The sequence below is a fragment of the Solanum lycopersicum genome, chromosome 7 (assembly GCF_036512215.1).
Source record: "Solanum lycopersicum chromosome 7, SLM_r2.1".
Lineage (NCBI taxonomy): Eukaryota > Viridiplantae > Streptophyta > Magnoliopsida > Solanales > Solanaceae > Solanum > Solanum lycopersicum.
In genome coordinates, this window is record NC_090806.1 from 5,657,329 (window position 1) to 5,729,417 (window position 72,089).

Below are 72,089 nucleotides of genomic sequence, written 5' to 3' on the forward strand. Positions count from 1 at the left end.
AACATCTTATCTGTTATCCTTCAACCAACCATCTTTAATTTGATTTTATAATTTATCCTTTTGCTTCCGGGAAGTGTTACTATCCTTGAAGCCATGTCAATAATTTCTTAATTTTTGTCGTCTTTTCATGGTTCACTTTGCAAGTAAAGGTGCGATAAGGTTTTTAATGTCTTTATGTCCTTATAACGGTATACCAAATTTGGATTTTGTCTTCAAAGATGGTAGTATAGATCTTTAAAGATTTTTTTTATTGTACCTTCAACAATCTCCGTAGAGAAAACTTGTGTGAATACTCAATAACGTGTGTTATTTAATATGTAGTAACAATTACTTTGCAGAAGCATAAATAACAAAGTTTTAAGCATGTACTTAAAGACAATAATTAATAACATTAGCGTAAATTAATGATTGTAAAAAACATACCATGATCTGTAATGATAGAATGAAACAGAAAGGAAAAAATTCACTCCACCTAATGCACGGTGTCCTTTAAGGAAATTTTTCTCCTCTAATTCCTGGGTTTAAGGAAAAGATACTCTCATGATAGAATGATTCTATTCACTAGCGCATTGATATAAAAACAATGGTGTCAGTGACTTAACAAGAGCAAAACAAACAAATATTTAATTGTGCAGAAGAAGAAGATGAAGTTCAAAATTTTCGTTATTTTTAAGTGAGAGGAAATCGTTCTATTTATAGACAACAAAGGGTAATATAAACAAATGCTTATTGTGTCTTATCGGAAGGGTCACGACTCCTTGGAACAGCTGCAACACTTTGAAAAGATCACAGTCTTTCATAAAATTCACAATTTTTTATAAAAGTCACAACCCTTCATAAACATCGTTATTTTTCATAAAAGTCACAATGAATTGGTGTTATCTTGTTTTGAATGTCAAAAAGTGGATAATTATTTATATATTTATGATAAAATGAAGAAAGAGTTTACTAGATTGATTATTGATCTTCCAAGATCATTGGCATTGGCATGTAGAACAGAATATCCTGTTTATTTGTCTTTGTCTTTTTGAGAATATGTTTAGTTTAGATACTTCATTAGATGATGTAGTTGAAGTTCAACAAATATATGATGTATCTAGATTTTAATTTTCAATTTTAATGAGGTCAATTTTTAATATTATTATGATTCTATTTATAGAACTTTTTGAAAATCTATTTAAATTTTGATGAAAGATCGATCTTTGATGTTATTACTATTGTATTAATTGTGCTATTGAAAATCTTGCTCTTAATGTATGAGAGTATAGACGTATAGTAATAATAATTAATAAGTGTTTACAAGTGTGATTCAGAAAAGATAGAATATATGCAGATTTTATTTCTATCTTGTAGAGTGATGATTTTGGGAACACAAGTACAAATCAAAATAGGTATGGTGGAGAGATTATTTTTGGGTGACACAAGTACAAATCGAAACAGGTATAAATAGTAAAAACGAACATAAATAATGTATAACTAATTAAAAATAGCATCAACAATAGTGAATAAACAAAATACAATAGACAACATATGATGAATGAAATTCAAAAGCAATACACTACAAGAATAGGGCTAATACTATGACAGGTAATACTTCAGTTCCGGTACTTACTAATCTTATTCCTAATATGTAACCGCCACATCCTTATATCTAATCATGCATGTCCTTAGTAAGATGAACTTGTGCCATGTCATACCTAATCACCTCTTCCCAATACTTTTTGGGTCTAGTTTTACCTCTCTTCGTATCCACTATATTCAACATCTCGCACCTCCTTATTGTGGCATTCACGCTTCTCCTCTTCACATGTCCAAACCTTCTCAGCCTCCGCTTCCCTCATCTTGTCTACCACGGAGAGGTCACTCTACCTTTTTCCGAATCCTCATTTCTAATCTTATAACACCTAGTATGCCCACACATTAATTTTAGCATCTGTATTTCAGCTACTTGTATCTTCTGAACATGAAATTTCCTAGTTGTCCAACACTAGGCTCTGTACAACAAAGTCATTCTAACCACTATTTTATAAAACTTACCTTTAAGTTTAGATTGCACCTATTTATCATACAAGATCTCGAAGATAAGCCTATACTTCAACCACACCGCACTAATATGATAACTGACTTCATCATCGATGTCTCCACTAGGATTAAACATCCAACATACCTGAAACTATCTCTCTTGGAAATAGCCTAATCGAGTCTTCTCCTAGTTGAAATCATAAAACTATCTTTCTTGGAAACTATCTTTTATGATTAAATTCTTGCTTGGCTAGTCACAAACCCATTTCATCCCTAGTGATCCCTTTTTTATTATTTTTCATTTTGAAGAATTACACATGAAGAGTTAATATATTATGTAATCTACTTAATTAACTAATGAGGTTAGAGTTTAAATAGTAACCTAAAAGAAGGTCACTTGTGCAAACATTCCAATTTTATTTTATTTTTTGTAATGATTTGGTCAAGAGATTAGGATACAATTAATTAATAATGTTTGTTGCGTGCTAACCCTATCTAATCCAAGATAGAGGAAAGTTCACTTGAGGAGGGCCACAAATTTTGACTCATTTTAAAAAGTATTTATTACTTGTTGGATCAACTTTCTAAACTTCATGATTAGTCTTCTATGTGGTATTTATTTGGACATTGTTATATAATTTATATATATAAAAATCTTATCTATTTACTTTAGAATAATTTTAAAATAGTGGTATTTGAAATTATATTTGGTTAAAGTTCAAACACTTATATCTAATATTTAGATCCAAAAAATAATTCAGAATTCAAAACCTAACCACATCAGAATGGATCGTACAAAGTCGTAAAATTTTTCATAGATAAAAAACTATGTGAAGAAAAAAGAAGAAAAGATTGATGATTGCTATTAAAAATTTGACAGAACTTTTCTAAATATGAGTTAAAATATCACTCGTGTAGGTCGGGGTTGAGAATTGGGAGGCAGCGTACGAAGTCAGCAATATATGATTTAATTTCAGATACAAATAGTTGAACTTTACTTGTATATATATATCTAAATTTCGACCACAAAAAATTTCAAATACTATATTTAAAATTATTTTACAATAAATATATTTTAAAAATTTACGCATTATGAATATGATTTAAGTAGTGATCCTAAAACTGAACATCTTTGGACTTTGATCCGATTAATCTTATAACTCATCAACATCATTCGAAACAAATTTTTACATAAATTATTTCTATTTTAAAATGATCTTTAATTTTTATCGTTAAATATTAAAATTTAGAGGAATGAGCATTTGTGGGAGTGGCCCCATTATATATATATATATATGTGTGTGTGTGTGTATTGGCTTCTAGTTTTGTATTATTTGGTCATTTGATAGATGAAAGGCCAAAGAGATGATTGAAAGACAAAGTAGGATTTGTATTTTAATTATATTAGTGTTAGTGCATGTAATCTGCCTCCTTAAACTATATTATATATGTGGATAACTAAATTACCAAACCTAAGACACTATAATAATATAACATATTTTTATTCACCTACCCAATCATGCTTCATTTTTGTTAATTATTCAATATTTTGATCTCTGCATTAAAGTTCGATAAAATCTAAAAACATTTAATATTAGAGGAATCATGTTTAGTTTATACTTGATAATATTAAGTGATAATACATTAGGGCATGATGGTTGTTCAAGCTAATTAAAGTATATTAATCATTTCTTTTTCTTTGTTGTGTAACAAAGACATGTTGAGAAAATAATTATTTAGACTTTGTCGATATTTGGTTCTTATGGACAAGATTACATGTGAATTAGAATAGAGTTGTACTATAAGCTATGTTCAATAAAAGATGCAATATAAAAGTACAAGACCAAAAGAATTATACCTAGAGTGGCAATAGATTTTTCTTTTAGTGATAATAATAAAGTTTTTACCCGCATTTAAATAAAGTATTAATTATAAATATTCATATTTATTATTGTCTTTAAATATAATGAAACGACAAGCAAAATCCTTTATTTATTCGGTGTTTGTGTTATAGAGTAGAAAGGTGTCAAAGCCCAAAGTCATTATTGCTTTCTTTGGGCCCAAACATCACATCGAGTTTGACGATAAGAGTATTCTCTCCGTTTCATAAAAAATGGTCTAATTTGATTAAGCATGGAGTTTAAGAAAATAAATAAAACTTTTGATCATCTGTTCCTGAATTAAAGTTATGTGAAATGTATGAAAAATTATCCTTTACTCTTGTGGTAGTAAACATGCCACCTGAAAAGTTGTTACCAAAAAAAAGAAAGAGATCATTCTTTTTTAAACAGACTAAAAAGGAAAGAAAATCATTATTTTTTAAACAGAGAGAATATTATTATTTTGACTTGATCATTGGATATGATTAGATCGTGTAAACAACATCTTGCAATAATATAACATGCAATTGAGTATAATAAACTCAGACTATATAGCAAAAGCTTAATAGAAATAAATCAGCTGTTTTTTCTATATATCACCAATACAATCAGTGTTGGAAAAATAAGATTTCCAACAATCAGTTCTTTCTCTCGAAGCAAGATATTGTCTAATTAGACTACGAATTACAAATGTTTTCGAACCGTTCAATGGCTTTATGTTGTCTTATTAAATAGATGTTACGAGGCAATCCACATCGATATAATGACTGTGAAGGATGGAACATCTCGAACATCGATTCATAAGTCCTTTTGCCAAAGTCCATTAGCATCCTAGTTGTCAAAACTTGGGTCAAGTAACTCTGGTTCACAAATAGCCAACTAGTTGCAGAGGACTCGAAGAACAACAATAGCTTGAGAACCAAATCTAGCTCAGTTGATTCCCGATAAGCGGTGAGCGAAATTCGCATGCAGTGCATGTCCACCCTGTGTACATGAGCAGCTCAATTTTATCAATTAAAAGATTGTTACCAAATTGTAACACTTCTCTACTGAAGCAAAACTAACAATCTTTGCTATACTGAGTAATAGTAAGCAGTGACATTAGAATGTCACATTTTGTGCTAGACAATCCTTTCTATGGTCCATCACCGTTAAACAGAAAAACTAAATAATTGAAAGACAAAGAAACAGACCTTATACACAATAATGTGTGCCACAGGAAGCCCTTGGTTACCACCGTGCGCCAAAAGAGAAAGATCACCTATAAGATCTAATACCTTGTGTCTGCAAGGTTCATCACTAAAACGCAGTGGTGGATTCAGCCAGCCTCTACTTTCACTGTAGAAGAGGAGATATCATGCGTGAGGTTAAAATCAAGAAAATACATCTTGTAGAAAACATAGCGCGCTCATATTGTTAGTGGTGGTGAATTTTCATATGGGGCAGCACCCTAGTAGGCATGTTATATCTGATGCTACAACGAGACATGCCATGCATCCTTAGGCGATACTATCTATTCCCAATCAAATATATCTTAAGCTTCCAGAAAGTTGGATAACATAGATGTTACCTAATTATATTTTCCAGCATTCTTCCAAATAAAATTAAAAAAGAAGTGTCTCTAACCTACAAACAATAGCGTTTTTGGCGGAACCCCCCTTGATAACTCCTGATTTGCGTAGCTGTTCAACCTGGATATTAATTCAGCATAAATACTAGAGATCTAAATAATATAAATATGTCATAAACATAACAACATGAATGATGAGTTATCAGTTATGTTGGACTTCTTGGGCAAACTTCACTTCTTGAGTTAGCTTCGAGGTTGAGTTAGGCCGAACATTTATTTATCTAACATGGTATTAGAGTCTAGCCCATCCAACTCATTGTGTACCCCATGTTGGACCTCCATCTTATATTGTCCAAGCTCTGGATGTCCAGTCCTGGGCATGCCAGGTGGTGTTGAGTCCCACGTCAGTCTTGATAGGGTTACTTGGTCTCTTCGTATTGTCTTGGCAATCCTCACCTCTTGAGCTAGTTCTTGGGGTTGAGTTAGACCCAAGGTCCAGTTCTTTGACAAAAGAAATAAATGCAAGAGGAGAAAGCAGGAATTGAGCTATGTCAATTCACAATGATTTTAAATCATGAAACACAACTCAGGATGTCAAGTTTCTTTTACAGACTACTATTTTTGAACACCTCTAAGACAGCTCAAGTGCTGAAAAAGGATCCATGAGGTCCCACTTTGGGATGTCACAAAACATGCTCAACCATGACACTCTTCTATAAACAAGACCAGATATCCAACTATCGGTGCTACTACATATTTCAAGGATTCAAATTCATTTACAGGCTCAGCTTCAAATCATGATGTAACATATTCATCAAAAAGAACCTCTCAGGACTACTACATTAGTAATTTCACTGACCAGGTACCAAAGCAAGAAACACGTCAAACAAACATACTATCTCTATGCCTAGTCCACAGATGGCATATCAAAATAAGTCCATTATGAATAAATTATTAGAAAGTGCTTGTCGCCAAAGCTAGATCGTGATCTCATAGTGAAGTTCTAATACAGAAAAAAAGTGAGCTGAGATAACATTTAAATAAAAAGATTGGAAGTTACCTGTTCATAAATGCAAAAGGTTCTTGCAGAAGCTAGTTCTTTGGCAAAGAAATCTTTATCCAGACAGGTTGAAGAGAACCACTGACAGCCAATTTCGGGTGCCTGCAGGCAGTCAAGCCAATCGAATCCATTTAAAAGACTTTTTGATAAGAAATAATTTGCCTAATCTTGGTAACTCAGCATGTCATAGTTTTTAGCTGAAAGAAAATGCTCCACCTATGGTCTCAGTTAATAATAGTGGTCTTGACCATGAAGCTGTTTGCCACACAATCAATTGCTGCTCACCTGACAGCCAAGTTTAGCACAGGTATCACAGCCACGAGTTCAAATTCAATAAAGAATATTAGCAAAGAAACCCCTACACTATGTCAGGCAATTAAAGTGATCAGCTAAATGCATGAAGATTTTCAAACCATTGTCTATCGATGTGCACAAAAACAAAGAATAGCATAGCAGACAAACTCCCAGAAATTTACCTGTGGAAAGTCGATGCCATAGGTAATCTTGACCTCTGAATAAGGGAATGCAGCTATAAAAGAATCATTTTTCCATACAGTAACAGGTTCTCTAAGAACAGGAGCTAATTTCTCACAGCTATTACCGCTACGATCTAATGCTGCCTTCAGCCCAGCTTCTTCAATTGCGTCCACCCATTCTCTTGCTGATCCATCCAGAATAGGAACCTGGCTCAGTTACCCGAATATTATTTTTGATACTGCCCTTCATCTAGTCAAATAAAGATATTTGCACACCATAATTTTCATGAGTAATTGCTAAGACTGCCAAAAGAAAAAAATGTATAAGTTAAAAGCAAAATTACAGCCCCTAAGGAATCTGGATAACCTATATTTTTTTTAAATATAGTATGTAATTTGACCTATAAATACTCCATCTTCCAAATTTACCACCCAAGTTGACTTTGGTGGTCAAAATAAGGAAATTCTACCATCAAATTATTGTTAATGGACTTAGACTAATACAACCACAACTTAAGCTTCTTCAAGTAATTCAACAATCTCATTAAAATAGAAGAAGCACCAAGAAGGTGCAGACTATGGTACAATGAGCTTACCAAAAAAATACAAGTGTTCCAATCTTTATAATCTGTTTATTGATAGTCCTTCCTGGCCAGCTTCAAAGAGCCTCATTCAAAGATCTTGGAATTACTCACTTGACATCACACATTATGAGGGGCATGTTCCAAGAGGTGCTGTGTTATCACATCAACAATGAGAAATTATCGGTATTCTATCTTTGGCAAATACAACATTGATTCCGCTTGAACATACCCCTTTTCTTAAATATTTATGTGACTCGTGTTTGAGCATCACCAAAGGCCCATACTATAGGGGATCACCTATGTTTGTAGTAAATCATGGTAAGAGCTGACTGAAGAAGTACCACATTTGCTTGCACCAGCATCACATAAATCAGGTCCTCATAGTAGGAGGTCCTTGAACACTTACCACTTTCATACTAAAAAAGAAAAGTCTATCAATCTCCTAATCCTTAAAATTTCTTCTAAAAGTATAGTTTCCCTGTCTTGTTTTACAATAAGCTATGGAACCCTTAGTTTTGCCAGCCAAGTTAAACAGATCTGAAGATTCCGTTTTGAAGGGGGATTCCATTAATATCCTTGTAGTATTTGAATTATGATACTAGTTAGAAGGACTTATAAGTTTCTCCAAAGCGGAAGCGGATCTACAGCAACCACGACTCATGTCACCAGCGGTTGAAAATCCTCACAAAGCAGATAAACTTCCTTTTGCCAGTCGCCATAACAAAGATATCCTCAATAGATACAGAGCGTTTTCTGTATTGGATAGCTAACCCTACCCGTCATACTAATGTGGAAAATCCTTGTTCTTTCAACACTCATAATGATGTATTTATATATTATAGGCTAGGATTTAGGAGAAGGACAAACTAATGAGCTAACAGATTAATTCGCAGCCCTTATATGAGTGGACCCGGCCCAATGGATATTTCCCACATCTCTCACTCACACATCAGCACATGCTCAAGCTTCATGAACAACAACATACACATTGAAATCCCACAAGTGGGATTTGTGATGGTAGAGTTCACGCAGATCTTAAGCCTACCTCGTGGAGGTAGAGGGGCTATTTCTGAAGAACCCTTGACTCAACAACAATAACATACCCAGTATAACCCCTCAAGTGGGGTCTAGGGAGGGTAGGATGTACAAAGACCTTACTTTTACCTTTGTAGGGTAGACAGACTATTTCCGATAGACTTTCGACTCAAATAAAAGAAAAACAAAGCATTTTTGACAGTACCCCACAACAACTAAAATGGGAAATCAAGACAGACTAGAAAGGAAAAAAGTATATAACAAAAATAATGACAGAAAAGTGGCAAGATTGACACAACAAAAAAAACATGTAGCAATGGACAAACTAGAAGATACTAAGCAAGAACTAACCAGGAATACTATTAGTAAGAAAAAAAAGGGGAAGAACTAGTGAAGAAAACATGGCATCAGTAAGGAATGTAGTCCAAAGCATTCAGAAAAAGGAACAGTAACAACAATAAAATAGTGCAATTACCTAGAAATAATAAACAACAAAAGGTAACAAATATCAAAAACATAAAACTACATGGAATAAGGCTAGTACTACAACAAACATAATGGTTCAGACTACTTGACGGATAAACAGTTCTAAGATTGGAAGCATTTCACAGAGAAATTGGCTTGCCATTACACCAGACAAATTGTTAGAAAACTTAGACTGTCTCCTGTTACAAATCTATTGTTGCAAATGGATGAGAATTTCTCTCAAATGCGTCATCAACTGGATAACTTTTAGAATACACTATCTGCTTGCTCCCAAGCAAGAACTAACTAATTGGAATCCAGGAATATGTTCCGAGTCCAGGGCTTTGACAGCAAGGGTGACTGTATTCCCTTGGAGAAAGACACGCTTTGCTAAGCTCTTCGATTGCCTGATGAACATAAGGTGCATCACTAGGTTATGAATGCTTCAAAAAATGTGTGCTGAAGGTCATAGAAGAGCCACTTGAAAGCTATTTGACAGACTATTATTTTAATGGCATGTCAATAGCAATATGTTATGATGACGGTCTTTGGACGCCATTTGATAGTGAAGGTGCAACATTTTCTTGTTTTGGTTTTGACTCGCTTGAAAATGACTTTGCATAGGCACTAACACTAGAAAAAGATGTTTCAGATATATTGCAGTCACAATGCCATATATCACTCTTATTTGGCCCAATGCGTGAGGCATGTGCAATTTCTTCCTATTATTTGGTCTCTAGTGTGTTCATGTCAGAGGCAGAGATTAATATTTGTGGGCTGCTCTGTTTCAGTATGCTGCTCTTGACTGTAGTAAAAAGAGGATTCGATAACAACTTGAATTTACAGTGCTCATAATGTGTTCGCCTAAGATTGTTGAATTTATTAAATTTGAAGTGCTTAATGATTATTGATGATGCACTAATCTTTGATGATGTGTTTACAGCAATATAACCGCTAATGTCTTTGATGTTGCACTAGTTGTTGTTCTAGATGCTGCAGGTCAAATTCACAGAGAAGGAATTGAACAAAACCTTCATTGGACAAACGCCATGGACTGCATTTTGAAACAGCCCAAATTGGTGGTTTCGATTAATTACACTTGGAATTTGGATACACCGTCGGGATCTCAAAATGAGGAGGCCAATTCAAGAAATAGTGTAGCTTGGTTCTTTGGCATATCTCTTCATAGGGATAAAACTAGCTTGCAAGGAGTATGTAGTAACAAAGGGCTATATTGCGTCAAAAGGACATACGAAGTTGCTAGTTAGTGTTGTATCGCATATCTACATCGTTGGGATTGTGTTTTTTGAGTCAATTAATCTCCCAAAAGCAGAAGATTGGAGTCTCCCTGCTATCTGTAGAATTTTGAGTACTGTAATGCTCATCGGTAAATTTGTAAGAAATTCCCCCATCTCCAACCTCAAACCAGCTGTTGGTAATTAGTATAGCTTTTTCCTTCATAGCTCCAATGAGAATCATCACTATAATATCAATGTTGTACTACTCTTATAGTGGCCAGAAGTATTGTTATGAATGGGCGTGGACCAGCAGCCCAACATGGCATTAAGTGGCTATGTCTGGGATCTCTTGTAAGAATGAAATAGGTTTATGCTTATTTTGTCTATACTTCTCACCTCCAATTCTAAAATCTCTTAAAATGGAAATGGAAGTAATATTGCCAGTTAAAATATAAATATAATAAAGCTGCTAGTGTTAAAAACAGTACCTCAACTGATGAATCGTGAGTATCAGAGGTTTCAATTTGCATACTGCAATTATCAACGCCGGTAGCCTCCAAAGCAGAAAGCAAGTGTTCAACGGTATTAATAGAATGTCCATCTTTACACAATGTAGTACATAATGCAGACTCCTTGATGTAATCAGTAGATGCAGGAATGACATTTGAACGGAATTTGAAGTACCTACCGACTCCTGCTAACTCCCGTAAGATTGTGACAGTAGAAAGCTTGCCGGAATGAAGACCGATTCCGGTGAGTTGTACAGAATTAGCTACCGTTTGCTGAATCTTACCGGTCTGTAAAAAAATAAGAATGAATAATTTTGTCAGTTAACAATGACTTCGATAAATTCGATTCGATTGAGAGAAAGTTGATTACCGGAATCCATGAGATTAAGCTCGACGAGTTGCGAGCTGTGTTGATGTTGAAGGCTCGAGTGACCGCCATTAATGGAATCTTAGAGAAATTGAACCCAAGGGCTTTTTTACTTAAACTAAATGTTAATTTCATGATTAGCAAAATTAATTTTGTCTTTAAAATGGCTTAATACTAAAAACTCGACGATTATATGCTACTGTTAACTAACACACTATGTATTTTTTTATTGTATTAATATATAAAAAATTATAATATATAATATATTTTATATAATTTTTTTAAAAATTATATGTTTTAATCCATGTGATGTAGTATTTTCTTGTGCATTTAAATTTTAGGGAAAACTTATATAAATATATTAAGATAAAAAAAATATTTATTATTTACACTAATAATATTTTTTTACAATCGACTACTTTTAATTTATTTATAATATTAGTTTAATACATATTACAAAAAATAATGTATTATTCACATATAATACAAATTTTAATGATGAATAATACATTTATATACATTTTAATACAGGTATAATATAATGTGACAATTTTTTAACAAACATACATAATATGTTTCAAAAATAATTATAATTCAAATATATTGACTATATAATTCACTTTTAATACATATTATAGATTTATTACAGTATTACTATCAATGATAATAAATAAAAAATATCGCTAAAATTATTAATTATTTTTTAAAATATATTAATTTATGTATTTTTTCCTAAATTTTAAATATATATAACTTACACATATAAAAATTAGATAAAAGATTTAACATTTTAAAAAAATTAAAATTTTAGAATATTAATACCCTCCTTAAACCCTCCCCAATTTCCAGCCACCTACCGGTTTCTTCTGCCGCGCCGCCGCAATTGGTGCCGTTCACATACATACGACGACGTTTTGAGGATAATCATGAACGCTCCATCACCCCACCGCGAAGACGATGAACACGAAGATGAGGTCTTCTTAGAGGATAGTGATATCATTGAAGAAATTAATGTTGATGAAGAAGGTAGAAAAAAAATCCAATCTTTTCTCTCCAAAATCCTATTAATTGCTTATTTGAAGTTAGATTTGTGTCCAATTACAAAATTAGAGAATATCTTTGATTTATGGTTGCAGAGCTTGTTGATGCTGATGATGATGATGAAGAAGATGAACAAGGAGGAGGAGAATTCATAGGTAACTCGGCTTGGCTCAGTTACTTGTAGAAACTTTAAAAAAAAACTTTTAGCTTTCTATCTCAACCGGCAACTAAACACTCCAATTGTGTCTTATGGACACCTGAACACTGATGTGACACATAATTTTGGAGGTGTTTAGATGAGCATTTCGTAAGTTTGAATGTTTAACTTAAAATAGTGAGGAAGAGTTGAGGTATCTAGATGTGTATACTCAAAATTGGAATGTTTACATGTCACCTGAGACCAAATTTGAGTGTTTGTTTATGTATTTATTATCTTGGTTACTCATATTGCTACTGTATTTTACTGCAATTACAGACTTCGCAAGATTTAATTATTGCTGTAGTTTTCGGTTTGTACTTTGGGTTACTTATTTTGTGGTTGGGTGATTTTCTTTTGGGGGGGTTAAGGTTAAAATTTGTTTGTTTAATTAGTACACTGATATGGATATTTGGGATAATGGTTTTCAGATGAAGCTGATGATTCCCTTCATACGTTCACGGGCCACACTGGTATTGTACTTCTTTTATATTATTTTAACTTAATTTGATATTGAATGATGAACATCGATATACTATTCTGTTGCAACTTTCATCTTAATTCTGGTGTAGCTTAAAACGGGAGTTCGCCTGGTGTATCTTGAGTTCACAATTTAGGCATGAATGAAGAAATCCTGGCCATTCTGTGTGTGTTACTGCCAGGTTTTTTAGCTACTAAATAGGGGGAGCTTTGCCTTTATCGTGGAGGTGGATGCATAGTAGAAGCTACAAGTTCCTCGAACGTAGTAGCTTTGACTCAGACCCTGTATATGTGTTATAAGAAATATACTGAATTGGACAAGTATTAAATTCTTTATCTAGTAATACAAATAGTAAATCAGTTCAATGTCATTTAAAACCATAAAGTTCAAATCTTGGATCCGCCTCTACCTTTAGTCGGGACAATGCTTAGGGTTGATATTTCTTTTGATTATGGTACTTGAGATGAGGGACTTATATTTAATTTTATTCATTGGAATAAGCATTGTTGAATCTTCAGTCAAATAAGCAAAGCTAATTTGTCCAACAGGCAAATGTTCATGGTGAAAGAAAAAACAAGTGGTCATGGTGGATCATACAGACTACTCTCTGTCCCAAAAGAGAGTGATATTTTTCTATATTTAGAAGCAATTTAACTCTAAACTTCCTCTTTTATCCATAATGGGATAATTTGACACACAAGTATCCACGGCTTATTTTAGACTACAAATTTCAGACGTCTTTCTTTCCCTTATAAACGTTGTGCCCTGTTTAAAATATCACACAAATTGGGATACAGGGAGTGTATTGCTAAAGACATATATGGATCATGGTGTAATAGTATTGAAGAAACTAGAAACCAGATTTTAAAGCTTAATACCAAACAAGTGTTATGCGCGGAACATGAAATCGGAAATGGACTATGTTAGTTAACATTGGCCTTTCTTGGAACGAGATTGTTCTCACTAGACACCAGATTCCAAAACTAAATACCGTAGTAGTTTCATACATGGAATATAAAATTGGGAAATGGGCTATGTTAATCTTGGCCTTTCTTGGAACGAGATTGTTCTTGGAGGACAAGATTCAACTTTTTCCAAATTAATAAAAATTAGGATCAGGTTTATAGCCAACTAATCAACATGATTTTGTCTGGGGGCTTCTATTTTTTTTTAAAACAACATATTTTTCAATAGAAGTGAACAAAATACGTGATCAAAACATGAAAAGGAACAAAATATGATATGATTATAGCTTAACTGCGGTAGCTTTTCATATTCTGATGAGAACTTAATCTGATATATAAGCAGGATTTTGCATCAGATGTTGGTCCTCGTTTTGGTATTGTGTACAGGACTTTCCCACACATCACCGTAACTGTTTACCTTATTAAAAAAATTGCGTCTGATGTTTGGTGAAGTGAAACCTACTTCTGACAAGATGGTTTTACTTACCTCATTGACACAGTGGTCACAAAATATGGAGGTATAAATTTGGTTTACATGGGTGTTGTAGTAAATAGTAAGTTGTAGCACTGAGTTAATTAATGTCAATGCTTCCTGTTTGGGTATAGTCTATAATTAGTTTGTATGTAGGTGTGCTTACTGTTTTCCTTATAATTTAACCGTTTCCTCTTTATAGGTGAACTATACACTGTTACCTGCAGCCCAACAGATGCCAGTTTGGTGGTAACAGGTGGTGGAGATGATAGAGGATTTATGTGGAAGATTGGTCAAGGTGATTTTGCTTTTGAGTTGCAAGGTAATTGAGTCGTGACTAACAATTTTGTATACTGATTAGATGAGTCTTACTCATACACCTTTTAATTTGAACTCTTTGAGATATGGTGCAGGTCACACAGATTCTGTATCAAGTTTGGCTTTTAGTTCTGATGGTCAGTTACTTGCTTCTGGGAGCCTTGATGGGAATATAAGAGTATGGGACATAACTTCAGGTGGTCTGAAGGGCACACTTGAAGGTCCTGAAAAGGGAATTGAGGTGAAACATTTTCTCATGCGTAAAAAATTCCAATTTTCTGTAACAATTTGAGATCAATCATGAACTGTGAAGTTGCTCAGTGGGTCAGGTGGCATCCAAGAGGACACGTGGTGTTGGCAGGTTCAGAGGATTCTTCTGTTTGGATGTGGAATGCTGATGCCAGTGCTTTCATGAACACGTTTTTAGGTCATGCTGGTAGTGTAACCTGTGGTGATTTCACTCCAGATGGTACATCCTTGTTTCTCTTGTAAAATTTCTAGTGTTTTCCTCCGTTTGAGTAGAACTGACCTTATTTTTCTTATATATGCTCTCTCAGGTAAATTAATTTGTACTGGGTCTGATGATGCGACACTGAGGATATGGGATCCTAAGAGTGCCCAAAGTATACATTTGGTAAGAGGTGAGGCTTTTGGTTTCTGGTTGCTAATATCTTCGTTTGTTTTGCATTCTAAAATTAGGTGAAAAGTAAACCTGTCATCCCCTCCCTGCCCTCCCCCCTCCTCCCCTCCCCCTCCCCCTCGCCCTCCTCCGACACACCACAAAGGTATGGTGCCTACAGATAGAAGGCCTTCTGGCACTTACAAAAAAGGGTAGAAGGCTTCTGGCAGTTGTAAATAGAATATCTTCCTATTGGGGGATGTGGCTGAGATACAAAATACTGGATAAAAATTGTGGATTGAAGCACATTTTAGTATATTGCAAAGTTGGGATCTCTTTTCTTTCATCATCAGGGACCTTAATGGATGCTGATCAATGTGTTACTTGTCTCGTTCCTTTCATTATGCTATGTTGAGCTGTCTCTCTGTACTTCCATTCCATGAAATAATGTCAGTACCTTTATCAGTGGTGAGATTTGTTGTCACTACGCTGGTCTTTTATTAGAGAAAATACTTCATTAGATTAGTACATGATTTGTGAGATCTGACCTTGTTATCGTTTTTTGTTAATTTAAAATTTCTTTATTGTTGCAAGGTCATCCGTATCACACGGAAGGACTGACATGCTTGTCAATCAGCTCGGATTCTACTCTGGCTCTCACAGGCTCAAAGGATGGCTCTGCTCACATTGTGAATATAATTACTGGAAAGGTCAGAATCCTCAATAGATGATAATTTGCCCTTCTCATTTTCCACAATGGTTTTTATGTAATTTATGTTTCCAGACCTTGGAAGCCGTTTGTCTGATAGCCGATTAAAATTTTCTCTGTCAGGTTGTCACTTCTCTGAGTGCTCATACAGATTCGATAGAATGTGCCAGCTTTTCAGCAAGGTTTTGTCTACTCCTGACATCTTTCTATCTTTCCTTGTACTTTGACCCTTTGAATTCCTTTTATCTGAACAAGGATTGGAAAAAGTTGTGCGACAATTAAACCGCAAATATGTGAATGTGCCTTGACCATTGAATTTTTGACTGTCTTATAGCAAAATAGCCTGAAGAGGAACCAAATGTTGTCAGCAAGCCTGAAGATGGTTTTAAAGAAGAGAGTAGTTATGTGGACATAGTCCAGGTCCATGATAACATTAGATCAACAAAAATAACAATAACAACATACCCAATGTAAATCCCACAAGTGGGTCTAGGGAGGGTGGAGTATACACAACCTTATCCCTACCTTGTGAAGGTAGATGTCATGTTTGATAGAAATTTGGCTCAAAGCATATCAAATCTGGCATGGAAAGGAATACCCTAGAAAAGAAGTCAATGTTGAAAATAATATTGAAAAGAAAGTAACAACAACAAAATATATGATTATCAAAGCAAAGAGAACCACAGGTTTTACTAAAATCGAAGAACAAGCCAATATGAGCGTAGCATTGATAATGAGAAGGAAAACTAAGCCACAGTTGGCAACCTGCTGACCTTCTATCCTAGTCCTCGACCTCTATAATCTCCTATAGAGTCATGTCCTCTGTAAGGTGCAAGTGAGTCATGTCATGTCATGTCTTATCTCATCTGTACGGTACTTCTTTGGTCTACCACTACCTCTCATCGGACCCACCATAGCCGACCTCCCACACCTCTTCACTAAGGCATGTCCGAACCATCCCAGTCTCGCTTCCCTCATCGGTCACTCCCACCTTCGATCTTGATTGATAATCCCCTCCTAGAATACTTATTTCTATACTAGTAATTATTTCTGTTTTGCTAAATTAATATTGGTGATCTGAAATGACTTCCAGCGCACCTTGGGCTGCAACTGGAGGCATGGATAATAAGCTTATTATTTGGGACTTACAACAGTCCTTACCTCGCTCCACATGTGAACATCCGGTATGAACTTACTTGAACAAGCAGTTGCTTCTTTAAATACTCTCTTATTTCAAGAAAGTTCTGTAATGTAGACCCCAGTTTCTTCATTGACTTGATATATGCTGATAACGCTTTGTTTAGGATGGCGTGACATGCTTATCGTGGTTGGGGCAATATAGATATGTTGCAACAGGTTGTGTTGATGGTAAAGTGCGGGTATGGGACAGTCGTTCTGGAGAATGTGTGAGGACCTTTAGCGGACATGCTGATGCAATTCAGTGTCTAGCTGCATCATCCAACGGGGAGTACCTTGTTTCTGTCTCTATTGATGAAACATCACGGGTATTTGAGATAGCAGAGTTCAACTAAGAAGAGACCCAATATTTGTGTGTTGTTGAAGAGTTCAATTAGTTACACTATTGCCTTACAGGATTTGCAGATTTAAATTGTAGTGTACTGTCACTTTATATATTCAAATTTTAAGAATCATCCTAGAACGCAACTTTTTCAAAAATTATTTGGCTCTTCAATATTTAAAGGCTGAGCATAAATAATTAATGTATTAGATTAAGTTTATGCCTATCCAACCTAACTTATTCTTAATGTGGTCTTTATTTTAGTTCATTTTAGTTTAATCTGAATTTATCGCTTGTGATTTATAATTGAACTTTTTTTCCTGTATATTCACGTTATTGAACAAAGGCATCTATATCTTTCATTTCATCAATTTGATCTGCTTTATTGTTCAAATAGATATAACTATGAGTTGTAATAAATATAGAACTGTAGGAATAATGAATTAGGCATTGGAATTAATGAAGAGAAGAAATTTATTACTCAATAATCGACGGGTGTGAGTTAAAGTGAATAAATGATGGTGAAAATAATGATGTGATTATAAATTTTATTTACATATGAAATAAATGGTTAGTAACTATAAATGTGAGTTGTTTTAACAAATAAAATTTTTGTGGATCAATTTTTCTATTTAAAAATTTTCAAATAATGATATGGAATTCTCATATCATGATTTTTGGAGAATATGAAATCCCATCTGATGATATGAAATCATGAGATGGAATAAAATCGCATGTCCAAATGTTGATTCCATCTCACTATTTCATATCGTGATATAGTATCGCATGACCAAACGTCAATTTCATCTCACGATTTCATATGGTGATATGGTATCACATGATCAAACGTCTACTAAGTAAAATAATCTTATAAAGTCATTGTTAACAGTTTGGAGTGCACTGAGTGGCACGATGCCCCATCCCTATATATACCTAGATTTTGACAATTTTCTTGCTTCAAATTCATGTTTAACTTCCCTAGAATTCGAACGATTTCCTCAAACTTATTTGGATTCTTAGACACAACATAATTACAACGAAATCCACTCTAAATTACTTAAGAACAATACTCAAACAGAAGACCATATCAGCTGAACTCAACAAAACCTCATAGCAAAGAATGAAACACTAACTTTAAGAAACTCATCAAAAACTCAAATTTATCAATATTTATGATGAACTCGATAATATAAATCATTATTAGCGTGTGAGTGAACGAACTCATCACTGTGGAAGCTTACATACCTATTAGGGATCAAACCCTTGGCGAAATTCCTCGACAAATCTCAAGAATCTTGACAAACTCCTTGAACCTCTCCTTTTTAATCTTTTTAAATTCCTCTCAAAATCTTAAGCCTATTTTAGGATTGTGATCTTAGACCCCTAAAATATTAGTAAAAACGTTTAAAGAATACTGGATAAGAAAAAGTCCAAAATACCCCTTATTCATTCGGGCAAACATTTTTTAATTAGACAGACTTAACTCAAACGGACATATCTATCCATCCGAACTCAGAATTTAGCAAACTCGATGGCGTTGGAAAGAGGATTCAAAGACCTTTCATTTGACATGTTATGAGCCATCTAGCTCATTTTATAGCGAAAGTTATGGTCGTTTGGAGTTGACCCAAAACTCACAACTTAAGCTCAGAACAAATCTCAACTAATTCTTTTCAAATTAGTTTTTTCTAAATTTTGCTCTTTCTAAGGCCAATGTGTTACAACTTAGGTGCAACCTCCTTGACTGGGTGACTTGTACAGACCCCTAGACGGGTCATCCAAGTCACCACGAGTCGTCTATGGTGTCCAAGTCACTCACGACATCCTTAACGGAACGTGGTCCCCTACACGGACCGTCTAGGATGTCGTGAAGGGTCCATGGTCCATTTTGAATTCGTGGACTTGCCTAAATTTTTCCTTTTAGCCCTTTCTGGAATTTTGAAGTGTTACAATAGGTCCTGCCCAAAGTTTGTTATTGTTACAATAATTTTGATCATAGTTCAAATTTATTTCAATTTTTTCACTTAAAAAGTATAACTTATAAGATTATTGTGGTTGATCCATTAAGCAATATTAATATGAATTGGAACGGTCTCAGAGACCCTTGTACTTGTCACTTTTTGTCACCTTCCCTCCTACTCCAGACTTTTCCAACTGAACCCTCGAATCCACTGAAACCCAATATGATGAACCCTTTTTTGACCTGTCATCTCATGTGGCAAAAGTAGTTCAAGTGCGTAAATCACGCCCATTTTAGGAGCGTGAAATGCTTTTGAAAGACTAATAACGGTCACTTTTGCCCATCTTCCTCAAAATTCCCCTAATTTCTTCTTCAAATATCCTAAGTTTCTTCTCTTTCTCACTCTTTTATCTCTCTCCAAAATTCTTTACTCCGAATTTCTTCTTCTTCTCCACAATCGATTAGGCGCAGTCTATATTTTATTTTTCTCACATTTATCTTACTTGTTAACTATTTCGTTCTTCACAATGATTGTTCGTTTTTTGCTATTATGGGCTTCATGATGAACTTAAGATGTCAAGACCATCAACAAATTCACGAAGAATGTTTTGGGGCTGTCAAAAATACTCAAATGGTAAGGGATGTGAATTTTTTCGATAGGCTGATATGGTTGATCGTACATACCAAGAACAATACTACATGAAGAATCAATCACCAAATGTTGATCATGGAAGGCATGAAAGACATGGGAGATAGAGCATTAGTATTGATATCAGTGTTGTTGTGATTGTTTGTCATTTGGTTTCTATATTTTGTATTTAAGATGTATCAATGATTTATTTATCTAAGTACTATGATAATGTAACAAAATCTATGAAAGTGTCCAGATTAAGACTTATAATTATCACAACAAATTCTTACGCAAAAATAACTTGTTTGTCATAATAAGTTAACGCAACAATTGAAAATTAAGTCAATAGTGGAAAATATCATAGACAATTGAGAATTTAGCTAGGCAAAACATGAGTCTTTTTTACGAAACATTATGTGTATTGAGTGCTTGGTGTAGACTGAGCGGCTCATTTGTAACTTTGTTCTTGTAGCTGCCTTTGTGTAATTGTAGTTCCACCCTTCCACCTTAGTCCATTTGGTTTGTAATCAAGATCGATATTGGTAGGCACTGAACTCTTCAATGGTGCAGAATGTAACTCTCTATCAGTAGTTCTGACTGTTACAAGGTAATACTAATATTAGTTAGAGATTCTATAGAATCAAACTAAAGGTCCTTAAATGATAATACTTACCCTCTCGATCACATCATCATTTGCTCCAAATAGCACAACAAAACAGTTGTTGTTGGCTTCTCTATTCTTGGCCTCTTGTATCTGGGATTTTCACCACCTCTTTTAATTTTGCTACTCTTCTTTGAGCCAATAACACTAGTAGTTGACTGCTGAGTACTAAATAGACTTGTTGGTTAAGCAACACTTGCACTTCTACTAGCAGTTGTTGTAGCAGTAGTTGCACCTCCATAAGTTGTTGAAGTAGTGACTGATCTTTTAGTAGTTGCACCACCACTTCTACCAGTTACACCTGTAGAAGCTGCTGAAGTAGTTGCACCACCATTTTCACCACTACTATCACCTCTAGCACCACCAGTTACACCGCCACTTACACCTTTAGAAGTTGCAGTAGCACCACCAATATATCCACCTCCATTAGTATAGCCATTTTCCTACATACAAATTTTTGTCAAACAGAATTAAGAAGTATTGATAAAAATAAACTTAATTAACAAATTTGAAGAAGTTAAAGCAAAACTTACAGCAATTGGACATCCTTTCTTGTTATGTCCAAAAATTTTACACAAAGAACATTTCATTTTCTCCCCTTCCTTGTAGCCTTTCCAAAACTTCTTCTTATTAGGCTCATTACTATCTTTAGTCTTTTTTTTCCTTGGTCTTCGTGGCATAGGAGTGATTTCAGGTGGCTCAATGGATGGTCTTGTACTCTTGGACCACATCTTCATATTTGTCATAGGTTGAATGAACTTACTTTAGGCCTACAGACCTTCAAATATGTTTCCTTGTTGTAATAGTGATCAACAAATGACTCAAAATCTAGATCCTTGTTATGCATTGCAGTAATTTTATATGCACGAGGAATCCCCTTAAGTTGTCATGACTACAACTACACACTTTTCTTTTGAGATTAACAACATGTTTATATGGTGGATGCAGAATCTCATAGTCATTATCTCCATTAAACGTAACCTCACATGTGGTTGCATGTTCAGCATTATCACTAAGAATTTGCATAGCCATAGGTGACACATCAATAATTCATTTTTCAGAAAACTCCCTCATTTGAGTCATTCTATTCATGACTTCGGCTCTAATTTCCTCTAACATTGTGATGATTGATTTGAATATAGCTGCCAAGATTCAACTATTGAATGTCTCATAGGTATTATTCTCAACTATGTTACACTTGCTCTAAATCATGTTTGATGCACTTGATAAATTAAGACCATGTGTCCTTAGATTCTTTATTAACCATTGCTCATGCTATAAGATACATCTGATTATTTCCATATTTGAAAATGCAAGACAACAATTCACCTTTATACACACCTTTCAAAAATGCACCATCAAAATTAATTATCATTCTACACCCCTCCATCCAATCACTTTTTAATGCTCCAAGAAAAATATAAATCCCTTGGAATATCTCTTTTCCAGGAATTGTATTCTTCAATTTCTTAACAACCACAGTAATTCGTGGATCTGTAGACTTCAGCTCCTCAACATAGTCATACAATCTAGCAAATTCCTCTATGAAATCACTCATATGCTCATTCATTACTTTCTTTTTTTTGCTCTTCTACAACTTGTTTTACAAACATACAATTCATAATCCTTTTATATCAAGCCTTGAATCTAATTTAGTTTGATGCTAGGCTCGCTCATGTTTATGTCTTTGTAAGTCTTACAAATTTAGTTTGGAGTACACAACTTGTGTCTTGTTATTTTGAAACACTTGTGGACAAGAAAATATGTCTTCACAATAAAATTTATAGTTTTACCCTCGATACTTTCAAGAATATGTCAAAGACAACCCTTCTTAAGACATTTTGCCCTGATCCTTTACTTGTCATTAGGTTTAAGTTTAATGTTCATCCTTCTGAATGAAATAAGTCGTAGTGCTTTCCTAAATTGAACATTATTCACAAAAGTCATATACAACTGATTTTTTCTTATTTTTTTTGCAGTTGGGTCAAAATAAACCTTTATACTTGAATTCCTAAGTGGTGGATCTACAACCTCATTAGAATCAACAGGATCCCCTTCATTTTCCCAAATATCACTACCAGGATTTGAGCTATCAAAATAGAGGTCATCCATACCCAATTTTCCTTCATATCTTCCCCTCTTTTTCTTATAAATATCTTCAAAATCAGCATCGATATCTACAAGACTATAAGATATCTCATCTACATTTATTTTAGTAGTATTTTTTTGATTAACTTGTTCTTAAATTTTTGCCTGCCTAGCTTCAACAAACTCAATATTTAAGTCACTTAAGTCATCAATGTTCTCATCAACATCATAAAGTGACTTAGAATCAGATTGTTCAGCATCTACATGTACATCAGATTCATCAGTTGTTCGAAGGTGATAAGAAGAAAAGTCATTATCTTGACCTTGACCTACATCTTTATCTAAGTCCTCTAAAGAATCCTTAGGAGCATTTGTCTCCTTATTCTTATCCTTTATTATCCTAGGTTGCTGATCTTTTACATTTATATCATTTTTATCATATAGTTGAGGAAAGACATATCAGTCCTAACATTTATAACGGTAGGTGGGGTGGTGGGCAGTAGGTGGGGGGTTACCTTTTTTGGGAGTAAGCAATCTGGCTATTTGCATCTCAGTAGGATTCTCAACAATTAGTACTAATTTGATGTACCATGTATATACACATCAACTAAGTCCCCACCCTTTAAGTTGTTAATAAATCTCAACATATCAACATTACTTTTCAACACATAAAAATCACCTTTTTTGTTATCTTTACACCCAAATGTATCAACTTTGTCAACTCTCAATTCTCTCGCTAATTTATGACAAAACATAATATGAAGTTTATCCATATCGATTCTGAGTTTATCAAGATCAGAAATTCCATTAGCATACCGGAGTTCAGGCTCAGATAAAAAACAACCACCATAATACAATTGAAGTGTAATAATTGTTGAAGCCATATTCCTACCATGCCTGCAAAGTTATGTAAATACGTTTAGATGATTAACAAAAAATCCTAAATGACAAAAAAACCTTAATTTACAAAAAGCCATAATCGACAAAAAAATCTAATTTTAAACTTATTCTTTACGGAATACAACAAAATCCTCTATAATAATATGATATAATCCACTAACAAGAAAGAAATTCAACGCAATTGGTAAAAAATATATAAAAAAATGAAAGATACGAAAAAACCCTAGGTTCAGCAGATATTCAAGACAAATGTCATTGAATACATAATACTTCTACAAATTGTTATTAGGCATGTAAAAAATCAAAATCTTTCCTAAAATCACACCATGACCTCTGCAATTGTACTAAACCCTACCGTGAACTCAAAACATCAAATTAAAAATGAATCATAAAAAACACAACCGCAAAACAAAGAGAAGGAAAATCAGTCAACAAACTTACAACTATGGAGTGAAATGCGAACTCAAACACTTCACAAAATCAAACAAAATCGCGGTCATGAACGATGTAAATCGGGACTAGAGAGTACAAAGGTCTAGTTGAAAAGGAAAAAAGAAAGAAATGTTTGAAAGAGAAAGCAATAACCTATTTTTAAAGATGTCATTTCCTACGTGACATTCGTAAAAAAGTTACTGTGGCTTTTGTCGATCACGCACCACTGAATGATCAAAAAAAGGATTTAGAATGTCGGATTTTAGTGGGTTCGAGGGTTATACCGTCTAAATTCTTTATAAATGTATTAATTGCGTATTTATTAAATTAATAACTAATTCAATATCTTACTTCCTATATTCGTATATAATTTCTTTAGAAGTACTCTTTAGCTTGCAATGAATGTGGAAGGTGAAAAAACTTTTAAAACATTTTGATCAATAAATATTGTATTTTTATTAAATAATTTATAACATTTAAATTTAACGCAGACATAAAATCGTAATTTAATTAGCTTAATTTAGGTTTTAATCGACAGTCGAAGTCGGTATCCCGCAGGCCCGCCCGCACCCATCAACACACTTGTTCGAGTCGGTCTTTCACTGATTTTTTATAAACCCCACAACCCAAGCCCTATAGTAAGTTTTGCTCTACCTCACTTCTACTACCGCTCCGTCGCCTCCTCCGTGAATCCATTTTTCACGGCCACAGGACCACCGTCGGTCTCCGGTGACAACTCAATTCGCAAATCTCTGGAGACATTTTACGTCCAAACGATTATCGAGGTTTTGTAGTTCAGTTAGGGTTTTTGTACTTCGCTGCTCTTATGTAGGTTGAGATTTTGACTTCTAACGAAGTTATGTGGAGTGGAAACGGACAAGATATGTGGAACAATAGTAACATAGCACCACCAGGTACTAGCGGAGGACCACCGCCGCCGCCGCCGTCGATGATGCAGCCACCTATGATGCCTCCGCCACCTGGTACGAGTTCAGTACAGCCTATGATGCCTCCTGGAACAAGTGGTGGAGGAGCTAGTGGTGCTGGACCGCCTTTACCACCTCCATCTTATACTGTTTTGCCGACTGAAGCTCAGCTTGAAGAGAAAGCTAGGAAATGGATGCAGCTCAACTCTAAGCGGTATAGTGATAAGCGGAAGTTTGGATTTGTGGAGACGCAAAAGGAGGACATGCCTCCGGAACATGTTCGGAAGATTATTAGGTATTTATTCTTTGCAATTCTTAAATTGTGCATTTTTAGGTGTATAACATCATAAAATGCAGGTAATCTATTTGTTGGGTTTAGTTTAGCTTTTAGGTAATTTGAATAAATGCATTAGTTGGTGTGTATTATCAGATTTTGAGATCGTGCTAATGTATTTAGGAGAGACGTTGTGGTTTAATTAATTAGGTAATAGGCTGGGAATTTTCTTGCAATTGTATATGACTGAGGTTTTTTCAGATTACAGTACATGGTTTGTTAGAATTGCTCCAAATCTATTTGTAGTTTTTTTTTGTTTAGTTTATTGATAGCATTAGAGTGTGAGCTTTCTAAGAAATAAATACCTGTAGTGAAATTGTCGAAGCTGTAGGTTTGGGGAAGTTTGGGAGTAAACCAAGGGTTTTGTTACGTGGAATCTAAGTGCTTATTTTTTACGGGGAACAGTAGTTGGTTGTGTACGAGAGCACTAGTTTGGGAAGTGGCGTACATTTTCACAATTAACTTGAGCTTTGATGCTTCTAATTGAGGTTCTTCTTTGTTTAAATAGTGGGTATATGAAAGTAGTGGTAAATTGGTGTTTACAATGTGCTTTCTTGAGTTCTGATATTTGGTGGGGCGTCATGACCAACTTTGTTGTTACAATATGTGCGCAATTAAATTTAATGAACACCTGGAATGTAGAGCCTTGTAATAATGCAGGGACGGGGACTGTCAAATATTATTAAGAAGAGAAATGAAAGAAAAAAGAACGTCTTATCTCAGAATGTATAGATCTTCAATTCAAGTTCTTTTGCTCTATATCTTTGATCTCCTTGAAGTTCTGATGTCAGCATAGAAAAACTGCTTTCTTCCACTGTCTCAACATCACTTGTACTTGGAAATCGTAACTCTGGCGAACCATTAAAAAGAATAAATCATGATTTGGGTGATAATGTTTCCTTAGCTTTATAAATATGTGATTTTGTTGTACTTCTGTTCTGGTTTGCTCATTGAGCATATACATATTACAGGGACCATGGGGATATGTCTTCAAAAAAATATCGTCATGATAAACGTGTGTATCTCGGAGCTCTTAAATTTGTACCACATGCTGTTTACAAACTCCTTGAGAACATGCCTATGCCGTGGGAGCAGGTACTACTTATAGCCTTTTTGATTATTCTATTCTGACTGTGCTTTGTCTTGTTACTAGTCAAATCTTCAGTTTGTTCTAAAATACTTCTTTATTTAATAGGTTCGAGACGTAAAAATCCTGTACCATATTACTGGTGCTATTACATTCGTTAACGAGATTCCATGGGTTGTTGAACCTATATATCTGGCTCAGGTATGCCAACTTCGCTTTGCTTTGGTTTTGTTTCCAACTACACTGAGTTATATATGGTTAGACTGATTCATAATTATGAAATATTCCAGTGGGGCACAATGTGGATCATGATGAGAAGGGAGAAGAGAGACCGGCGACATTTCAAGAGAATGCGTTTTCCTCCCTTTGACGATGAGGAACCACCGTTAGATTATGCTGATAATCTTTTGGATGTTGATCCTTTGGAGCCAATCCAGTTGGAGTTGGATGAAGAAGAAGATTCTGCGGTTTATAACTGGTTTTATGACCACAAGCCACTGGTGAAAACAAAGCTTATTAATGGTCCTAGTTACCGCAGGTGGCATTTGTCCCTCCCTATAATGGCAACACTTCACCGACTGGCTGGACAGCTTCTTTCAGACCTGACTGATCGCAATTACTTCTACTTGTTTGATATGGAGTCTTTTTTCACGGCTAAAGCATTGAACATGTGCATACCTGGTAAGAAATATTCTCAACTAGTCCTTAGTTCTCTTTTTTCTATCTTCTGAGTTCTTAGCTAATTTGTCTGCCGAGGAAATGCTGGTGGTCTGAACTGCTTTAGCTCTGCCTCGCTGAAAGATTATCCTCTGATGGAATTCTAGATTTTCTTTATTCTGCCTATTTCCTGCATAACCTTATCCAGAAGGTATACCTGTGTGATTGGTAGTTCAGGAACCTAAAAATTATGATAATTCTGAGTTCTCCCATGTGTTCATTATTTGGTGGGGTATTTCCATGATAGCCATGCATATTTGGCTTTCCTATTCTAATTTAGGTAATAAATAGGTAATGTGTCACATTTGAACACGGTTTCCTTCTAATATCTATTGTTCTATCCCTTTTTCCTGGATTAGGGAGGGTAATTATTTTTCACGGCACGTGTTGATCCGTTGGTAGATTCTCTTCACTAAGAAGCTTTTATTCTGCAGGTGGTCCAAAGTTCGAACCTTTATATCGTGACATGGAGAAAGGAGACGAAGACTGGAACGAGTTCAATGATATCAACAAATTGATCATCAGGTCACCACTTAGGACAGAGTACAGAATTGCCTTCCCTCATCTCTATAACAACAGGCCAAGAAAGGTCAGGCTTGGCATATATCACACTCCGATGATCATGTACATAAAAACAGAGGATCCTGATCTACCTGCTTTTTATTATGATCCGCTGATACATCCCATAGTCACCAAGGACCGAAGAGAGAAGAAAGTTTCTGATGACGACGACGATGATGATTTCGCCTTACCTGAGGGTGTGGAACCGTTGCTGACAGAGACTCCAATCTATACTGATACTACTGCTGCTGGTATCTCCCTATTGTTTGCCCCACGCCCATTTAACATGAGATCTGGTCGAACAAGACGTGCTGAAGATATTCCCCTTGTTTCTGATTGGTTTAAGGAGCACTGGTATGCTTTCATCTTTTCTTTTGCTTATCTTGTTTGTCATGGTAAGTTAATCCTTAATACTTCAAATGTATTAACTATCTATTTTGTTTCCTCCAGTCCTCCATCATATCCTGTCAAGGTTCGTGTCAGTTATCAGAAGTTGTTGAAATGTTTTGTATTGAACGAATTGCATCACAGACCCCCCAAGGCCCAGAAGAAGAAGCACCTCTTTCGCTCACTTCAAGCCACAAAATTTTTCCAAACCACAGAACTTGATTGGGCAGAGGCTGGTCTTCAAGTTTGTAAGCAGGGATATAATATGCTGAATCTCTTGATCCATAGGAAGAACCTGAACTATCTTCATCTTGATTACAATTTTAATTTGAAGCCTGTTAAGACACTAACTACCAAGGAGCGTAAGAAATCACGGTTTGGAAATGCTTTCCACCTGTGTCGTGAAATTCTGCGTTTGACAAAGCTTGTTGTTGATGCCAATGTCCAGTTTCGTCTGGGAAATGTTGATGCGTTTCAGCTGGCAGATGGCTTGCAATACATTTTCTCGCATGTTGGTCAGTTGACGGGTATGTATCGTTACAAGTACAGGCTTATGAGGCAGATTCGAATGTGCAAGGATCTGAAACATTTGATCTATTATCGATTTAATACCGGGCCAGTTGGAAAAGGTCCTGGTTGTGGTTTCTGGGCACCTATGTGGAGGGTGTGGTTATTCTTTCTTCGGGGTATAGTACCTCTTTTGGAACGTTGGTTAGGAAATCTACTGGCAAGGCAATTTGAGGGTCGCCATTCAAAGGGGGTGGCCAAGACTGTCACAAAGCAACGTGTTGAAAGCCATTTTGATTTGGAACTCCGTGCTGCAGTAATGCATGATGTCCTTGATGCTATGCCAGGTAACACTTTTCTGTTGTTGCTTGTCCGTCTCTTTTGGGATGCTTCTATTTAATTCAGTTACTCAACCAATGCTTTTGACTAATATAGTGGTTATTTACTGCAGAGGGGATCAAGCAAAATAAAGCAAGAACCATCTTACAGCATCTTAGTGAAGCATGGCGTTGTTGGAAGGCAAATATTCCTTGGAAGGTATTATTCCCTTCCTTTTCCCCCTCTCCAAAACAATGAGTTTTGCGTAAGACAAGTCATTCAGTTGCTTTTTTGGCTATTTGTTTATTAGGTCCCGGGTTTGCCTGTTCCTATTGAGAACATGATTCTCCGCTATGTCAAATCCAAAGCTGATTGGTGGACAAATGTTGCTCACTACAACCGTGAACGTATAAGAAGAGGGGCAACTGTTGACAAGACGGTGTGCCGGAAAAACCTTGGAAGATTGACTCGCCTTTGGCTGAAGGCTGAACAGGTAATAACTGCTGTTATTATCTGTGGTTATTTTTAATCGTTTTCGGTTTTCCTCTTATTACATTTGCTTATTGGTGAAAGCTTGGGGTAATTCATGCTCCTTTGTCGTTTTCTTGCAATTGACAGGAGCGGCAACATAATTACTTGAAAGATGGACCATATGTTACTCCAGAAGAAGCAGTAGCCATATATACTACCACTGTGCATTGGTTGGAGTCGAGGAAGTTTTCTCCTATACCATTCCCTCCGTTGTCATACAAGCATGACACAAAGCTACTAATCCTTGCACTTGAGAGACTGAAAGAATCTTACAGTGTGGCTGTGAGGTTGAACCAGCAGCAAAGGGAAGAGTTGGGTCTCATTGAGCAAGCCTATGATAATCCTCATGAAGCATTATCACGAATTAAGCGTCATCTGCTTACTCAGCGTGCCTTCAAAGAAGTAAGTTTCACCATTTGAAAGATATCATTTGAGTGTTAATATGCTGATCTGGTTGTACCAATTATGATCTTGTTGCACCATCCTATGTTGAGGAAGTTCAGATCATAGGATTCACTCTATCCAAATATCCTAAATCAAGAATGAGGCATGCTCCAATCTTACAACCGGTCCCAATTGGTCAAGTATCATGTAAAAAACCCTAGGTCAATGATAGCATTTATGAGTTTTGGATACATTGAGGTTCTGTTTCCTTTTATTCTCACTAGGGATTAGGGATTAAATGTGAATTGAATTCAAACAGACATTAGTTGATTGATTTTGGGTTTAGTTTGAACAAATTCTAGATTCATGCTCTAATATTTTCCTGGTTGTTGCTAAACTGAGCCCTCCAGAATTAGTTTGGTAGTTTTTTGTGAGAATAGCTTTCTGACAGAAGGTACTGATGATTGCATTTCACAGGTTGGTATTGAGTTTATGGACTTGTACAGCTACCTCATTCCAGTTTATGAGATTGAGCCACTTGAGAAGATTACTGATGCATATCTGGATCAGTACCTATGGTATGAAGGTGATAAGCGTCATCTCTTCCCAAATTGGATTAAGCCTGCCGACTCAGAGCCACCACCTCTGTTGGTGTACAAATGGTGTCAAGGCATAAACAATTTGCAAGGAGTATGGGACACTAGTGAAGGACAGTGTGTGGTGATGCTGCAGACCAAGTTTGAGAAGTTCTTTGAAAAGATCGACTTGACCATGCTGAACAGGTTTGTTATTGGAGCTATTGGTATTTAAATTTGATAATGGGTTTTATGGTATTTGTTTTAACCTACTTTTTATTTTCTTGTAGGCTTCTGCGTTTGGTGCTCGACCACAATATTGCTGATTATGTCACTGCAAAAAACAATGTCGTGCTGTCTTACAAAGATATGAGCCATACAAATTCATACGGGCTGATACGGGGCCTTCAGTTTGCTTCATTTGTTGTACAGTACTATGGACTTGTGTTGGATCTTTTGCTCCTTGGTTTAACTCGAGCAAGTGAAATTGCGGGTCCACCACAGATGCCTAATGAGTTCATTACCTATAGTGATTCTAGAGTGGAAATAAGGCATCCAATCCGGTTGTACTCTCGATACATTGACAAGGTGCATATATTATTTCGCTTCACTCATGAAGAGGCTCGGGACCTTATCCAAAGATATCTTACTGAGCATCCTGATCCCAACAATGAAAATATGGTTGGTTATAACAACAAGAAATGCTGGCCAAGGGATGCAAGAATGAGGCTCATGAAGCATGATGGTAATTGTTATTTAGTTTTTTCCATGTTCCTTAATTTTAAATTTGTGTAGTTAGTGTTTACGGGTAAATATTAATGAGTGTTGATTTATTTTCATGTTACTATGGAACTTGACTTCCATTTTGGTTAATTCACATTTCAGTTAATCTTGGGAGAAGTGTCTTCTGGGACATGAAGAATCGACTGCCTAGAAGTATCACTACTTTGGAGTGGGAAAATAGCTTTGTCTCTGTTTATAGCAAAGATAATCCGAACTTGCTCTTCAGCATGTATGTACCTCTTTCTGTTTGTTTTCTATTATTGCTTTCGGATGGTGATGTCTACTACCGAGAATCCTGTAGGTTGCTTAAATATATTCTTTGGGTGGTGGCAATGGGTCTGGATGATTCTATATGCCAAATCTTTTAGGAAACCGTTTTGTTTAGCATGTCTGGATTAGAGTGGTTTATGGCTTACTCTTTTATTGTGGTCTCTGTTATCTACTTACGTTGAATGAGCTTATGTTGATATGCTTGTTTAGGTGTGGGTTTGAAGTTCGGATACTGCCTAAGATTAGAATGACCCAAGAGGCATTCAGCAATACAAGAGACGGAGTCTGGAATTTGCAAAACGAGCAGACTAAGGAACGCACGGCTGTTGCCTTCTTGCGTGTAGATGATGAACACATGAAGGTGTTTGAGAATCGTGTTAGGCAGATCCTTATGTCCTCTGGCTCTACAACATTCACAAAGATCGTTAACAAATGGAACACTGCTCTTATTGGTAACATCTTGTTCTAAGAATTATTCCTGCATGAACTTTGGTCTTGCTAGTTGGTCCTTGCAACTGAGGTTTCTGGTTCGTTCTTGTAGGCCTCATGACATATTTCCGTGAAGCAACGGTGCATACACAAGAGTTGCTGGACCTGCTGGTCAAATGTGAAAACAAGATACAAACTCGTATTAAGATTGGTTTGAACTCAAAAATGCCTAGCAGGTTAGTTGTTGAATTATGTTTGACCTTGTGTCTGGAATTAGCTAGCTAAACTTTCAGTAATTATATTTTATTTGATGAATATGTTTTAGGTTTCCTCCTGTTATTTTCTACACACCAAAGGAAATTGGAGGGCTTGGAATGTTGTCAATGGGTCACATATTGATCCCCCAGAGTGATCTTAGGTATAGTCAGCAAACAGATGTTGGTGTCACACATTTCAGAAGTGGAATGAGCCATGAAGAGGACCAATTGATCCCAAATCTGTACCGGTACATACAGGTGAGTTTTGATGCTGGCTGACTTATTCTTTTGTCCGTCTAACTTATTAGCTAATACCAATTTATCACTCCTTGACAGCCTTGGGAAAGTGAGTTCATAGACTCTCAGAGAGTTTGGGCCGAGTATGCTTTGAAAAGGCAGGAAGCCCAGGCACAGAATAGGCGCTTGACTCTTGAAGATTTGGAAGTGAGTTTCCTTTCTTTTCTACATTAATAACTCTCTTTGAACTTTGGATAAGTAGGATTGTCTACAACCTCTGCCGTACTCTCTCTTAAGTGGTTTACAAGTGGTTTACAGGCCAAGCCAAAATCACATTGTTTGTAATAATTTTATATGGCTTTTGGGACTCCCAACAGGGGAAATACAGAAAACAAGCTGGTGAGAGATGATATTTTGTGCCCATTCTCTCTGTCTACTCTCTTTTAACTGTTTTCACACGGAGTCGAAATCATGTTGTTTGTGACATTTTTTATTTCCTTTAATTATTGCTCAAAAAGAAAAAAGAATACCAGAGCTAGTGGGAGATGCTGAAATCATGCCCAACACATTCTTGCTTTTTTTTTGGTGTGTGTGTGTGTTAACAGCTTTCATGCTATTTTGAGCAATTGGTTATTTGCTCATTTTGTTAACTTGCCTCTTGTGATCCATTAGGACTCGTGGGATCGTGGAATACCTCGAATCAACACATTGTTCCAGAAGGATCGCCACACCCTTGCATATGACAAAGGATGGAGAGTAAGAACAGATTTTAAGCAGTACCAAGTTCTTAAGCAGAATCCGTTCTGGTGGACACACCAGAGGCATGATGGGAAGCTATGGAACCTGAATAATTATCGTACTGATGTTATTCAAGCTCTTGGAGGAGTTGAAGGAATTCTGGAGCATACATTATTCAAAGGAACATAGTATGCTCTCTTCCTCACCGCTCTTTGCATTTCATTTATCTTGCTGGTTTCACATATTGATAGTACAGCACAGCAGTCTCTGTGCCTTACGCTCTCCTATTCAGTTAGGGTTTTCGTTTCCTGCTTGTTATGTTATGTCCTATTAGTCTTGGAATTAACAATAAATAGAAGGCTCGAACAATGTGGCAATGGTTTAAGGTGTTGTGCTGTCATTATCTGGTACAGCCTGCATGGCTAGCAATTTTACTCTTTTTTACTTTCAAGAGTGATTCAAGGATTTTTTTTTTTTTTTTGGGGGGGGGGGGGGGTGAGGTTGTGGTATGCTTTTACTCTCTGGAGTGGGTTATTTTGTCTCAGTTTTGCACAAGTTCCTTGATTCCGGTTTTGCTAACTCAGTTCCTTTTGATATTCAGTTTCCCTACTTGGGAGGGACTTTTCTGGGAGAAAGCTTCAGGTTTTGAGGAATCCATGAAGTACAAGAAACTGACTAATGCTCAACGATCTGGGCTTAATCAAATTCCAAATCGTAGGTTTACACTTTGGTGGTCACCAACCATAAATAGGGCAAATGTCTATGTTGGTTTCCAAGTACAACTGGATCTGACTGGGATATTTATGCACGGGAAGATTCCAACTCTGAAGATATCTTTAATACAGATATTCCGTGCACATTTGTGGCAGAAGATCCATGAGAGTGTTGTCATGGATCTCTGCCAAGTTTTGGATCAAGAGTTGGATGCATTGGAAATAGAAACTGTACAGAAGGAAACGATTCATCCAAGAAAGAGTTACAAAATGAATAGCTCGTGTGCTGACATCCTTCTCTTTGCTGCGCATAGATGGCCAATGTCAAAACCTAGTCTTGTGGCTGAATCAAAGGATGTGTTTGACCAGAAAGCTAGCAACAAATACTGGATAGATGTGCAGCTTCGGTGGGGTGACTATGATTCTCATGATATTGAGCGTTATACACGAGCAAAGTTCATGGATTACACAACGGACAATATGTCTATTTATCCATCGCCTACTGGTATGTGACATGTGCATTTGTTGATCAATCGAATTCATTCCCTTTGTCAGACAAGTTTTAGTTACTTGGTTCTTTTTTCAGGCGTTATGATTGGACTTGACCTTGCTTACAACTTGCATTCCGCCTTTGGAAACTGGTTTCCTGGTTCAAAACCATTGCTTGCCCAAGCCATGAACAAGATTATGAAGGTATCTCTCCCTTCGAAATCATCCATTATTTTCGTACAGTGGTGCATGCACAGTATGTGTTACAGCTGAGTTTCTTAACATCCTTATGTTCCATTATGCAGTCAAATCCTGCGCTCTATGTGCTGAGGGAACGCATAAGGAAAGGGTTGCAACTGTATTCTTCAGAGCCCACAGAACCATATTTATCATCTCAGAACTATGGAGAGATATTCAGCAATCAAATCATCTGGTTTGTTGATGACACAAATGTGTACCGTGTGACCATCCACAAGACCTTCGAGGGAAATCTGACAACAAAGCCCATAAATGGTGCAATTTTCATTTTCAATCCCAGGACAGGTCAACTGTTTTTGAAGGCAAGTGCAGTTCGACTATAATTTTCTCATGAACTCTTTGGGAGAACTCCATTGTTCAGTGGCTAATGTGTCCTGTTCTTTTCATTTACAGGTCATTCACACAAGTGTGTGGGCAGGGCAAAAGCGTCTTGGCCAACTGGCGAAGTGGAAAACAGCCGAAGAAGTGGCTGCGCTTGTTAGGTCTTTGCCTGTTGAAGAACAACCAAAGCAAATTATTGTGACTCGGAAGGGAATGCTTGATCCATTGGAGGTCCACTTGCTCGATTTTCCAAATATTGTTATCAAAGGAAGTGAGCTGCAATTACCATTCCAGGCTTGTTTGAAGATAGAGAAATTTGGTGATCTGATACTGAAGGCTACAGAGCCACAAATGGTTCTGTTCAACATATATGATGATTGGTTGAAGAGTATCTCATCTTATACAGCATTCTCCAGGCTCATCCTCATTCTGCGTGCGCTCCATGTGAACAATGAGAAGGCTAAGATGTTACTCAAGCCTGACAAGTCTATCATTACTGAGCCTCACCACATCTGGCCTTCACTTACAGATGACCAGTGGATGAAGGTATGCTTTAGTCAATGTACCTATGCTTCATCTGGTATTTGCCATACCTTGATATTGTGAAAGGAACTCTTGTCAGTGGCTTTATGATCGCTCTTCACAAGGAGAATCTCTCTTTTTGTTTTGTTTGGTAGTGCACCTGTTAGGTTTTTGACTTTGATTTGGTTGACGTATTTCTAATTCTGGATTGTTGTGCATGGTTTCAGGTTGAGGTAGCGCTTCGAGATCTCATTCTCTCAGACTATGCAAAAAAGAACAATGTGAACACATCAGCATTGACAGTGTCTGAGATCCGTGATATTATACTTGGAGCTGAGATAACTCCTCCATCACAGCAGCGCCAACAGATAGCTGAGATTGAGAAACAGGTATGCTTTTGGTCCCTCTAGTACTTGGTGAAGTAGTGTTTTGTTTTAGATTTGCTGTTGCTGATGTACATACCCTTTCAGGCTAAAGAAGCAAGTCAACTGACTGCTGTTACGACAAAGACAACTAATGTCCATGGTGATGAGTTGATTGTTACTACAACAAGTCCCTATGAACAAGCTGCCTTTGGCTCTAAAACAGATTGGCGTGTCAGAGCAATTTCTGCTACAAATCTCTATCTCCGTGTGAACCACATATATGTAAATTCAGAGGATATAAAGGTGCTCATTTTCTCCCCTTCTTTTGCTCAACTAGATGCTATACCTTTTTATCACTTTCTACCTAGAGTCATTGTTGTTAACAAAAAAAATTGTTCTTCTAACATTCCGATTTTGACTACTTGTTCAGGAGACTGGATATACTTACATCATGCCAAAAAATATATTGAAGAAGTTCATCTGCATTGCTGATCTGCGGACACAAATTGCTGGTTACTTATATGGTGTAAGTCCACCAGATAATCCTCAGGTGAAAGAAATCCGGTGTATTGCAATGCCTCCACAGTGGGGCACACATCAGCAGGTGCATCTACCTTCTGGTCTTCCTGAGCATGATTTTCTCACTGACTTGGAGCCGTTGGGATGGATGCATACACAACCAAATGAGCTTCCTCAGTTATCGCCACAGGTCAACTTCTACTGATTTTCATTTTGGTGTAGCTGTAATGAGTTATTCCTGGCATCTGGTTAGGTTTGTCTATTTCCTCTATGCACGGCTCTTCTGATGTGTGAATTATTCTGAATAACAGGATGTGACTTCACATGCTCGGGTCCTGGAGAACAACAAACACTGGGACGGAGAGAAGTGTATTATATTGACATGCAGTTTCACGCCAGGGTCTTGTTCATTAACTGCGTATAAGTTGACGCCAACCGGGTACGAATGGGGACGTGCTAACAAGGATACAGGAAGTAACCCTCATGGTTACCTGCCAACCCATTACGAGAAGGTCCAGATGCTGTTGAGTGACCGATTCCTTGGCTTTTATATGGTAAGTATGCAAGAAAGACTATTTAGTTGGATTTTTGATTGCTGCATCGGTGTGTTTCCTGCATGTTTGCGATATGCTTTCTCCAATCTAGATCCGAATCTAAATTGATATATTTTGGTGCAGGTACCTGATAATGGACCTTGGAATTACAACTTCATGGGAGTGAAACACACTGTTAGCATGAAATATGGAGTGAAGTTAGGAACTCCTCGCGAGTACTACAATGAGGATCACAGACCGACACATTTCCTGGAATTCAGTAATATGGAGGAAGGTGATACTGCTGAGGCAGATCGAGAGGACACATTTACATAATATACTGCTATCATTTTCCAATCAGAATGGTTACTTTTTGTGTTCTTGTATTGTTTAAGCTGTAATAGAGAGTGAGTGTAGTGGCGGATGGAACAAAGCTGTAAATATATGAAAATGATATTGTGGCTTGATGCCACTGTATACTTTTTATCGGAGGATGAGCCTCTGCTAGCTTTTAGCTGGTATAGAATTTTACTATTTAGCTGGGCTCTGCTTGTTTGCAGTGAAACAAACAGAGGCTTGTACATTAGAGGAGGTAAAATTGTGTTTTGGGTATTCTGAATTTCCCTTAACCCTCTATCATCTTTTTCTTCAAATTTTGTTACTACTTGTACATTGATTATTGTTTGTTCCAATACTGATTTTCTTTCTTTCGTATCATTGCCCATAAATGCAGACTGGTGTATTTAAATAATATTTCACCAAAAATTTACAGCTTTGATGTAAAGATTTTCTTAGCCAAACACCCATGGCTAGAGAGGCTGTGAGGCACCACTGCAACTTCACTTTGTAACTTCCAAGTAAAGTGTATGGGGATCGACTTTTCGCAGCTTGTTGCTGCAGACTCTCTTTGAACAACACAATATGTTTCCTATTTAATGATCTGCTGATGCTTATGGATGATGTACTTCCATGAGTGGTGCTATATGTATCTGAATAGAAAGCAAAACAGAGTAAGGCTCTGATACTCGTCTTTATCTATATAATAAAAGACATACACTTTGAAAGAACAAAACAGAGCCAAAAGTGAAATGACGTCTAAGGAATTCTCCATATGCATAAGATCGTAGAGCTCAAATACGGGACACAGGTAAAGAACAACTGCATCTCCATACAAAAACTAGTTTTACAAGATACCTTTATTTGTTCTAACAGATTTATTCCTGAAACAGAAAGGTCAAGAACTTGAAAGAGTTTTCGAGGCAAATTTCTTTCAGTAGGATCAAACTGTGAAACCTACCCTTAAAGAATTAGAATAACCAAATCAGACACAAAGGTCAAAGAATTTAGAAATTTCTTATGCACCTTTAAGAGGTGCATTTCAGTAAGTGGGGATCAAAATTCCAAATTCATCCCTAAAGAATTGAGGGCAACAAACTCTCAGCTGTTACCAATGCATAGGGTGAGTGCAGTCACAAAACTCAACCTGTCACCCTAAACATATAAACTCTTAGATAAATATCAAGAACAACAGCTAAATAACCAAACCGTCCGACTACATCATGAAGGAAGACACAACAACATTCATCTCCAAGGATCAAATTTTAAAAGACCAAATACAGTTTGAAAGAAGCAGATTGAAAAGATAAGTCCACACCTTTGTTAGTTCAGTAAAATCTGTCAGTTCAGAAACCCTTCGTACGTGCCGAGCTTAATGTCCGCAAGAGTGCTGAAGCTAGGAGGATCAGATCTGCCTTTCCTATGCTGAATCAAGGAGAATAATTTCTTCATCCCATCCACAGCCTAAAGTTCCAAGCACATTAACGATTTCCTCGATCCTCGAGTTCGCAAAATTGCCAATTGTGAACTTCTCAACAGATCCCTTCACTTCAATAAGACTATGACCAGCCTCCTTCTTTAAACCACAACTCTTCAGCATTTTTCTTGCCTCTGCTACACTATCCCACTTCTCGTCTGAAGCATATAAGTTTGATAACAAAACATAAGGCGAAGTAGAAACTGGTTGAAGCTGTAGGAGCTTCTTAGCCATTCTTTCCCCAATTACAACATCACCATGCAGCCGACAAGCTGAAAGTAAGCAACCTAAAACAACTGAATCATTCCCAAAGGGATACCTTTGCATGTGTTCTTCAGCATCTTTCAGTCTCCCAGCTCGTCCTAGTAAATCAATGAGGCAAGAGAAATGTTCAATGTCGGGAGTAACCCCATAAATCTCGTTCATAGTATTGAAGTAATATAGGCCCTCATCTACAAGCCCTGCATGATTGCAAGCGATTAAAAGTCCGAGAAATGTGACAGAATCAGGCTTTAAACCATCACTCATCATCTCCTTGAATAATTTCATAACTTTTTTCCCATGGCCATGGTTAGCAAATGCAGCAATGACACTATTCCATGAGACAAGGTTACGAAAAGTCATTAGCCTAAAAGTTGTATATGCGTACTGGATACAGCCACATTTAGCATACATGTTGACAAGGGCATTGACAACACCAATATCCACACTTGAGCTTTTTCTAATAAGATGAGCATGTATTTGCCGCCCAAATTGCAGCGAACCCATGCCAGCACATGCAGAAAGCAGACTAGCATAGGTAAACTCATCAGGCCCTCCATCAAAATATTCCACCATCTCTCTAAAAACAACCAAGGCCTTAGAATGATCATCACAACGAGAACAAGCAGCAATAAGAGTATTCCATGAAATGACATCTTTCTCTTTGATTGATCTGAAAATTTTGTCAGCTTCATTTAGCAAGTTCAAATTTGAGTACATTGTCATTATTATATTGCCTATAAAGGCAGTCCCATCAAGTTTGAGCTTGATTGTTTGGCTATGCAATTGCATTCCTTTCCCCAAATCATGTGCAGTATTGCAGGTTCCCAATAAGCCGACAAAGGTAAAGCGGTCCGGAACCAACCCTTGTTCGCACATACTTCTGTAGACTTCAAATGCTTTCTCTCTTTGATTACTTTCTACCAAACCCATTATGATTGTGTTGTAAGAGACATCAGTAAGACTAGGTGTCAATGCAAAAACTGATAGAGCATCACTACATTGACCATTTTTCATGTACATTGAAATCAGAGAGTTGGACACAAACGAAATGGACGAACACCCTAATTTGATAGACTGGGAATGTATTTGTCTACCAAGTTTCAAGGCCAAGAGGTTAGCACATGAGCTAAGAGCACTAGCAAGGACAAATTCATTGGGCTCTAGTGGCATTTGGGAGTAGAGGCTGATAGCCATAAGGTGTTTCCCATCTTGATCATAACCAGCGATCATGGCCGACCAGGTAACGAGATTTCTTTTGGACATCTCATTAAAAATCTGACTGGCAAAGTTAATATTTCCACACTTGGCATACATGTTGAGGATGTGATTGGATATGAGAACATCACCCTGTAAGCCTGACTTGATTGCAGCTGCATGAAGAGAGAGTCCATAATGGAATCCCTTGGTCTTAGAACAATGATGCAATAGTGAACCAAGAATTTCTGGTACCATTTACCATACACGAAGGGAAGTTCTCATGTACTAATACATCTCTTGTATCAAAAAGGTCTTCACTCAAGCAAATAAACCTGCACGAAAGGTTCAGCAAATAAGGGCAGAGGACAAAAGCAAAACCGTTCATAATTATAATTATAACTAATTCAAAAAAAGTACAAGTTTTTGTTGAGGAATTGACAAAATGCACAACAACAATGTGAAGATATTTTTTATCTTTGTTCAATTAATTAATAGTTGAGTAAATAATTAGTTAGTCTGTTATAAATCAAGTTAGTTAGTTAGAATCTTAACTAGCAACTTAACTCTTCACTTAGTGGGTCTATATAAACAGATTCTTGTACATGTGTATTGAATTGAATCAATAGAGAAAAGCTTCCACAAATTACTCTCTCTATCTTCTTCTTCATTACTTTGATATTCTCTATCTTCTTCTTCATTACTTTGTTATGGTATCAGAGCAGTTTTGAGCTCAATTTACATCTGTAACAAACAATTCTTCTTCTCCATTGATGCCGACTTCATCCATGGCAGATGGAATCAATTTACCGACAGATTCGGCGGCAAGACCAGGATCTGTAGCACTTATCGATTATCACCATCCTTTGTATTTGAGTGCATCGAATGGACCAGGTTCATTGCCGGTAGGGATACAACTTGTTGGAATGGAGAACTACATGTTGTGGACTCGAGCAATGAAGATCGCACTTATAGGAAGAAACAAATTGGGTTTCGTTGACGGATCGATCACTAGATCGACATATGGATCTGCTTTTGAACACCTTTGGGATCGTTGTAATGCTATTGTTGTCTCGTGGTTGACGGGCAATGTTAGTCGCGATCTACTAAGTGGTATTCTATTTCGATCAGATGCACATCTGATCTGGAAGGAACTTGAAGAAAGGTTTAATAAGATCAATGGATCGAGGTTGTATGCGCTACACAAGGAAATTTTCACGTTAACACAAGGGACACATCCAGTCTCTGTTTTCTATTGTAAGCTCAAGGATCTATGGGATGAGTATGATTCGATGATGCCTCCTCCTGCGTGTAATTGTGAAAAATCAAAGGATTATCTTGCTCAACTTCAATATCAAAGGCTGCTACAATTCTTAATGGGGCTGAATGATAGTTACAATCAAGCTCGAAGCCAAATTCTCTTGAAATCGAAAATGTTGAGTGTTAACCAGGCATATGCCTTAATTGTGCAGGATGAAAGTCAAAAATTAGCTGCTATCAATACATCCACTTCATATGAAGCTGCATCAACTGTTTTTTTTACTTCAAAGAACTCAGGATCTAAGAAGAAGAATTGGAACTCTGTTTGTGATTTTTGTCACATGAAAGGACATTCAAGAGAAGATTGTTTCAAATTAATGAAGTGTGATCATTGTGGAAAGACAGGACACTTAATTGGGAAATGCTACCAACTGATAGGATATCCTGCTGATTACAAATTCAAAGGGAAAAATGTTCAAGCTAACCTTGTTAATGTTCAGCAGGAAGGGCAGGTGACTATCTCTGAAGATCAATACAAGGAATATGCTATATGGAAGCAGATGAGGGATAAAGCTTCAACGTCTGAGGCTAGTGCCAATATGACAGGTAAGTGCTTCACGGACTCATACACTAATTGGATAGTAGACTCTGGAGCATCTAATCATATAATTGGGAATAAACATCTGTTAGTGGATGATGGTACAATAGGTAGTGCAGGGAGTGTACAGTTACCTACTGGAGAATCTGCTAAAATCAGTCACACTGGAAATTATTCACTATCAGGAGGTGATTCTCTTAAAGATGTTCTTTGTGTGCCTACTTTTAAGTTCAACCTGATGTCGGTTTCAAAAGTGACAAAAGATATGAACTGTTGTGTTAAGTTCTACCCTGAACACTGTGTGTTTCAGGATCTTTGCACTGGGAGAGTGAAGGTGACTGGTAGGGAGCAAGATGGACTTTACATACTGAACACAAGAAACAATGATCATTCCATGACTGAAGGGAAGTCCATGAATGTATCTAGACCACTTCCTGATCTATGGCATAGAAGGCTAGGACATGTTCCCATGGCAGTTTTAAGAAGAATGCCGGTTTTTCATAATATCACTTCGTTTCAGTTACATCATTGTGATGTTTGTCCCTTATCTAGACAAACAAGGTTGCCTTTTCCTGTTAGTAGTAGTAGTACTGCGGATGTTTTTCATTTGATTCATTTGGATGTATGGGGACCTTATCATGTTGAAACTCACAATGGTATGAAATACTTTCTCACTTTGGTTGATGATCACACTAGATGGACTTGGATTTTTTTGCTTCGATTGAAGTCTGATGTTTCTACCATTCTTAAAACTTTTATTAATATGGTTGCCACTCAATTTGGGAAAAGAATTAAGTCTTTCCGATCAGACAATGGTTCAGAGTTCTTTAACCAATCTTGTTCCAGTTTATTCCTACAAAATGGTATTATTCATCAAAGCTCCTGCCCTTATACTCCTCAACAGAATGGAGTGGTGGAAAGGAAGCATAAACATATATTAGAAACGGCTAGAGCAATCCGATTTCTGTCATGTTTGCCATTGAACTTTTGGGGTCATTGTATTGAAGCAGCTGTTTATGTCATTAATAGAATACCTTCATCAGTGCTACAAAATCGATCACCTTTTGAGATGCTTCATGGTCGTGATCCTTCTCTAGCTCACATGAGGGTAATTGGATGTCTTTGTTATGCCTCTGCATTGCCTAGACAAGATAAGTTTGCCCCTAGAGCTATCAAGTCAATCATGCTAGGCTATGCTGCTCATCAAAAAGGATATAAGTTGTATAATTTGGTTAGTAAGTCTATTTTCATCAGTAGGGATGTGATATTCTATGAGGACATTTTTCCTTTTTCTCAACCATCTTCAGTTCCACCTGTGTTTGGTTCTGCTGCAAAACCCTCTGATGAATATTCTCAGCTTCTTCCTATTTGTATTACTCCAATTGGAGCACATGAACTACCTTCTGATGACCAGCATATTGAAACAGATACTGCAGTTGCGTCTTCTTACAATGGTGTTGATAGTGCTATAGCTACTGATAGTCACGAGTCTGACCCTTCTTTACATGGAACTCATGCTGATGAGCCTCTTCCTAATTCTCATTCAGCACCTCTAAGAAAGTCTACAAGACAATCTAAACCTCCCACATGGATGCAAGACTATGTGAGTAAATCATCAGGAGCTCATGCTTGTATTTATCCTCTTTCTGCTGTGTTGGGGTACACAAAATTGAGTTCTAAGTATCAGGCTTATCTTGCTCAAATGTCTGCTGATAGTGAACCTACATCTTTCAAGGAGGCTGCAAAGGATCCTAGATGGATAGAAGCAATGCAGTCTGAGATAAAAGCTTTAGAGGAAAATTCCACTTGGATTGTTGTTGATCTTCCTCCGGGCAAGAAGGCTATTGGTTGTAAATGGGTCTATAAGATCAAATATAAATCTACTCGCGAAGTGGAAAGATTCAAAGCTCGACTAGTTGCCAAAGGTTACAATCAAAAAGAAGGGCTTGACTATCAAGAAACTTTTTCACCAGTGGTGAAAATGGTGACGGTGAGGACAGTGATTGCTATTGCTGCTATGCAAAGGTGGGATATTCATCAAATGGATGTCTATAATGCTTTCTTACACGGGGACTTACATGAAGAGGTATACATGGACCTGCCTTTAGGTTTTTCCGGTGATAACAGACATCAAGTTTGCAAATTGTCAAAGTCACTATATGGCCTCAAACAGGCATCTCGACAATGGAATATCAAGTTAACCACTGCCTTGACCAGCTCAGGATTCATTCAGAGTCAGTTCGACTATTCTCTGTTCACTAAGAAGTCTGGCCCTCACATTGTCATTGTTTTAGTCAATGTTGATGATTTGTTGATCACTGGAAGCGATGGAGATTTAATACAAGCAACTAAAGATCATTTACAGCTCAGTTTCAAGATCAAGGACTTGGGAGATTTGAAATATTTTCTTGGCATTGAATTTGCCAGAAACAAAGATGGAATTTTAATGCATCAACGGAAATATGCTGTTGAACTTATTAGTGATTTAGGTTTCACTGGTGCTAAACCATTTCAAACACCATTGGAAGTCAATAAGAAGCTCACTTCTTTTGAGTTTGATCAACATATGCAGGATGATACAGATCATTTATTAAGTGATCCAGGTGAATATCAACGATTAATAGGCAGACTTCTTTACTTGACTATTACTCGACCAGACATTGCCTTTGCAGTGCAATATCTTAGTCAGTATATGCATTCTCCTAAAGTCTCTCACATGGTTGCTGCAACAAGGGTTATCAAATACGTCAAACAGTCTCCAGGTCTGGGTGTGTTTATGTCAGCTCATGCTTCTTCTTGTCTCACTGCCTATTGTGATGCTGATTGGGCAGCTTGTATCGACACAAGAAAGTCAGTTACTGGTTTCTTAATAAAGCTTGGTGATTCTCCTATCTCGTGGAAATCAAAGAAACAATCTACCATATCTAGAAGTTCAGCTGAGGCTGAATATAGAAGCCTAGCTTCTACCGTAGCTGAAGTAGTCTGGCTTACTGGTTTGCTCAAGGAAATTGGCGTCATTTTTCCTGGTCCTGTGTCTATGTTTTGTGACGGTAAATCAGCTATACAAATTGCTACGAATCCTGTTTTCCATGAGCGTACAAAGCATATTGACATTGATTGTCATTTTATCCGCGAAAAAGTCCAGCTCGGCCTAGTGAAATTGATCCATATTTCTACCAATGAACAACAAGCTGACATTTTCACTAAAGGTCTTGGTGTTCCTCAGCATACTTATTTGGTATCCAAGCTAGGCATGAAGAACATCTTCATGGCTCCTAGCTTGAGGGGGGATGTTGAGGAATTGACAAAATGCACAACAACAATGTGAAGATACTTTTTATCTTTGTTCAATTAATTAATAGTTGAGTAAATAATTAGTTAGTCTGTTATAAATCAAGTTAGTTAGTTAGAATCTTAACTAGCAACTTAACTCTTCACTTAGTGGGTCTATATAAACAGATTCTTGTACATGTGTATTGAATTGAATCAATAGAGAAAAGCTTCCACAAATTACTCTCTCTATCTTCTTCTTCATTACTTTGATATTCTCTATCTTCTTCTTCATTACTTTGTTAGTTTTTCTTTCATCATCAGGCCAATAACATAGAAGTTTCACATATATGTGAATATTACAAAAACACCCATCACATAAAAGAACATTATATTTTATCTAGCAAAACCACTTACTCGCTCCTTCTGTGTAACCTACTCATATTCTTTCTCTATATTGTTCTCAAAATTAGCTTCACATTGGCATTAACTCCAAAACTAGTCCTGTTTTCCTCTTTATCTTCGCCAAACAACATAAAACTCGGAAAAGAAAATAATAACATAATTAAAAAAAAAAAGAAGCAAAAGACAGCCTAGTGAAGAAGGAAAGACAAAAGGAGAGGTACATGGAGAAGTGGAAAATGTTGCAAATCGGAGTCATTTCAACTTTATGAAGCTTACAACAACTAAGAGGTTTATCAAAAAGAAGTGCTCTTTACCACATGAATGTCATTTTTTCACTTGGCAAATAAAACTTCAATTCACACCTCCTCAAAGTTTCTTGTTATTTTTTAAGATCTAAAAAATTGGCTCTAGTAGCTTCTACATTTCTATAAACAACAATTTAACCAAAAAAGCAAAAGCAAATCAATCATCTTACTATTTCATTCAAGACGAGTAACCAAACCAAACAACACAAGTTCTTTGAAACAGAGGACTTGTGCAACTTGACAAACTAACTGTATAAAATGCACAAGCAATATATACATAGCTCTTTTACATAACATATAGATAAATTAACTGCACTTCATCTTCATAAACATACAAGTTATGTGGTCATTATTAAATTACCTACAAAGTAAGGTGGAACAAGAACTCAACTTGGGCCATTATTGAATTTCCTCCTCCTCTTCTTTTTAGCTACAATCCAGACAAGTTTGATAACCAAAAATCCTAATCTTGCATCATCATCTCAAGCACAGATTTGGAATTATCTTTTTGCTAATGTTTGTATACATTATTTATCTCCCTTGTTTCCATTCCCCCTTCAATTCTTAAAACACAAAAGAACAAAAAATATGAGAAGTTTCCTCTAAACATTCGAAAACCAGATCTGTATTAAATAGCAAGGATATATATGCATATCCAACTCTCACACATGTGGACTAATTCCACGGTGTATCTGTCACCTCACACTAGCAACAAGTACCTCTGTCCAACAAAGCTAGGACAAATGAGACTCTGCTGGAATATGAACCTAAGATGATTCTCAACTCAATTCATTGACCACTACGCAACACCTTGGCTGCAAATCCTCCATTATACTATCTTATCAATTTTACTAAACTTATCAAATATACCCCCAATGTCCCCCAATTTCTACAAAATCTACCCATAAAATGATGACTTGATTAACAAAATCAAAACACTAACACAAAAAAATATAAAATGTGTAGATATAATTACACGCTTCATTCAACAATTTTCCTATTTCAGTTAAAAATTAGTCGAATTGAGTCTGAAACGGAGCAGGAACAAAAATTAATGGAGGAAAAATTCGAAGTAGTATATGAAATACCTCTTCTGGTGAAACCTATCAGCAATTTACAGGATGATTGATAAGACTCTGCTCTTCTTCAACTTCCGTCAATGGCTATCCAAATTCAATAATTGAAATTGCCGCCGGTATTTCAACTTCCGTGGCTATAAAATTGCCGCCGGTATTTAGTAATCGGTAAAATTGGACAATAGAGTTGAATAATAATTAAGTAAAGTAAAAAAATCAAAATTTCGCAAATAGCCACTAAAATAATCATAATTAGGCTATAATTATAGTTTGTTAATATCTATTCATAGTTATATATTATATTTGTCGAATTGTATACGTGTATTCGTCGACTTATTGTATATGTGTCACTGATATACATGTGAGCGAGATTGAGAGAGAAAGGATAGAGATGAGCGAGATTGTGAGACAAAGCATAGAGACCAGCGAGATACGATAGAGGGGGGAGAAAAGCGAATTGTATTTGTATATCTGTCGTATAAATATATATATAAAATTTGTTTTTGTACATGCATATAAGAGGAGAGAGACGAGAGAGAGGAAGAGAGGAGAGATGCAAACATAATTATAAATAAAATAAAATTGTAAATAGTAATTAATGAAAATTATAATTATATTAGTTAATTAACTAGTAAGTATTTACTTATTGGTGTAATTTCCTCAAAACTATATTTAGTCCTTTTTCTTAAATGGAAAAAAAAGTATAGTCATCCACAAAATTTAAGTTAATTACTTTTGTCTATTTATTTACTTTTATATTTATATCTATAGAAATATCAATTATCATAAAATAACTTGTAACCTAGTGTATATGGAGTATACATCTACGGTGTCATCAATTGCATATTCAATTCTTTAAAGAACACATTCTTGGATTCTATATACTCCTTCCGTTTTAAAAAGGATGACCTAATTTTTTTTTTGGAACAGAGTTTTAAAAAAGAAAGATTTTTTAATTTTGTGGTCCTTTAATCTTGTAGGCTTAAACATGTCACGTGGAAATTAAAGTTAAATTGTTGCCAAAAAAGAAAAGAGATCATTCTTTTTTAAACAAAAAAAAAATATAAACAGTTTTTTTGAAACGAAGAGAGTAATATTTACATCGTATTTCATATATTTACAAGGTATCATGATTTACTATTTTCAAAAAATAAAAGACTTTTTAGTTCTCTAAATTATCTTTTATGTTATATATTATACAAACATGATATCATAAAAGATTAGTTCATTTCAAAATATATATATATATACTTGTATAATATAATAAAAAAACTTAACATTTGTTCTGTAAGTTTTAGTTATTAACTAGCTTCTTTCATATGACTAATATTATTCTGAATAAGTTTGAAGTTTTTTCAACACAATTGTTATATCAATTAGGTAAATTATTGTTTATTTTTTATTATTCTCATGTATCTTAGTTTACATTTCGTTTAAGTACCTGAGATAGAGATCATATTGGTGTAAAATTTGATTTTATAAACTTTTACAAATTATATTTTTGTCATTGCAAGGTCTTCATCCCCCAACATTCAAGCCTAAAATTTAAAATACAAAGGAAGGAGTTGATGAAGAAGATGAAGTTTACGGTTATAGAGTTACTATGATTTATGATTTGTTTATTTTAGAAACACTTATCAGAGTTGATACGCAAGGATCATATAAATCGGTTTGATTTGTTAATTATTCATCAAATAATGAAATAACTTACACCTTTAATTGTGTATCCCGACTTTCAAAGTCAATGGATATATGTATCTCACGAAAAATGATACATGTATATCAAGGCCGAAATATTTGAAATTTAAGATACGAAAGAAGGAATTAATGAAGAAATGAAGTTTGCAATTACAGAATTACTATGATTGATGATTTCATTATTTTAGAAAAACTTGTTAATGCTGATAAGCAAAGATCATGTCCTTTAATCAAGGAAATAAGTGATACCTCTTTCGTTCAAAGTTATAAATTGTGTATCGCGACTTTTAAAATTAAATTTAAATTGTGTATCACGACTTTTAAAATTAAATTTAAATTGTGTATCTCGACTTTTAAAATCACTGGATACATGTATCTCGTGAATAATTGTACATGTATCTCAATTACTTATTATCTAATTAAGAAAATCAGTTACAACTAATTAATGTAAATAAATGAAATATCTCGATCTTAAAAGTGGACAAATACATGTATATCGCGTATTCAAATTAATGTATCCTAGGAATGAAATATAAAAAAAAAATATTTAAAACTATCAAAAATCTTAATAATTAAGACCTAATTACTAGGATTTATGTAGTTTGGCCATATATGAAGGGCTAGAAGGGCATAATTATATGGAAAAATTACATATATTTACATTTTAAAAAATAATTACTGATTTTAGCGATATTTTTTATTTATTACCATTTATAACAATATTGTGACAAATCTAATATGTATTAAAAGTGTATGCAATATATTTGAATTATAATTGTTTTCGAAATATATTATGTTTGTTTGGTAAAAAATTGTCACATTGTATTATAAGTGTATTAAAATGTATGGTAAATGTATTATCCATCATTAAAACTTGTATTATATGTGAATAATCAATTGTTCTTTGTAATATGTATTAAACTTGTATTATAAATGAATTAAAAGTGGTCAAGTGGAAAAAAAATTATTACTATAAATGGTAAATATTTTTTTATAGGAAATATTGTACATAATGGCAAATTAATAAATCAAATTAATTGATATAACCACCCTTTGATTTAATTGTGTCCCGTAGCAAACTGTTTGCAGCCACCTCTTTCCCTCAAACTCTCGCTCGCCACCCTCCTTTCTTGCTCCATCTCTCGCTCGCTTCCTCTCACTTTTATACAACACACAAGTGTATAAATTTTGTTTCTATTTGTATAAAGCAGAGGAAATTGTATAAATACATATATTTTTGTTCCCCTCTCTCCCCTCTCCCAAATTTCGCTCGCCACTCTACCTAATATCGCTCGCCACGTCGCATCTCTCACTTATACAAACAGAAGCGAAATGTATAAATTGTGTTTCTGTTTGTACATAGCGAGAGAAAATTGTTTATACACATGTAAATACATATATTTTCGTCCTATACACTTATAATTATACAATAAAAGTACTCCTCTGCCCAGTTTCTTTTGCCTTTTTCTCTTTTTCATTTTATATAAATTCAAATTGTATATAATTTTTCTCTTTCTCGTTTTATACAATTCGATTCAATTGTATATTCCCTGTCCAAGTCTCTTTTGCCTTTCTCTCTTTCACATTTTATACAAATTCAAATTATATATAATTGTTCTATATACTTATAATTATACAATTCGTTTTATACACTTCGTTTTATACAATTCTCTGTCTTCTCTTTTTCGTTTTACACACTTTGTTTTATATAATTCGCTTCAACTGTATACGTATAACGAATTATACATTTATATATTTTCTATGGAATGTAATTATGCAAACTTTACTATAGTATACAAATATAAATTTTATATTTACTGTATATGAAAGTTACCCTTTTTTTTATTATATTATACTTACGTAAGTTCCCTAATTATATTCAATAAAACGATGGGCCAAAACTGTACAGTCTGGTCCAAGAAAAAGTAAATAGTTTAACCTATAGTAATTTCATTATTTTTTAATATGTTATCAATTACTAGTACTTGTCGATCATGGAACAAAAAAGTGAGTTTGTCTTGTATTTATCCGTTTGTTTGGTACAGTATACATAAATAATATCGTATTAAAAATAATTGAGATTAGTAATATTGAAATTAATTATGATGAAATTATGTTTTACACTATTTAATTAGCTAATACATATGTTAGTTGTACACTGAAAATTTTATTAAACAAATACTACCACAATTAATTACATGTATTGTTTTTTTATTAATACATACTATCAAAAAAATGAATGTAGCCTTTTTCAATATACTTTTTTCCAAAATGAATCTTCATTTTTTTTAGTTTTTTACTCAGCGTTTGATATTTATATTTGAGTCTGATCAAATTTAAAGTCGCACCATAATCAAATATGAGTGTTTGATATCCACATTTATGGTTGACCAAATTAACATTCGCACCAGAAAGTCTCATAACCAAATATGAATTCGCATCAGAAAATTCGTTATTAGGGTAAAGCGCTCCCTAACAAAAATAATTATGTATTTAGGCGGAGTTGAACCTGAGACTTTTGATTAAAAGTAAAAAGGATACTTACCGCTCTGTCATAACACCGAATGATAAATGAATCTTTACTTTACTTACCTCTCAAGTTTATCAATTGTACCACTTTTTGAATCTGAAGTTTAGGGGCTTCATAGGCAACTCATATGTTATATGATTCTTGTTGTCTGAGAATAACTTTAAGAAAATAAATCAAAAAAATTATAAATAAATTACCTAAAATATTATAGAGTTATTTTATTCTATTAAAATTGTTAGTCAACAAAGAAAGTAATTAGTCATTCTATGTCTTGTGTAAAAACAAAAAGAGAGGACTAAATTCCAAAAATATAAATTGTACACTCTGTGAAAAAAGAAAATAATTAATTTTTGGTTTTTAATTTGCAAAAAGTAACTTTTGGTGATTTTGATGTGTAAGGAAGTCAAAGACAATTAGATCATAATCCAAAAATAATAAGTAATTCAACAAATTGATAGTGTCCTAATTACTAATTTATTTGGAGATAATTTTAGCAAACCAAGAAAAGATAAAATAATTTTACTTATTATGTCCTCAATTAATTACTTTAAAAAAGATATAATCTTTTGAAAATTTTAAAGTTTTAATCCATCAATTTCATAATTAACAGGAGTAAAATAGTAAGTTCACTATATTTATACTTGACTTCTTAATAATTGTGTCAATTCAAAAGTAAACAAATAATTAGGAACAGAGGAAGTAATAATAAGATTCACAGACCTATTTCCTGGTCATCTAATTACACTAAATATATTATTTTTATTATCGACAAATTAAGAGATCATATTTCTATTTTAAAAAAATGCCTACTACTACTTGGATTAAGATAGAAAATTCAAACTATTAAGCACTTAAATTCCAATCAAGAAAAAGTTATTTGAATATATTTTTGCTAAAAGTTTGGACACAACTTTTCGTCAATTCAAGCATTATATATGACCATTGAGAGTGGAAATCTACCAAACAAACTATAATTAAAGATTTCTTCAATCAATCTTAAAGCAATTTAATTTTTAAGTAACTTTAAAATTGTGCTTTAAAGATTTTTTTTAAATATGTATTTAGGTATAAATTTTTTAATTATTTATTATCTTTATATAATTCTAATTATTGAAATATGAATATTTTTTAGATTTTCAATTTAATATTTTCTTCTTTAGTTTTTATAACATTAAAAATAAAATCTTTTTGGGATAACCTTTTGTCTATGATAATCAATTAATATTTAATTATTCATTGTTCTAAGTGTATAATGGTTAATTGCTATAAAATAAATCATGTTGTTATTGACTATATGACTTTTTATTTTTTGTATATATATATATATATATATATATATATATATATATAATAATAAAAAGTTAATCAAAATATGGCAAGGTATTATTTGTGCTCAACGAAGCGTGATTGATGGAAAAGATTTATGCACCACTTTGTTTACTAAACTAAATTAATTTACTTTTGTTGGTGATATAATTGAAAAGTGAATGTACAAAGGGATAATATTTTATTGAGGAAATACTTGCCATTTTTCATTTTTATTTTTAATTAATATTTTGAAATGTACTTTTTTTATTATAATTTGTAGATTTTTCGTATAATTTTTAAGTATTTAGACAATAATTTTAAAATATTAAATTAATTTAATTTAACCTTTGTCATTGCACTATAAATAAAAAATATTCTGGAACAATTATTATCCTGTCACAAAAACATAAGTTAGCTAAGTTTGGAGGAGATTTGAATTATGATTACCTGCAAAATAAAATTGCATACATATAAATTTAATTTATTTGAACTCTTTTCTAGATACCATATAATGAGATCTTAATGAATTGACCTACTTTTTTTTTAAATCACAATAAAATATAAATTAAGAGGCATCTCAACAAACTTTTTAATGAAGGGTGTCTCGATGTGTTGGGTTCAAAACGAATCAGGGTGTCACGCGAAAGTTTATAATTGTAAATCATGTAGATAATAAATTAGATGACAAATAAAAAATAAAATAAAAATATATTATTAATATAATTTGACCAGGCAACGTACGTTTATAAATTAATATTGAAAATAGCATAAACATTTTAAGAGAAATTTTTTTCATAAATAAATCTCTCTAAACGACTACACTATGGATGATATTGTGTTCTTCATATGAGAAGACATGTCTTTAATTTATAGGATTCCAAATGTTTCTTTCAAGGAAGGAATAATCTAAATATGAAAGAGATTTATATTTTTCTTTCGTGAAAAATAAAAATAATTTTAATAAATGTTCTGATTTTCCTTCCAAAAAAATTTAAACCTCAAATATGTTTTAAAAATCAGGGTAAAACCCTAACATGATATACCTCCTCGATCGGCTTCACATAAATTTGCCCCACTAGTTGTTACTTCAGTTATTCGTGTTGTCAATATTTTTCTTGTACGTAGTATTTTTACCATAGCTCTTATTTTTATGTTTGTGTAACCTATTTTTGAAAATGTCTTTCTTGAGCAAAGAGTCTATATCGAAAATAATCTATGTACTTTACACAACTAAAAATATTATTTATATATATTTATAAACCTTATTATAATATTACACTAATTATATTACTATTATTAATAATATTATACCTTATAACTTATAACACCATTGCTATTCATATGCACTTTGGATAAGGGGCAAAAAGAAAAAAGGCATATGCCACTTGAACATGAAGACACTAGTATTAAACATTGATGAAAATAAAAAAGCAAAAAGGGTCCATGAGCTATGTCACATTGAGATAGCAACAATTGTTCCCCATGCATGTTGCAATATAATAAATTTGTGTCCATTTTCATATAAAGTTCTTTGGACAAAATTGTGCTTATATATATCCTTTAATTCTCCAATATTCCCCTCCCTCCCCCTCACCCTCCAACCCCATCCAAAAGAGAGAGAGAGAGAAAATTAATATACCTATTTTGAATTATTTAGGAATAAGCAAAAAAAAAAATAATTAAGAAAATAAATTTCTGAAAGATCCTCAATTCAAGTATAACACATCTTGGAATAAATAAAGACGAATGAGCTAATGAAAAGAATATAACAAATAACAAGAAAATAAAGCAAAAGCCTACTAGAGATGAGTCAAAACAACAATAAAATCATGTGACAGTTGAAGCACCATATGTACTAGGATAGATTAATAAACAATGAGAAAACTACAATAATACAACTAATATCATCGCAAACTCCAGCCACCCCAAGTAAGAAATACCACACCACCTTTTAACCTTCTACATTAATACATGTTATTTACACCTTTCTATCTAGGGTGATATCCTCGGTAATCAGAAGTTGTGTTATATCATGTCTTATCATCTTATCACAATACTTTTCCGACCTACCTTTGCCCCTCTTCGTACCTTTTATAATCAACTTTCTCACACCTCCTCATTGGTGCATGATGCATCTGTGTTTCTCTTCTTTACATGTCCAAATTATCTCAGACTCGTTTTTTTCATCTTGTCCACGGATCCGTTCCTATCTTATTTCAGATATATTCATTTCTAATTTTATTGCTGCAGCTACTATGACCACACATCCACCTCAATATCTGCATCTCCATTATGTATCTTCTGAACTTGAGAGTTCTTAACTGGCCAACAATCAGTTTCAGATAACATTATTGATCGAACCAACACTCTGTAAAACTTACCTTTGAGTTTTGGCGATACCTTTTTATCACACAAGACTCTACATCCAAGCCTCCACTTCATCCACATAATACAATGTGTGATATCAATATCTGCGCTCCTCTGAATTATAGACTCAAAATACTTAAATTTGTCTCTATTAAATATATTTTGTATGACAAGTCTCACTTCCATGCTTCATATATTTTGGTCCAAATTTAATCCTTTGTGGCAATCATTATGCTCCAATGTTCAGTTCCAGACAAGTAGTTAAAATTACTTTTTTAAATCCAAATTAATTTTTGGTCATGGACTTATATTGTGTATGAAAAACAGTTCAAGAAATATTCTTATTGTTGTAATATAGAGAGGCTATGCAATTTAGAAAGAATAAAAGGGTAGAATAGTCTTTTACATAATGCTAGGTATAACAAACTTATCCCTTTGTTAGTTAGATAAGTTTGTTATTAGTTATTTAATGAGATAAAGAGCTATATATATAGCTCATTCATTGTACATGGTGATATACAATTTTTACTGAATAATACTACACATTCTTCTTCTTCTTCTTAGCTGTTTTCTTCTTCTTGTTGTTATGAAGTTTTCCTTCATTAAAGAACATGGTATCAGAGCCTCTGCTTCTCAAGAACACTGATGAAGCTGGAGAATCCATAGAGTCAAAGAATCGTTGTTGATTCATAAGATTCACAGGTGTTTGTTGCTGAAAAATCCATAGGATCAAAGAATCAGCTACTGGTTCATAGATTCACAGGAGTTTTGTTGAAAAGATTTTGAGTTTCAATAATTGTTTCAAGTCAAGTTCAAGTTCAGAGTTGATTGTTGCATTTCAGATGGCAGTTGAGGGTGAGAATGCAGATATGACTCAAAATAGATCACATGTTAGTTCTGGGCAGAGTCAAGGATCGATTATAATCATCCTTTGTTTCTTAATCCTACTGATGTTAGTGGTATGAGTATTATACAATTACTTGGTGTTGAGAATTATACTTTGTGGAGTCGATCTATTAAGATAGCTCTACTAGGAAGAAATAAAATAGGCTTAATTGATGGAACTGCTAGAAAGGAGGTGTTTGGTAAAGAAATGTGGGGGCAACGGGAAAGAGTGAATGCTATTGTTCTATCTGGGTTAATGAATGTTGTATCCAAGAGTTTACTAAGTGGTATTGCATTTGCTTCTAGTGCCTTTGATGTTTGGACTGATTTAAAGGAAAGGTTTGATAGAGTAGATGGCTCTAGAACCTATAGTTTGCACAAAGATATTGCTACATTGCAGCAGGGTACGGTTTCTGTTTCAATGTATTATACAAGACTGAAAAGTTTGTGGGATGAGTTTGAGGTGTTGGTGCCATCTCCTTGTTGTAATTGTGAAATATCCAAATGTTTTGTTGCTCATATGAATAGGCAGAAGTTGTATCAATTTCTAATGGGTTTAAAATCAAGCAAGGAGTCAAATCTTGATGATGGATCCACTACCATCAATCAACTATGCTTATGCTATGATAGTTGGTGATGAGAGTCAAAAGGCAGTAATTAATGGTGTTAATGATATCTCTGCTGCATTTGAATCATCAGTTGCTTTGTATTCTAAGGCTAGTAGTAGTTCAAGTGTAAGTCAGAAAATTGAAAGGAATACATTGTTGATATGTGATTTTTGCAAGTGTAAGGGTCACAACAAAGAGTTCTGCTACAAGATTGTAGGTTATCCTTCTGATTTTAAATCCAAAAGAAAGGTTCAAGGAACTTCTCTTGCATATGGTACTACTGGTAGCAACAACTATAATCACACACCATTAACACATGCAAATCTTACCTATGGAATGAACACCAATGTTCCTCCACCAGGATGGGGAAATATATCTGAGCAGTATCAATATCCACCAGAAACTTCAAGTGTTAATAGAACAGTAAGTTCAGCAGAGAAAGAGGTTCAACAGTTGCTTCAAGGATGTACATTTACAAAGGATCAATATGATCACATTCTAAAAATGATTCAACAGAAGTCTGAGCCTGCTACTTCTGTGTGTAATACTGCAAACACTACAGCTAAAACATTTTTTGTTTCTAAACACAGTAACATGTGGATTATAGATACCGGTTATTAGATATTGGTGTCATTGCTTGTTAGCTGCTGCATATATCATTAATAGATTACCAAGCAGTGTACTAAAGTTTGATACTCCTTAATAAAGGTTGTATGGTAGTAAACCATCAATGTCTCATGTCAAAACTCTAGGATGTTTATGTTTTGCTAAACTTCTTACAGAACATGATAAGTTGATGCCTAGATCAAGACCAGCAGTACTCATGGGTTATTCAGAACTGCAAAAGGGATATATACTTCTTGATCTCACTGATAAATCATTTTTCACAAGTAGGGTGTGGTGTTTAGAGAAGACTTATTTCCTTTTGCAAAGATGGATCATTTAATATAGGAAAGAGTGTTTGTGGATCCTATGCAAGTATCAGATATTCTAAGTGATGATTTACAGTATACAAGTCCTGTGGTTTCCAGGTGTTCTCCTACTAGTGTGTCTCATAATGCTAATGTGTCTCATGAGACTCATACTGTGTCTTCTTTTAATGAGGTAGATCATTCAGAGTCTCCAACTGTTGGTATGGTAGATAATGAGGTGACTCAAGTAGATAATGAGGTGATTCAAGAGCCTGCACCTCTTACTAATCTTAGGAGGTCTATCAGACAGAAGCTTAAACCAACATGGATGAAAGACTTTGTATCTTTGACTGTTAACAAAGATGTCATGTATTCTTTAGGAAATTACATGAGCTATGCTCATCTTTCACCTACATACCAAAGTTATATTGCAGCTACTTCTGTTATTAAGGAACCTGATTCCTATCTAGAAGCCATTCATGATGAGAGATGGATAGAAGCCATGCAGAATGAAATTCAAGCACTAGAAAGTAATCATACTTGGGAGCTAACTGATTTGCCTAAAGGGAAAAAGGCTATTGGGTGTAGATGGATTTATAAAGTTAAATACAACTCATCAGGTGAGACAGAGAGATTCAAAGCAAGGCTAGTGGCCAAAGGTTATTCTCAACAAGAAGGAATAGATTACAAGGAGACTTTCTCACCTGTTGTTAAAATGGTGACAGTCAGAACTGTTGTTTCTCTTGCAGCAGCTAGGCATTGGCATATTCATCAAATGGATGTATTCAATGCTTTTCTTCAAAGTGATTTAGATGATGAAATTTATATGCAGCTACCTCAGGGATTTGTTAGTCAATGGGAGAAAGTATGTAGACTAACAAAGTCCCTATATGGTTTGAAACAAGCTCCAAGGCAATGGAATCAAAAGTTGACTGAAGCTCTTAGCAATCTCAAGTTCAAACAAATCCAATATGATTATTCCTTGTTTATTAATTAGTCAGAAGAGGGAACTATATTAGTGTTGGTTTATGTGGATGATATGCTAATTACTGGCAGCAGTCTTACACTAATAGAAGACACAAAGAAGGCATTACAACAAGTATTCAAGATGAAAGATTTAGGAGAATTAAAATACTTTCTAGGCATTGAATTTATCAGATCAGCAGCTGGTATATTAATGCATCAAAGAAAGTATACTCTGGAACTTATAGCTGAGGTTGGATTGACAGCAGCTAAGCCTGCAGGAACAGTTATTGACATCAATGTCAAACTAACATCTAAACTATATGATGAGCATGTGAATAAGGAACAAGAAGAATCAGGTGATCCTTTGGTTGATCAGAAAGCATATCAGAAAATAATAGGCAAGTTGTTGTATTTGAATATGACAAGACCAGATATATCATTTAGTACTCAGAAATTGAGTCAATTTTTACAGCAACCAAAAAGGTCTCATCTTGATGCTGCATTAAGGGTGATCAGATATCTAAAGAAACAACCTGGTCAAGGATTGTTATTAGCAAGTGATTCAGATGGACAAGTTACTGCATTTTGTGATGCTGATTGGGCATCTTGTCTACTCACTAGGAAGTTTGTGACAGGGTATATGGTTAAGATTGGTCAATCATTAATATCATGGAAGGAAAAGAAGCAAACAACAGTGTCAAGAAGCTCAGCTGAAGCTGAGTATAGAAGCCTGGCTTCAACTGTTTCAGAATTGGTGTGGCTGCTGGGATTATTGAAAGAAATAGGTACTAAGATTCAAGTACCAGAGCAAATATACAGTGACAGTAAGGCTGCTATTCAGATAGTTGCTAATCCAGTATACCATGAAAGGACCAAGCACATTGAAATCGATTGTCATTTCATAAGAGAAAAATTACAAAAGGGACTGATTAAAGTCGAGTATATTCCTACCAAGGAACAACCAACTGATGTATTGACAAAGGGGTTATCTAGACTACAACATGAACACTTGTTATCCAAGCTAGGGGTTTTGAATATTTTTGCACCTCCTAGCTTGAAGGGGAGCGTTGTAATATAGAGAGGCTATGCAATTTAGAAAGAATAAAAGGGTAGAATAGTCTTTTACATAATGTTAGTTATAACAAACTTATCCCTTTGTTAGTTAGATAAGTTTGTTATTAGTTAGTTAATGAGATAAAGAGCTATATATAGCGCTCATTCATTGTACATGGTGATATACAATTTTTACTGAATAATACTACACATTCTTCTTCTTCTTCTTCTTAGCTGTTTCTTCTTAGCTGTTTTCTTCTTTTTCTTTTTATGAAGTTTCCCTTCATTAACGAACACTTATGTTTTGATTAAAACAAATTATGTGATACTAAAAAGTTGTATACTAATTCAGAACTATGGTATTCTAGTCCAATTTCCTTGAATTGCAAGTTGTGTTTAAAAAGGCAGGAGTACGAGGCAAGGTACTTTATATAGCACAGAATAAGAGTGTAAGCTCTAAAATATAAAGTGTATATACAGAACGTATATCTTATGTATTTTAAATTTTATAATTTTTTTACAAAAAATAAGTAAATTTAAAAGTTCTCAATAATTTTTTTTCAATAAATTTAAATAAATCACTAATAATAAAGATATTATTATAACTACTATTTGAGAAATATAACAATACAAAAAATAATAGTAATCAAGATAATCTTTTTTTTAAAATATCGTACGTAATCCTTTTCACCCTCAATCTCAACTATTGTTTGCAATGAATCATGATCATTATTTATATATTTCAAAAAGGGAGATATTATAACTAGTATTAACATAAAATAATAGCATAATGCAATTAGTCGACTCAAATCATCTATAATTGACTAATAAAAAACTAAGCATATGCATCACTTAATAAAGTTAGATAAATTTGAATAAATTTTTTTTTTAGTAATACAAATCATTCCAACTTTATCACCATATGTTATAGGTTTTTTTTTTTTTTAATTTTAATAGAATACACACAAATTTTCAAGCATCTTTGGCCTTATTCCTTGATTAGCCATTTATAAATATCAATGATTCTTTTAAAAATTATAAAACAAATCTCGAAAAGATATTTTTCAAATTGTTACACATTTATTGAGCTGCAAATAAAGAAAGAAGAAAAGATTGTTATTGCAAACGCAATAATTTTATGAAAAAAAAAGAGATAAATATACTCTGAACTATCGTAAATGGTATACAGATATCCTGTGTTATACTCACTACGATAAAAATAACTTTTAGCGGCATTAAGTATTGACATAAATAAAGAGTGTTGAAGTCTTTACCGACATTATTTAAGTGTCGTTAGAGATAATGTCGTCAAAAGCCTTTAGAGACATATACAAAGAGTGTTAATTACCGCTAAAAATACATTCCTAATTACCTCTAATGATCATTTTTAATTTAGTGACTTTTGAGACATTGGTGCCCCTGTCATCCAAAAACTAGAACATATATGTCCTTCACTCTAACGAAAGACTAAATATTGACACATGGCACAATCTTATTCGTTAATTCAATATTTAATAAATGTCGAATCAATGGAGAAGATTATGACGCGTTTGTCCATTGGTATAAAGAGTGTATATATATATATATATATATGCTTTAATTTTTAGACGATAGAAACACTAATGTTTCAAAAATATGATAAAGGATATTTGTATTTCATTTACGATAGCTCAAAGTACCATTTGATTGGCTTTCAATTTATGAACTTTATTTAAGAAATTAAATGCATATTGAAGCAGAAAAAGTTGAATCTAGTGAAATCGTTACGCAAGTAAAATGGCTACTCTTTTAGGGTTTAATTTTTTTAAGTTTGGAAAAAAATGTCACTTTTCTTCTTTCTAGTGCGTTTGACCAAAGTTATGAAAAGTCAAAAATACTTTTTTTTTTTTTACAGAAAACAAAATTATATATATTTTTAGGAAAGATAAGTTTTTTTTAATACCAAGAAAACTAGATTGTTAAAAGATGAAAATACAAAATAATAGTAGTTTATTTTCTTTTCTAGACGTACTCGGCCAAACATAAATTGTTATTATATAAAAATACTTATGAACAAGATTAAGATATTTTAAAGCATAAGCCGATTTTAAAAGTTTGACATAACTTTAATAATTAAAATAAAATTCGATTAATTTTTTGTGACACGTAGATTTATTTTTTTATTTTTTTGCCACATTGTGTTTGGAATCTTTAACTTTCAGTTTGTGTCCAAACAAGTGAAATGGTCTAAACCAAAAGGCACATGTCATGTACAAGCATATGGACAATTTACAATCTTGTGTGGAGGGTCCTACCCCTCACATGTTAAACTAATATTATTATTAAATTTTGTTTTTATAAAATCCAATTATATATTAGAGAAAATGCATAAGTACACCCTCCATTTATGTCCGAAATCACAGCGACATACTTATACTATACTAAGGTCCTTTATAAGTAATTTTCTATGTTCTTTTGGTCTCTGTGACACTAGTTTAAAAAAAAGTCAACTGATGTTGGATCCACAAGATTGTGTCACGTAGGTCGAAAGCAGGTAGAAAATTATTTATAAAACAAGTTCAGGAGGTAATAAGACCTTAGTATAGTATAAGTGTATCTCTGAGATTTCGGACATAGATTAAAAGGTATTTGTGCATGATTTCTATATATTACTATAACTTAAAATTAAAAGATGATTTTCTTAAATATTTATTCAAATATAGTAGTAATTTGTGTGATTAGCTTCTTTTAATATTAGTTATAAAAAATTTCTTATATTTATGATGTTCGGATCAATTTGAACTCGTATCAATTATTTTGCTAAGTATTTAATCTTACTATCAGTATGGATTCAAAGGTAAAGAATTCAGTCACAAAAAAATCAATAGATTTCGATATCTATTGTAAAAATAATTTTAACCTTATGAATATATATTCAAATTCTTAATAAAATAAATTTGTAACCAATATCAAAATTTATTTTAGAATATAAAAATTAAAATATACCAATATTGCATAAGTTATGCAAAAATTAATACATAAATAATATATTTCTTATCCAACGACATGTTCCCATAAGGCAAGATCAATCACCAAAAAAAAAAAAAAAGAGAAGACTATAAACATCATCCACATGCTAATCAAAATCACTTAATATATCAATTGCTCATTTAAGTTTGTTGGTAAACTTTATTTAGATTTGTTTTAATTTAAAATTTAATGACATATTTCATATTTTTGTCATACATTTTTAATTTAATTTTTTGCAAAACTTTTGCAGGCATTCTCAGATATATGTGAAATGATTAAGTTATTATATAAAATAAAGTCCGGAATCTAAATGGTAAAAAATGTTAATAAAAATTCTAAAATGGTATATAAAATTTCAGTTAAATCCTCACGAAAGCAAAATTGTTGTCATCGCAGCGATTTGTTAAATTTGATTTTTTTTTTTAAAAAAAAAGTTTTAAACAAAATCGCTCCCAAAGGAGCGGTTTTCAAAATAAAAAACTTTTTTAAATAATTTTTTTAATAGATCGCTGCTGAGGCAGCGACTTAAATTTAATCTTTTTTTTATTATTATTTTTTGCTTCTTTTTTTAAAAAAAAAGTTTAAATCAATTTTTTTTAAATAAAATAGATGTCAAAGCAGCAATTTTTTATTAAAATTTTTTATTTATTTTTTAAAATCAAATTGCTGCCAAGGTAGCGATTTTAAATTAATTTTTTTTAGCGATTTGATTTTAAAAAATAAATAAATAAATTTAATTAAAAATGGCAGCAATTTAATTTAAAAAAATAATTTTTGTATTAAACTTTTTTAAAAATAAGAAGCAAAAAATAAAAATAAAAATTAAACTTAAGTCGTTGCACAAGCATTGACATACTAAAAAAATTATTTTGAAAATCGCTCCTTTAGGAGCGATTTTTTTATATTTTTTTTTTATAAAAAAAATCAAATTTAACAAATCGCTGCTATAGCAGTGATTTTGCTTTTTTCGGCAGACAGAATTGCTATTTTGTGAGCGATTTTGCCCTTTTGGCTAAAAGAAATTTTTATATACTATTTTAAAATTTTTATTAATATTTTTCACCCTTTAGACTCCGAACTTATATAAAATATATCTTCTTTCATTATATGTATCGCAATTAATAAGTACATAATTATTGTGACTAATATTCCATATTTTAATTGGTCAGTTTATCTATATAATAACACTTAGAAATGCATGCAAAGTTATTTAAAAAATATAACTTTGTGAGAAACATTTTATCAGATGTTCTAATACTTAATTAAGTCAGTCATGATTTAATAAGAATATGAGTTGTGATGTAATAGTGAGATTATTTCACTCTTAACTAAAAGTCTCGGGTTCAAGCTCTTGATAGTAATTAATTTTTTCTTTCGCTCCCAGCTTCATCTATAGATATAAATATCAAATAATTTTATTAATTGATCAAATCACATTAAGTTATTTTGATACCTTTCTTTTCATACTAATTTTGTATACGTAGATCAATTGACTAATCATATTAAAAATATTTTCTTTCTTTTATTTTTTATTATCTAATTATCATCATTCAAAATTTATAATAGATTCGACCTAGATATTTGTCTTTGGATTTATTTATATTTATTATTTATTATACAGGAAACATTTGTACGTTTTTCAGAATTTAATTATTTGATACTGCAATATTACCGTTAGCAAAATTATTATATGTTTATATATTATATACAACAAGTAGGGCTATTTGTCAGAACGGAAAGAAATAAAATGTAGGACAAAGAGATATTAAAATGTAGGAATTAAATAAAAACTACTATAAATCTAATTATAAAAGTAGATGTAAAGTAATTTAATGAGAGAAAAAAAAAACAAAAGTTTTCTTCTTGATTTTACAGTTGTGTCTAATATCGATATTAAAAACTTGATTTTATATTTAGTGTCTGGTATATATATTAAAGTTTGACTAATTTAGATTCGTACTGTCTAGAGTCTCATTCGAAAGAAAAAAATTTATTATTAAGAAGAATTTCATATATAATATTTAAATTTCAAAAATTTTAAATAAAAATAATTTAATTTTCTGCACCACATCATTTGACGACAGATTAATAATGGTGTGACTCACTTTACGTGAATGCATAGTAAAAATAGTCATATTACTTTGAAATTAGCCACTTTGACCTATCATGGTACTTATTTTTCTTCATACTATTGGTTCACGTTTATTTGGATGTTTTGAGCATAAGTTGAGAATATTTTAAAGAATAATATTTGTCTTTTTGAGGTAAATATAAAATTTATATATAATATATTTTTTTTAAATTTAATTAATAAAATTATATTAAATATGTTATTAGACTTATTTGAATGCTTTAAGAAGCTTGGAATTACTTTCTTCAATATTTTTTACTTATCTAATATTTGATTCGGCATACTTCTTAAACTTAAAGAGGATTAAATAGAATAATAATTTTACTATATCATTTTTTAAATATAATAAATTTAATATTTTAATAACTCTATCTTTTAGATTAGAGGAGAACTATGAGAATTTTTTTTTTTGTTAAAACTATTTCATCTGTCTCATATTAGTTGATCATTTTTCTCTTTCACGCATATTAAAAAATTATAAATAAAAAGATAATGGTACTAATTCGCCCCTTAAAAATCTTCTTCGAAATTTTACAAACAAATGTGAATACTTTAAAAAAAATTAATTACAAAAAAATATTTAAAAAATTGATTAATATATATATATTTGATTTAGTAAGGTGGACAACTAATATGAGACAATTTATTTAATAAAATAATCAACTAATATGCAACAATTATTTTTATTAAAATAATCAACTAATATAGAGCGAAAATTGTACCCTAAAAAAATATATTAATAAATAACATAAACTATAAAAGCTACACATCCAAATGCAAGTTCTCACTAAATTCATTTCTTTCACATGTCAAATTGAATCTAGCCAATAATTTTTTTAAAAATATTTAACAGAATTTTTGTTTATTTATTTATTTATTTTAAAAAAATAATTTCTATCTTAAAGAATAAAACTTGCTCAAAAATGTATCTAGGAGAAGCCATCACAAATATTAAAATCTATATATATGCTCTTTACTTAGGTTTTTAAAAAATGTTTATTGCTTTCGACAAAAATTATTATTAAGAACAAAATGAAAAGAATATACTTAATTATGTTTTTAATTTTCAAAAATAACATTTATTTTGAACATCTAATACAACAAATAAAATAATCTGGAGAACTAATGTAACGTAGCTCTTTTTTCTTTAGTAAAAAGACGAGTGCGGAGTTAAAAGGGTAAAAAAAATTGTCAAAAATTTCAAAAGGGCATATCAATTTCTTTTAAAACTAAAACGATAAAACGCTAGCGACTTGTACTTTCTGAAAAAGCGAAATCGCTGCCATAGCAGCGATTTCTTAAAATTGTCTTTTCTTTTTTTAAAAAAAAAAAATTAAAAAACAAATCGCTTCACACGGAGCGATTTTCAAAATAAAAAAATATATATATTATTTTTTTCTATAAGTCGCTGCTTCTGCAGCGACTTCCATCAAATTTTTTAATTTTTTTAAATTTTTTTTTGCTTTATTTAAAAGAAAAATTGATTCAATTTTTTTTTTTAAAAAAATCATTGGCAGCGATTTTTAATTAGTTTTTTTTTAAAAAAAATCAAATCGCTATAAAGGCATCGATTTACACTAAATTTATATTTTAAAAAAAAATCAATTAAATCACTACAAAAAAAATTAGCCGATTAAATTAAGTTTTCAAAAAAAAATTAAGTGTAAAGCAAAAAATGTGTTAATTAAGAATTCATTTTATGTTATGAATTCTTAATTAACACATTTTTTGCTTTACACTTAAATTTTAATTTTTTTTGAAAACTTAATTTAATCAGTTAATTTTTTTGCAGCATTAATTGATTTTTTTTAAAAAATATAAATTTAGTGTAAATCGCTGCTTTTAAGCGATTTGATTTTTTTTAAAAAAAAAACTAATTAAAAATTGTTGCCAATGATTTTTTTTTAAAAAAAATTGAATCAATTTTTCTTTTAAATAAAGCAAAAAATAAAAAAAAAATTGATGGAAGTCGCTGCTTCTGCAGCGACTTATAGAATTTTTTTTTTATTTTGAAAATCGCTCCGTGCGGAGCAATTTGTTTAATTTTTTTTTAAAAAAAAAGAAAAGGCAAATTTAAGAAATCGCTGCTATTGCAGCGATTTCGCTTTTTCAAAAGGTACAAGTCGCTACATCGTGAGCGATTTTACCGTTTTGGTTTTAAAAAAAAATTGATATGCCCTTTTGGAATTTTTGACAATTTTTTTTACCCTTTTAACTCCACACTATGAAGTTTTCAACAATGAGACATTAAATGTTATTTTCCTGTTGATTTTTATTTGTTTATTTTAAAATTTCGTATTTTTTAAGAAAAAATAAATAATATGAGTATCTTATTATAATATTTATATATTTTAAAAATAACAAATAAATATGGTAATCTATTTTTTTTTAAATAATTGACTAATATAAGTGAACAAAGAAAGTATCTTACTACTTCTCTATAATACTCTATTCATTTCAAAATAATATCGTTTTAGTTCTTTCTTCACTCATTAAGAAGAAATATAAGGTATTGTTTATTACATTAATCTCTATTTATCAAATAATTTTTTTAAAATTGAGTAAATTAAGAAGTAGTTGCTCTTAAATACAAGGACATAATTGAAAATCATTGTTAATTATTATTTTAAATTTCTAAAGTGATAGAAGTAACTATTTTTTGGTAATTTTTTTTATTATTAAAATAACACTTATTTTAAAATGAAAAGAATATTTATACCATTAATCAAACCGAAGCATAAATAAATCATAAATAAAAATAGACTCTTCGAAAGTTATAATTAATTGTCTTTAAGTGAACAATAAAGTTTCTACCGTGTTGGGAAAAGAAAAACAAAATCAACTAAACTGAGAAACCAGACATATTAATGCAATTAAAGAGATTGGTGTTTTATTAAAGTAGAAATTAAATATACCAATACAGATTATGATGCACTATAATCAAAGGTCTCGCATTCGAGTTTTGGGTGTAGAGAAAATTTTATAAAAAATGCCACCCTCAAACAGATTCTACAGAGCGCGATTCGAATTTAATTAAAGCTCTAATATGAACTTTATATACCGAATGAAAATCAATCAAATAAAAAAGAAAGACGATATAATAATACAAAAATGAAATCATAATCTATGGTAGGGACTCAATTTAACAAGTGTGTACTGGTTCTTTTGTGTATAGTCAAAGCACATGAATTAATAATGACTCTTCAATTAATAAAAATTAAAATCCAACTGGAGAAGAGGGTCCAATTCTATTTCTACTTTTGTTATTATTCCATTCCTACCATGTGTTTTAAAAAATTCTAGTTTGGAAAAATTATCTCTGACCACCCAAAAAAACAAAGTTATAATATTAAATTATTCTTAGGGTCTACATATATTTGATTAGAAGATTAAAACTACTTTTATAAATATAGTGTTAATTAAATCCAATTGAATGGTGTAACAAAAAAAAGTTAAAAGGGATATATAATTGTAAATATAGATGTCTTTTTTAACTTATTGTCACGATCCAATCCATCGATTATGAATGCGCTATTCTAATACTTATATAGGAAAAAATCTTGCATTTAGATTATAAAATGATTAGTGTGGAATTTTAAAAATACAACTAAATCTTCTTAATACAATAAAATTTCGTGAATATATTAATCTTTGATGAAAAACTTCTATCAAAGACTGAAAACCCTTTTCAAGGAATTAGTCTAAACATGTACAAGAGTTACTAAAAAGGTCAAGTTATACATGAAATTTGAAAATAAGACACAACTCTCATCATAAGAAAGGAAAAATAAAAGTTGTTGAAGATCATCATGATTTTCACCTGTGAAATATTACTGACCTTACAATTAAACGATAAGAACAGTATCAAATACAAAAAATATGTATTGATAGATATCGTTTGTCGTTATGAACCTACCACATTATACAATGTAGATAATCAGCAAAGACATGCAATATTGAAACTAGTGTCTTAAATTAACTCATCCATTTATCTGACTTAGTAACCACCATTTCAATTAACAAATAACATATATCAATATAATTATAAGTACAATATAGTTTGGACTCCGACTCCTTTTCTTGAGTTAACATTCACATGAAATATATTCCACATGATCCCATAAAAATTATATCCTAATCCAACTCATCTTTCTAGAAATTCAGATCACTCAAGAATCTACCAAACATACAAAATATTATAAAAGATAAATTTGGTCCTCTCATGAAACCACAATATACATGTTCGGTTCTCTCAAAGAACTCAGACACAAATTGTCAGTGTATCATAGTAATGTCCAAGCCAACCAAAGTTAGTATTTATATCAGGTGTGGTATTAAAGTCAACCATTGTCAGTAATTGTATCAGGTTTGGTATCCGAGCCAATTGTTAGTAATCATATCAGTCGTGATATTTGAGTCAACTGTTAGTATTCATGTATCAGTGTGGTACCCGAGCCATCTAGCAATCACAATCACAATCACAATCACAATCACAAAGAGCAATAACACTTAAAACCACAAATAAAGTGAACATGTAAATTGCATGAAAATATCAACATGATGTCATTAAATATCCTTCCCTATGATTTTCTCAACTTACATCACATGAGTGATACTAACAAGCTATGGGCATGCATACATACATATTGGACAACACAAATATTATCATATTTGTTCATTTGATTATCACAAGTTTCAGAAATGGTTATAATCCATAAATTTCGTAACTCTCAACTTAATAATTACTACCAAACTATTTCAATAAGAAACTCAAGGTTAACAATCAAGAACAATAAGAACCAACCCTACTCATTATTATTCCCCGCCCTACAATAATAAACAACAACCTATAACTATATATTCAGAATTGCATGAAATCTCCCATTCATCTACACATTTATGATGATATAGATGTAACACCTCACTATTTGAAAGAACTATAAAGAACTAAACTTAGAAATAAATCATTTTTGGAAAAAATTAAATTTGAAAAGTTTAACAAAGTTAAGCTAAGTTTGAGTTTTGGATCAACTTCAAATGATCATAACTCCTAAAAATAAGAATTTAGGTGGGATACAAGATACCGTAGGAAAGATCTTTGAAATATATTTTTGAAAGATCTAAAAACACTCCTAAATGTCACGAGATCTTTCCTATCACAAATTACAATATTTGAATCCATAAACTCAACTTCAAGAAAGTTAAGAGTCAACTAGAGAGTTCTTAAGAGTCCTTTGAAAAGTCTTTTGCAAATGTTTTAAATTCGTTTTAAGACATTGAGTTTTGAGTTAAGTAAGAGTAACAAATAAAGTTCATTTCTTCAAAAAGAGTACATGAGAGCTAAATATTCCCAAAGAGTGAATATTTTCACATTTAAACAAGAGAGGAAACACCGATTTTAAGAGAGTTTTTGAGTTAGATTTTGAGTAATTATCTCAAACCACACAATGAGTTTTTGTTTTTAAACATATGACGTGAGTATCTTGGGAGTAGTATTGAGAACCAATGTGGGAAGGAGTTCATGACAACTCAATGTCTCCATAAACCATGTAGCCAACGTGGTAGAAAGGGTCATGCTTTTTAGACGATTCCTTAATATTTTTTTGCATAAACTATTTAATCCACTTAGTTGAGGTGTTCTATATCCCGACAAGTTATAGGACAGGACAGCGTGGGCGATGCATTGTATCATCACATAACTCATAGTAATGGTTATTGGTTAGAGAAACTCCCACAAAATTATATTACTTTACTATATGATTATATTTGAGTTGCTATTTACTGTTTAAATGCTTTATATAAACTGCATCTTTACTGTTGTTTAATTCTGCATTTGAGTTGAGTATTCATGAGTTGAGAAAAACTGAGATAAGTGTTCTTTCAGAATTCATTTCAAGCTTATGTCTTGTTTAGATTTCCCCTTGCATGCTCGTACATTCAATGTACTGATGTCATTTGGTCTGCATCATTTCATGATGATGTAGATACAGATACCCAGAATTAACATCCAGCACTTCGTTTATTCAGTTGAGCACTCAGAGTCAGTTGGTGAGTCTCCTTGTTTTCTGGAGAATCTCATTTCTATATTGTTTTTAGTATTTTAATTGTTAGGATGATCAGAATTTTGTCCCAACATCCATCATTGTTTTAAAGCCTTTATAGACGGATACATATAGTTCATTAGTCTTTTCATTTTTCAATTGTTTATGTTAAGACATTGAGTTGCCATTTTGGCTAGTCTAATGTTTCTTTTAAGACATTCTAAGTTATTGCAAGAGCTATTTTTTGAGATTCTTTCTTATTATTTAAAGTCTTATATTAAGAGTTAAGCCAAACAAAGGGTTCGTTTAAGGCCAATAATAATTTTCGGGTGCCAGTTCCGTCCAGAATGTAGGCTCGAAGCGTGACAATAGAATACAAATCTGAGTATTGAGTGAAGAAGACCTATCATACATGGGCGCCAAACATCAACTGATGAACCTTGCCCATGATCTTCCTACTTCGTGAGAGCAAACAACGATGAACGAGCACCAAAATTCCTTTTATTTCCACCTCTCGTGCACTATAATTCATCCCCTTCATTGCTCTCTTGCCCCAAGTGCACTATAATTCATCAATTTCTTCATCTGCTCAAAATTTTAAATTTTACACCGTATTTTTAAAGTTTTAAAATTTTGCACGAAATGTTCTTTGATAACGATCAATCGAGTCTGATAAATGTCGAATCGATTACTACACTTCAACGTATATTGGAGGAAAAAACTTGCATAGTCATACCCCATTTGTGTTCACCTTCCCACATGGCCCTCTCTCTTTCTAGAGCATTTGCGACATGTCAAATTAGAATAAGCTTTTTTTGCTTTGCATCAAATTAAATCATATTTTCTATCGATAAGTTTGTCGGTATAAAATGTCAATGATCAAAAAATAGAAGTAGTTCATTTTCTCTGCATGGCACGATCAACACTATAGTTGAAATTAAACAAGGGATTTAAAGAAGAGGACATGTTATAATATATTAATAATAAGCAAAATCTCATATGTGTATCTTCAAATATTTTGTTTGGCGTGCTATCATTTTTTTTTTTAATTTAATAATTTTGCAAAAAATAGTTTGACATGTTTATTATATAAACTTTTTCTGAAAAATAACTTTTTAGATGTAGATGATAATATCTTTACGATAGATATTATACATTTATTGAATGAAGTAGAATTCAAATTCTTATTTTGTCATTTATTGTATTGTCCTAGATTATGCAATAAAGAAAAAAAGTCTTTTTGAGTGAATATTTACACTTTCAATCCTTGTTTCATTTATATGGTTAACTCGTGACTTTTCATATCTCAAAATGCATGACTTAATCTTTAATTTGTTCTTAATTCTGATCAATGAATTATCAAGATTTCTTTTTTAATAAAGCTTTTGCTTTCATAAATTCATGAAGCATGTGTAGTCCAAAGTTACGATAATTAGCT

The 72,089-nt window shown here is 33.3% G+C and overlaps 4 protein-coding genes across 7 annotated transcripts; 2 read left to right on the plus strand and 2 right to left on the minus strand.

Moving 5' to 3' along the window:
• Nucleotides 1–4,552: 4,552 nt before the first annotated feature.
• On the minus strand, nucleotides 4,553–11,369 carry LOC101261245 (probable UDP-3-O-acyl-N-acetylglucosamine deacetylase 1, mitochondrial). 2 transcript variants are annotated; one of them, XM_004242774.5, is made up of 7 exons: nucleotides 11,210–11,369; nucleotides 10,819–11,127; nucleotides 7,009–7,215; nucleotides 6,533–6,634; nucleotides 5,529–5,593; nucleotides 5,096–5,240; nucleotides 4,553–4,886 (listed from the first exon to the last, which is right to left on the minus strand). In XM_004242774.5, exons 1-7 carry the CDS (start codon nucleotides 11,339–11,341, stop codon nucleotides 4,833–4,835), a joined length of 1,014 nt encoding a protein of 337 aa, XP_004242822.2. In that variant the 5' UTR covers nucleotides 11,342–11,369; the 3' UTR covers nucleotides 4,553–4,832. The 2 variants fall into 2 exon arrangements, with proteins under 2 accessions (XP_004242822.2, XP_069142804.1); XM_069286703.1 differs by lacking the exons at nucleotides 4,553–4,886; nucleotides 5,096–5,240 and having other exon boundaries at nucleotides 5,559–5,973.
• A 482-nt stretch (nucleotides 11,370–11,851) lies between these two features.
• Nucleotides 11,852–17,773, plus strand: LOC101261533 (uncharacterized). Its single transcript, XM_004242775.4, has 11 exons — nucleotides 11,852–12,232; nucleotides 12,343–12,402; nucleotides 12,875–12,916; nucleotides 14,564–14,683; nucleotides 14,775–14,920; nucleotides 15,001–15,148; nucleotides 15,237–15,320; nucleotides 15,893–16,008; nucleotides 16,131–16,189; nucleotides 17,101–17,191; nucleotides 17,312–17,773. Exons 1-11 carry the CDS (start codon nucleotides 12,133–12,135, stop codon nucleotides 17,537–17,539), a joined length of 1,194 nt encoding a protein of 397 aa, XP_004242823.2. The 5' UTR covers nucleotides 11,852–12,132; the 3' UTR covers nucleotides 17,540–17,773.
• Nucleotides 17,774–24,685: 6,912 nt separating this feature from the next.
• Nucleotides 24,686–37,578, plus strand: LOC101261833 (pre-mRNA-processing-splicing factor 8A). Its single transcript, XM_004242776.5, has 26 exons — nucleotides 24,686–25,419; nucleotides 26,430–26,553; nucleotides 26,654–26,746; nucleotides 26,836–27,226; nucleotides 27,697–28,177; nucleotides 28,274–29,064; nucleotides 29,169–29,254; nucleotides 29,346–29,528; nucleotides 29,654–29,968; nucleotides 30,428–30,732; nucleotides 30,816–31,270; nucleotides 31,411–31,537; nucleotides 31,789–32,030; nucleotides 32,120–32,243; nucleotides 32,333–32,522; nucleotides 32,601–32,708; nucleotides 33,174–33,427; nucleotides 33,841–34,457; nucleotides 34,539–34,645; nucleotides 34,747–35,001; nucleotides 35,093–35,566; nucleotides 35,770–35,931; nucleotides 36,013–36,210; nucleotides 36,338–36,616; nucleotides 36,738–36,980; nucleotides 37,104–37,578. Exons 1-26 carry the CDS (start codon nucleotides 25,058–25,060, stop codon nucleotides 37,293–37,295), a joined length of 7,158 nt encoding a protein of 2,385 aa, XP_004242824.2. The 5' UTR covers nucleotides 24,686–25,057; the 3' UTR covers nucleotides 37,296–37,578.
• A 95-nt stretch (nucleotides 37,579–37,673) lies between these two features.
• Nucleotides 37,674–47,613, minus strand: LOC101262128 (pentatricopeptide repeat-containing protein At4g33170-like). 3 transcript variants are annotated; one of them, XM_069286704.1, is made up of 4 exons: nucleotides 47,157–47,380; nucleotides 46,460–46,631; nucleotides 38,614–40,565; nucleotides 37,674–37,948 (listed from the first exon to the last, which is right to left on the minus strand). In XM_069286704.1, exon 3 carries the CDS (start codon nucleotides 40,486–40,488, stop codon nucleotides 38,716–38,718), a length of 1,773 nt encoding a protein of 590 aa, XP_069142805.1. In that variant the 5' UTR covers nucleotides 40,489–40,565; nucleotides 46,460–46,631; nucleotides 47,157–47,380; the 3' UTR covers nucleotides 37,674–37,948; nucleotides 38,614–38,715. The 3 variants fall into 3 exon arrangements, with proteins under 3 accessions (XP_069142805.1, XP_004242825.2, XP_004242826.2); XM_004242777.5 differs by having other exon boundaries at nucleotides 46,430–46,631; XM_004242778.5 differs by lacking the exon at nucleotides 46,460–46,631 and having other exon boundaries at nucleotides 47,157–47,613.
• Nucleotides 47,614–72,089: the final 24,476 nt, after the last annotated feature.

Coding starts and splice junctions, on each gene's coding strand:
- LOC101261245 (XM_004242774.5), bottom strand. CDS start 11,341: ATGAAATTAACATTTAGTTTAAGTAAAAAAGCCCTTGGGTTCAATTTC. Junction 7,216..10,818: donor CTCACGATTCATCAGTTGAG/GTACTGTTTTTA, acceptor TAACTGAGCCAG/GTTCCTATTCTGGATGGATC. Junction 5,594..6,532: donor CCTTTTGCATTTATGAACAG/GTAACTTCCAAT, acceptor ATTAATATCCAG/GTTGAACAGCTACGCAAATC.
- LOC101261533 (XM_004242775.4), top strand. CDS start 12,133: ATGAACGCTCCATCACCCCACCGCGAAGACGATGAACACGAAGATGAG. Junction 12,403..12,874: donor AGGAGGAGGAGAATTCATAG/GTAACTCGGCTT, acceptor AATGGTTTTCAG/ATGAAGCTGATGATTCCCTT. Junction 14,684..14,774: donor TTTTGCTTTTGAGTTGCAAG/GTAATTGAGTCG, acceptor GATATGGTGCAG/GTCACACAGATTCTGTATCA.
- LOC101261833 (XM_004242776.5), top strand. CDS start 25,058: ATGTGGAGTGGAAACGGACAAGATATGTGGAACAATAGTAACATAGCA. Junction 29,969..30,427: donor CTCAGCGTGCCTTCAAAGAA/GTAAGTTTCACC, acceptor TGCATTTCACAG/GTTGGTATTGAGTTTATGGA. Junction 36,617..36,737: donor TTCCTCAGTTATCGCCACAG/GTCAACTTCTAC, acceptor TCTGAATAACAG/GATGTGACTTCACATGCTCG.
- LOC101262128 (XM_004242778.5), bottom strand. CDS start 40,488: ATGGTACCAGAAATTCTTGGTTCACTATTGCATCATTGTTCTAAGACC.